This window comes from Scardinius erythrophthalmus (assembly GCF_964197995.2).
Source record: "Scardinius erythrophthalmus genome assembly, chromosome: 1".
NCBI classification, from domain to species: Eukaryota; Metazoa; Chordata; class Actinopteri; order Cypriniformes; family Leuciscidae; genus Scardinius; species Scardinius erythrophthalmus.
This window is the reverse complement of record NC_138221.1, coordinates 20792050-20864138: the sequence shown is the minus strand read 5'-3', so window position 1 is coordinate 20864138 and position 72089 is coordinate 20792050. Positions and strand designations below refer to the sequence as shown.

At 39.4% G+C, this 72089-nt stretch overlaps 1 protein-coding gene across 1 annotated transcript; it reads left to right on the top strand.

Annotated features, from left to right (window-relative positions):
• The first annotated feature begins 31573 nt into the window (after positions 1–31573).
• On the top strand, positions 31574–50366 carry LOC308701859 (uncharacterized protein). The gene is made up of 4 exons (XM_081384328.1): positions 31574–31796; positions 42135–42382; positions 42708–43821; positions 48884–50366. The coding sequence occupies exons 2-4, from the start codon at positions 42256–42258 to the stop codon at positions 48978–48980; spliced, it is 1338 nt and encodes a 445-aa protein (XP_081240454.1). The 5' UTR covers positions 31574–31796; positions 42135–42255; the 3' UTR covers positions 48981–50366.
• The last annotated feature ends 21723 nt before the right edge of the window (positions 50367–72089 follow it).

Below are 72089 nucleotides of genomic sequence, written 5' to 3'. Positions count from 1 at the left end.
TACTGTCAAATGTATTGTGGCTATATATTACTGTCAAATGTAACGTTATGTCAGATTATACAAATACTCTAGTTCACTGTATGTATTTGTTCATGTTTTATCAAGGGATAAGTCTGAAACACGGCATAAAATAATTATATCATGGCTACAGGAACGTTACATTAAACATGGTTCTGTGTTTAACATTTTCTTTACTGTGGTAAAACCATGGTAAGTCTCGTAATGTGCTCATAGTTTAGGACAGATATTTGGCTACATTCGTTTTGTAGAGAGAGAGAGAGAGAGAGAGAGAGAGAGAGAGAGAGAGAGAGAGAGAGAGAGAGAGAGAGAGAGAGTGTGTGTGTGTGTGTGTGTGTGTGTGTGTGTGTGTGTGTGTGTGTGTGTGTGTGTGTGTGAGTGATGATAAAATAATCCCTTCGAGGATTGTAATATTATGAGTTAGAACGACTGTATGAACTTTTTGCGTGTTTTAACATAAACAGTAACTTTTAGCATTAGCATTTGCAGTAACTTAGCATTTACAAATAACAGCGTATATAAAAAAGTATGAGACGTCTACAAAAAAAAACATACCTTTCTGAAACGTCCTGTAACAGCCGTTCGTGCACAAGTTTTGCTTGATTCCTCCGCTAATATTCTCTAAATCTGATTCGGGCAGAAATTGATAAGGCAATATTGACGCCTGTGTTTACATTACACCGGAGCACATGCAACTGCTGTTATGTTCTATTGGAACTAGGCGCTTAGCGAATCAAAACACACTGGGCCAAGCTGACCAATCAGCGCCCGTCATGTATTTCTGAGGAAGAGGCTACTTATTTATTTATTTTTTTTTAAGAAGCATGAACACATGTTAGACTGCATCACATAAACATAATCAAGCCGAAAAAAGCTGATCAACTCTTTAACAGCTGCTGAACACTATATTTTGTAAGTCCTGAAGGCTTATAGTACTATTTTGAACCAATAATATCATCAAAAAGCAGTTGAAGGAAAATGAGCAGTTAGTTCTTTCTTAGTTAGTTATCTGACTCCAATATAAATAATCTGATCCATTTATGTTCCAGTATCTAGATTGTACATTAGGATATCGTTCAGCACAATTCTGTTCAGTTTATAAGCTGTCAGATGAGACAAAACATGTTAGAAACCACTAGATCAGTAGTATGTAGTGTGCATAAGTAAGTGTGTGTGTGTGTGTGTGTGTGTGTGTGTGTGTGTGTGCCCTGTGAAGCAAATGGCACAGATGTGTGTTAGAGGTTGTAGGAGCCATTTTAATGCAATTTTATATTTGTCCATTGGGGGTGCTCTGACATTGGCATATTAGGAGCACATGTGTAATTAGACAACAGGTGTATAGGCCCTATGCACAGCTGCACTACTTCCTGAACTTCAGCCAGCTCCTTTGTTTCCTGTCTGACATTATTGGACAAACTGATTAATCCAGGTGTGTCTGATTATTGTTGTTGGTCAGACACACCTGGATTAATCAGTTTGTCCAATAATGGCAGACAGGAAACAAAGGAGCTGGCTGAAGTTCAGGAAGTAGTGCAGCTGTGCATAGGGCCTATTGGTAGTGGGGAAGCACACAGTTTTTGACCGTGTCAAGCCATGTACTACGTGGACTATTATGCTGACCGTGCTTCCAAGATTGTGTTGGATTTAATTTAATGGTGCTTAACCATGCTTCACTGGTAAAGAGTGATGTTCAAGGACATGGAATATGGACAATGTTCGTGCGCTGTATTACGCAAGGTATGGACTTTGATTCTCTGAACAACAAAGAATGAGACACTACAAGAAGCTAACTGGAAGCAACGCTAATCAATTAGAGCACAATAAATAAAAGACATTGGTTGCATCTTACATCTGTGTTCATGGAGTTTATACGCGTTGTTTAATTGCTCACTCCTATTACCAGTACAACAGAAGCTTAATGAAAAGCTGTTACATTAAGTCAAAAACTGCTTCCAATGGACTGTGAGCATAAGCCAGGACACCACTTCAGAGACGGAGGCTTCGTTTAGTATGAGTTCTTCAGCATCAAGGATTCGTTTCATGGATATCGGATTTCGTCGTGGAAATGCGATTCATTGTTCCTGTTGGATTCGTAGTGGATTTATTTCACTTTTCCGGTTGGATTCATACTGGATTCACTGTTCCTGTTGGATTGTTTGTTGCTGGGACAACGCTTGATTCGGCAGCGGATTAAAAGGTACTGTTGCAACAACAAATGTTTAATGGCCATTGACTCTGTGTGCACACTTGCCAAAGGTTACACATTTATTCTTTGTACTGCATGGGTTTTTGAGTACTGTGTGTAATATAGACAAGCAGTGTTTGGCCGCGGAGGAATCCGCTGTGACAAAGGTTTGTAATGATAATGAACCTGAAATGCAAAAAAGGACAATTAAAGGGGCATTCCACCCATTTGAACATTGTTTTTTATTTAAAGTGGGTCATATATGTTGTCGAAATGTAAAATAAATTTTGAATTTGGTGCCTTCGTGACCGAGGAAAGACAAAAAAATAACTTCAGGACGCATTTGTATGAAAGACAACAACTCCCACAATGCACCACATTGCACAGCTCTGCAAGCCACTCCCACTAATCCAGAAAGCGCATATCTGCCTATAAGAGAATCAACTCTTCCGTCTACAAGGCTAGCTACCACCAGAGCTTGAAATTCATTTCACACAAAATGTCTAGTTAGTTGGCGAACTCATTAGTGCATTACTCCTCGTTTGTATTTCTTTCGAAAAGGTGAATTATTGCATGGTACCTGGATGTTCAGTCAGAACATATGCGGTGCGAAACTATAGTTAGTTCTATAGATAGTTCTCAACACAAACGTCCGTGTCCTCGTCTGATTCAGAGATTTCGTCCAGGAGAAATTGTCATCGTTGAAATTCTTTGCCGCAGACGGACTCTATCTCTGTGTTCGTAGCGGTTCGTAGTTGCATAGTGAGATCACCGGCGCCACCGGTCCGCCCTAACCCGAGCCAGTCCGGGCTCCTCGTCCGCGGCAGGCAGGTCTTCTGCCTCGGCTGCTCTTCACTATAATGCGGCTTGTAAAGGTAGCCACAAACATCTGATTCAAGCATCAGACTTCCGAAATCCTCTTCTTCTATATCATATTGAGCGCTCTCCTCCGCTATTGTCATAACTTTACATCTGTCTCCACAGCGCCTGTTAGCTTAGCTTCAAACAAGATGGAGGATATTGCTTTCAGTTTCAGAGAGTAAAGTCCCACCCACTGATCTGTAATAGGTCTGTAGCGTGAGCGGGTCCCGCCCCCTGGGAAAGATGAGGAACTAGTGCGTGTAGTCTCAACAGAAATCCCCCCCTCTTACACTTCCTCCTACAATGACGCAAAATGACGATTTTTGCATCATTGTAGGAGGAAGTGTAAGAGGTAAATAACGGATTTCTCCCGTCTCAGGGGAAAATGAGAGAGTGTTGCATGACCATTCAATAGTATGACTGGGTTTCTAACAATGCAAAGCTTAATGCAAATGGGTGGAGTGTCCCTTTAAACTCACAGCAAAGGCTTTGGTGGAAAGACTTAATTCATTGCAAAAACTGAGAAAGGCAAAGCTTAACAAAGCACACAAAATGATTGAGACTATTAAAAGCTTGATGCAAAGTAACAAAGAATATGAGTCTGAAGTACGAAACATGTATGAAAACTTCAATGATCTGTGTTTAGGGGCTAAGGAAACGCATGATGCATTGTTGACTGTATTGCCTGACAATGAAATTGAGAAACATGATTGGTTCAAGGCAAAACTGATTCCGATTAATGAGTTTACTGAACATGTGAATGTATAGCTGTCTGCACCTGTAATATCTGAAGGGGTTGATGTAAATATTAATGATGATGTAGTTCCTGAGGACAGTGTTTCAAATGCATCAAAGGTTACCACTGTACTTAGTAACTGTAGTTCAAGCAGCAGAATTTCTTCCACTTTATCAGCATGCATACAGGCAGAGGCAGAAAAAGCTGCACTTGTGGCACGTGCCACTGCATTAAAAACTAAACATGCAATTGAAACACAACAGGAGGAATTGAGGAAAAAAATGGAACAACTGGAATTAGATTCTGAAATTGCAGCATCCACTGCAAAAATTGCTGTTTTGAGGACGATCGACAGTCATAGCAAATGCTCACCTACTGGCAGTTCACATTTTTAAAGGAAAAGGATTAACAAAGGCTCAGATTTCAAGGGATGTGACAGGAAATGAAGTTCTTTATTCCACAAGACCAAAGGTGTTAAATCCACAAGTTACTGAATATGTGCCAATGAGTGAAATACCAATGGATACAGCTAGAGTTATCAGCAGCATTCTAACACACTCAGCTGGTGCTTCCTGTAACAGCACAAAACGATCAATATTAATGCAGCCTAAAAAAGTGTTGAACATTCAAGAAAGCAGTACTTACCAACAACAAGACTCTCAACTGTTCTTTTACGTGTGTGGTTTCTCTCCAGTGTGGATCCTCTCATGTGTTTTCAGAGTTGATGACAGACTGAATCTCTTGTCACAGTGTGAACACTTGTAAGGTTTTTCTCCAGTGTGGATCGTTTGGTGCCGTTTTAAACTGGTTGCTGTCATAAAAGTCTTCTCACACTCAAAGCACATGTACTCTCTCACACCAGTATGAGTTTTATGATGTCTATGTAAAGATTGCAGCACTGAAAAACTCTTTCCACACACAGAACATGAATGTGGCTTCTCCTTTGTATGAACTTTCAGGTGTGCTTTTAGAGCTGATGACCCAATAAATGTTTTGCCACACTGATCACATGTGAACGGCTTCTCTCCTGTGTGAACTCTTGTGTGAGCATTAAGGGTTGCTAATTGACTGAAACTCTTTCCACATTGATCACATGTGAACGGCTTCTCTCCAGTGTGAACTCTCATGTGAATCTCAAGACTTTGTTTGGTTGTGAAACTCTTTCCACACTGAGTTCAGGTTATAGATTTATTGGCTCTTCTTTTCTTTAAAAATGTATTTTTAGTCTTTGAGCGACTCAAATAGTTTTCTCCAGGTTTGACATGATGTTCCTCCTTCACTCCACTCAGTTCTTCACTCTCCTCCTTCACTTCACTTAGTTCTTCACTCTCCTCCTTCAGGTCTGAAATGAAAGAAAAAATAATTAAAGTAATTTTTAGAACATCAAAACATTTTAGAACATTTTTTGTTGTGTGTATATATATATATATACAACAAAAAAGGTTTATATATATATATATATATATATATATATATATATATATATATATATATATATATATGTAAAATCAGAGTTTGCTTTAGTCATGATTACAATCCTGTCAGCCATTCTGTAAAGTTAATTTACTTTATACAGTTTACTGTTAATTGCTTAAAAAACAATATTGTTATATATGTTGAGAAATGTCTGACATTTTTTAACATGGTTCTAAAAAATTGTGAACCAGAGCTAAAATTATACTTACAGCCTATTTGCACGGGATTAGTAGGCTAATACAAAGGGACCTCCGGTAATTTGTAATAATCGCAGAGGTAGTCTGTGATTTTTATCCTGTGCGAATCTGCCATGTCTGTAAAAATGTCTGTAAAAATTCCCCCGAAAATGACCTACCGTATTTCGGCCAACACAGGGGTCCTCTGATAATAGGCTGTTTTTCTGTGAGCCTATCATTTCTTAAAGAACACAATAACCATTACGGGCCGTTTAACAGTACATTTTACGTCTGTATTACAACTATATTAACAATAAATCTCTCGATATGCTCTACTCCAATCCGATTATAGTTTTTTTTTTCTCCAATAAAAATTATGAAGTGCTGCAAAAGAGAAAACAAACTACAGTAAAGACGTGATCCAGAAACTCATCTCGGACCGTTGTCATGGAAACGTCAAATTAAGCATTTTGGCGCAGCATGGAAGCTCTTTTGGAAAGTTTGGACACTTTTTGTGGTAGTGTAACTTAGTATTCTATATCGTGGAGCATTTCTTTGTCTCACACGGCCTCTAAAGACGTCCATCCTGTTAAGTATCTCAATAAATCAAAGTGTGAAAGAGTAAAATTGATATGAAATGAAATAAACCAAATAAAATGAATAGAAAAACAAGCCTATCGCGACGCTTCTTCAGGCAGGCTTGTTGTAAATATGGACAAAGAATAAAAGAAAGAGAAGATATATTATATACTTATACAATAATAGGATATTCTATAATATATATAATATATTTCTCTAATAAATCTGGTTTTGACCTGATGTTGACAATCAATTAGAAGACCTTCTCAATCCTCTCTTTACTGAACATTTGTTGAAAATTCAGTACCTATTTGATAGTGTAACTGCATATCTTGTGAAGAAGTGCTTGAATATTTCTAACTTGAATGTTCTTCAGCATCATGAATGAATGAAGAATAAACACCAACCTCTTTGTTCTTCAGGATCTTCAGTGTGTTTCATTCTGCAGGGTTCTGGATCACTCATGTTCTCACTGTCCTCTTTAATAAACTCAGTCTTTACAGATTTCAGCTCTTCCTGATGCATTTTGCTCATCTTCACTTGCAGCTGATGGGAATATTCCACCATTTATTGGATTGATGTGGGAGGAACTTCACTGATGATGTGAGTGATGTGGGAGTAGCTTCACTGATGATGTGAGTGCTTTGGGCGGGCCTTTACTGACTGAACTGCAGATTGATCAGAGGAGCTGATCTGCCAAAATAAAATAAAAAAATCAGTTACGGAGTTCATTTTTATAGGGTCAAACACCAAAATATTTCTGCATCAAATAAAATTTACAAAAGTGATTTTACATAGAAAACCCAATTCAATGCAAGTGTCTATTTTAATGTTTCAAAAAATGTTTCTGAAAAGAAAATGTCAAAATACAGGTCAAATAATGTCCCATCGTCATTCAGCATAACAGAAATATTTATGTAAAAATTAAAACACATTTATTTTGACCTGTACTTAATAAAATACATAAGATCATACTAAATTTTATTATATTTTAAATAACTAAAATTTCTTGCTGACAAATGGGTAAAACATAGTGGTTTGAAGACAGTGGCAAATTATGAAGATTTAAAATGACAATTAATAGTATTTTTGGGCTGCACTATGATCCTTAAATACATTGTTTGAATATGTTATCAAATTATTGTTGTTCTAAATATGCCTGAAAAGCGTTTTTTTTTTCAATGTAAACTCCCTTTTGAGCCATATAATTGACACATTTAAGCATTTATTTCTGTCTGTCTAACGCAAAGCAATTGATGCTGATTCACACATTTTTATTTTTATTTCCAACATTATTCTGTTATATCTAGAAAAGTAGTAAAGAACTGTAAGAAAGCATAATTGAAAGCATAAACACAAAGGAATAAATGTACATATTTGTAAGCAACAAATACCCTCAGTCTGTTGACACAATGAAATGAGCTTTAAGTGTCAATGTTCAGGAGATCTGAAGACATCAGCATAATAAATGAGGTGAAAACAGGAACTATTGTCATGAAATAAAGAGTGTTTTCAGCAGATCTGTTAATATTGATGAGCCTCAGACTATCAACACTCATTCAACAAGCCATTCAGGATCATCAGCAGATCATCTCACTTTATTCTGAGTGTTTGCTGTTAGAAACACATTATTTGAGTCCGGATAGATGATAAAAGCCTATTAAATGGCTCTATTGAAAGACAATACTGTTATTTTTCATATGACATGTATAAATGTGTGTATATATATATATATATATATATATATATATATATATATATATATATATATATATATATATATATATATATATATATATATATATATATATATGAGTTATCTATTTGTATTTTAATGAAGAAGCAGCATAGTGTTAGGATTAGCAATAAATATAATTTAGGAATTAGCATCAGTTACTTTACGATCTGTGTCGGGGTTAACGCGTTACAAAAGTTAGGCATTACAGTAACGCATTAATAATCATTTTTCAGTAATATTTTACTCTGTACATGTTCAGTAAAACTTGCATTACATGTCCGTAACGGAGAACTGTCTCATCCGTAACATTGTTTTCTCCTCTATAAATGCGAATACGAAAAATAAAATAAAATAAATATTTTATTTTCTGTGGAGAGCCAACCCTTCTTCATCCTGTGGGTAGTATTATTTTTGGATTGTGCAGTGTAATTCATAGAATTACTAAAATTTAAGGATTTTTTTGTTTCTCGCATGTGTAGCAAGTGTGCTTTAAAAATATTTATTTTGTGATTCCACTTGTCATGACCATTTTTGGGTCTTCCTTTCCGTCCGCCATGCTGATTTTGGGGGTGACGTAGGTCACGCAAGTTATGTGCTGATTTAAGGCCGTATTTCTTGTTTCATATGTTATACTTGTGTAATTGTGACTTTAATTCCCGCTGTAATGGACACGCGTATGTTTTAATAATTATTTTAATTTCTTTAAGTGGGTTTCATACATTAATCTTATCCTTTATCAATTCACAGTGTGTGCGTGTCGTGCATTGCTGCCGCACGCTGCTCTAAAGTGCTACACGAGTCCTCATAATCTGTTTTCTTACTTCAGGCACATGAATTATTGGTGTATGTTCTGAAAATGTGTTCTGTAAAAGTTTATTGCCCAGTCTGCATGAGCATTCACAGTGTGTGTGCGTGTCGTGCATTGCTGCCGCACGCTGCTCTAAAGTGCTGAGTCCTCATAATCTGTTTTCTTACTTCAGATAAAGTAAAGAGGATTGTGGGACGAATTTCAGCGTTCATGAGTGTTTCATAGTTGACACAACGCAGATAACACACCGCTACACATGCATGCATGTCTATTTCCCTCATATTAAATATAAAACGCATGTGTAGACTAATATTTTTCAAATGTTTGGACTCCTTTATTAATGGAGTATATATATATATATAAACAGACATTTTTATATTTTGGTAGGCTATTAAATTCATTTTATGAGAATTTATATTTCAAGTTTTTAACTGCAAATATCATGTCCATAGCTCTGGAATTGCCCAATTTTAAAGAATTTATCCTCAACTAGTTGTGAGGTGTACCTGTAGATCCACGTATTTTATAATGTTAAATTCAAATAATGCTAACAGTAATTTAAAGAAGTGGTAGCATTGGATCGGACGGGAAGGATAACTCTGTATACTTCTGTAGTTATTGTGGTGAAAGTAACTCAAACGTAATACAGGAGTAATGTAACGCATTACAATTCTGAGACAATAATATTGTAAGGTAAAGAATAACTTTTAAATAACAGTAACAAGTAATCTATAATGTAAGCAACTTGTAAAACACTGTTTACAATGAATAGATAGAAAGACATAAATGCTTAGAAGTGTCATTTATTATAAAAACAAACTCTGTAACTTGTATATTTTTATTTTGTCAGATCAGCTCCTCCCACAGCAATCACATCATCAGTGAAGCTCCTCCCACAGCAATTACATCATCAGTGAAGCTCCTCCCACACTTGAATTCATCATCAGTGAAGCTCCTCCCACTGTAATTCACCAATAAATGCTGGAATATTCCCATCGGCTACAAGTGAAGACGAGCATCAGAGCATCAGGAAGAGCTGAAATCTGTAAAGACTGAGTTTATTAAAGAGGACAGTGAGAACATGAGTGATCCAGAACCCTGCAGAATGAAACACACTGAAGATCCTGAAGAACAAAGAGGTTGGTGTTTATTCTTCATTCATCCATGATGCTGAAGAACATTCATGTTAGAAAGATTCAAGCACTTCATCACATTTACCTTTAATATGAATTATGAGACTATATCTGCATCCATAGAGAATAAACCTGCTGCATGGTCGTCATGAAAGCGCTTGACTAAACAATGTCTCTCATGGTTTTTAGCTAGAAATATTGATATTTTTACGTTAAATTTCTCTAGAGAGGATTTATTCATTTTTTACCCAAAATGAGGAGATGTGAGCATTGTGGAGCACGAAAGAAGTACATTTTTCAACTATTTGTCAACTAACTCTCATTAGAGTATCAGTAGACTGTCTGATTATTATCTGCTAACACTTTATTTTGTTGGTCCACCAACAGGTATTCGACTCACTTTAAGAAACTTGGCAACTACAAGTAAACTCATTCTACTAACTCAAACCCTTACCATAACCTAAGAGTCTACTGACAGTCTACTAATACTCAAATGGCAGTTAATGGACATGTAGTTAAAAAATGTTACTCATAGTTAGTAGATGGTCTAAAGTGGATTATCGAAATAAAGTGGAACCAAAAAATGTACTACAAAATTTACAGTAACCTTTGGCAATTTTGGTTGTAAATGTTGAAATAAATTGTTATTTTATGTATTTTTGCACATAATGATGTAGTTGAAAACTGTTAGTGATTTTTAATGTTCTGTTGGGATTGAAAGGGTTTCTGTTGAGTTTTGTGGGTCACCATTGAGTTGAAGAGTAGAGCCTAAGCTTCAGTATGAGCAGAGAAACACTGAGGTTAACACTGCACACATAATAATTGGAATATCAATGTCCCTCATTCATGAAATGTTTCAGGAACGTATAATTAATTTATACAAAGGCAAAAATACAACATGTAAAAAATAATTAAATCAGGGATCATATTTATGACCTTTCACATAAAATTTCTCTGTTTGAATTTTTTGATTTGGTGAAAATGCGATCAAACTTTTTCTTTCATTTCAGACCTGTTGGAAGTGAAGAAGGAGGAGAGTGAAGAACTGAGTAAAGTGAAGGAGGAACAGCATGTCAAACCTGGAGAAAAACCTTTGAATTGCTCAAAGACTAAAAAGACATTTTTAAAGAAAAGAAGGGCCAAGAAATCTTTCACCTGCACTCAGTGTGGAAAGAGTTTCACACGCAAACATTATATTGAGATTCACATGAGAGTTCACACTGGAGAGAAGCCGTTCACATGTGATCAATGTGGAAAGAGTTTCACACAATCATCACACCTTAAAGAACACATGAAGATCCACACCGGAGAGAAGCCGTTCACATGTGATCAATGTGGGATGAGTTTCACGCAAAAAACTAGTCTCAAGGGGCACATGTTAATCCACACCGGAGAGAAGCCATTCACATGTGATCAATGTGGCAAAAAATTTCCTTGGGAATCAAACCTGAAGGCACACCTGACAGTTCATATGAAGGAGAAGCCATATTCATGTTCTGTCTGTGGAAAGAGTTTTTCACTGCTGAAATCTTTACAAACACATCAAAAAACTCACACTGGCGTGAGAGAGTACATGTGCTTTGAGTGTGAGAAAACTTTTATTTCTGCGCAATGTTTGAAACTGCATCAGAGAATTCACACTAGAGAAAAACCTTACAAGTGTTCACAATGTGACAAGAGATTCAGTCAGTCATCAAATCTGAAAACACATGAGAGGATTCACACTAGAGAAAAACCTTACAAGTGTTCACACTGCGACAAGAGATTCAGTCAGTCATCAAATCTGAAAACACATGAGAGGATCCACACTGGAGAGAAGCCGCACACATGTGATCAGTGTGGAAAGAGTTTCTCTTTTAGAAGTCACCTGAAGATACACATAAAGATCCATGCAGTGGAGAAACCACGTGTGCAGTATTTAGGTTGATCAAACTCTTCAGCTGTGTTCTTGTAACTCTTCATCTCGTCTCTCTCTGCTGTGATCATGAAATACTTGTTGCTGCACTGTAAACAGAATACTGTGAAATTTACAGTAACTTGCTGGCAGCAATTAGCAAGTAAGTTGCTGTAGTTCATTTCACAGTATGCTTACTGTAAATTTAATTGCAGTAACTTTAAAAATACTGTAAACATATGTACAGTAATAATCACAGTACTGTTTCATCACCACAAATATTTTATTTATTGTTTTATTATTTACTGTAATGGGGATTACTGTATTAATTTTGTGCACTGTAAAATGAAGACACTGTTTTTGTCACAAAAATGCCATTTATTGACAACTTTTAAATTTCAAAATGCACAGAATAAAAATAGCATTTTTTTTTTCAATAGTTAAATATTTTTCTGTGAATATTTTGTTTTGTTCTGTATACAAAAACACTTTTCTGAATATACAACTCAATCCTGTTCAAGCTTTATTAAAATGTTTGGTTAAAATTAGAAATGTATAAAAGACAAATTAAATTATTTAAAAACAGCAGGAATTCAAACTGTAGAATTTGGTTCCCGAGTGTTGGTTTTCTCCCAGAACAGTATTTTTCTCCTAAAACTGGACCTGAACTAGTCAACAACTTGGGCTGGAGTATTCTACCCTACAGTGGAAGAAATTAAATATTAATGTAATGTTTATAAGCAAGACAGATGGGTTGATGACAATATACTGTATATAAAAGTTTGATTGGCTAAATCAAATGATCCAATCGACATGTAATACATTGTCCACTTCTCTATAAACCACAACTCTCACTTTAAACAGAGGTGTCCACACTTTTTCCTAAAGGGGGCCAGATTTGATTTTGGACACGCCTGGGGGCCAGATACTGTCAACTCATGCTGTTGTCATTTTCAAAAGGGCAAAACATGTAGGCTTATATATATATATATATATATATATATATATATATATATATATATATATATATGTGGCGCCCCCTATTGTACAACTGACTACGCCACCCCTTGAGCTTAGCTGGTTAGTGCAAGTGTCAGAGCAAGGGGAACTCTGCCCTAATAAAATGTACAAACACAGGTTCGTAGAAAAGTATAAAAATACAATCTTTATTAATAATAGTTGAAGGTGTTGGTTGGCCTAAAAGAAAACAAAGAATAAATCAAACAAATAAATATGACTAAGTCACCAAGCCATGGGAGCCAGTAGAGCGGTTTGAGAAAGCACTAAAAGAAGGCTAAGTTCTCACTACCACCCGTGAACAGAGGCACAGAGCCTTTTAATTAATACACACTGGATCTCAACGTCTACACACTGCAAACTCACAGCACTCTAATAAATATGGTTAAAAGACATTAAGGTTCACACTACACAGCAAACGTCTTGAGCAAGAGAAAAAGAAAAGAAAAAAAAAACACTTTCCAGTGAATTCTCTTGCACTACCCTGGCTCCGCCCACACAGAGGCGGTTTACAAAAGAAAAAAAAAGAGAATTGTGAATAAACGAAATACAAATAGAACAAAATAGAAAATAAATATGTAAATTAACCCACTCTATGCCTGTGACATACAATTCATGCACTCACATACAATAACATCTAGTGCCAACAGGTTAGAGGAAAACAAACAACAAAATAAAATAAAATAAATAAGTAACAACAACCTTTGCTATAAGCAGCAGCCCACAATCAAATCAGACAATATGGAGAACAGCAGCCAGCAACTCAGGTGTAGCTGTACAGGTCTGTCGTAGCATTAACACTGAATGGGAAACACTAAATTGGATGTAAACACCCCACTGCAATCACAGTATCCAGCTGACGCTTGTTAAACACGGAAGTAGTTTGGCATTACTTTGCCATAGTTTGCTCGCCCATTCACGGTCTCACAGGGAAACAATGTTGCACCGCAGCTCAGTCAGTGTCGGCTTATCCACTCACTGAAAACTCAAAAACAGCACCTGAATCACTGATTCACCACACCAGAGCCAGCAGTAAATCGACACGGTCCCGGTCTAAGGACGCCAGGTGTCTATACTGTATATAAGCCTACTTCCATCACGTTAAGTGCTTTACTAAATGCCTGCTCCACCCCCCAATTAGTGACGTGATTAAACATAAAAGTAAAGACGTCGGGGAAAGAGAGTTGTTGTAATTAATTATTTAATTAATATTTTATTTTAATCCATGATGGCATAGTGTGTTACTAATGGTTTTCTTTGAGATTGTGGTGCCAGCTCTCTTCAGGTCATTGACCAGGTCCTGCCGTGTAGTTCTGGGCTGATCCCTCACCTTCCTCATGATCATTGATGCCCCACGAGCTGAGATCTTGCATGGTGCCCCAGATCAAGGGAGATTGACCGTCATCTTGAACTTCTTCCATTTTCTAATAATTGTATATATATATATATATATACACTCACAGTGGGGAGAACTGCAGATTTTCACACTTACAAAACATGTAGAAGTCTGTAATTTGTATCATAGGTACTAGGGCTGTCAAAAGATTAATCGCGATTAATCGCATCCAAAATAAAACTTTGTGTTTACATAAAATATGTGTAAAATGGGTAAAACCTAGTGGTTGGAAGACAGTGGCAAATTATAAAGATTTAAAATGACAATTAATAGTATTTTTGGGCTGCACTATGATGCTTAAATACAGTGTTTGAATATATTATCAAATTATTCTTGTTCTAAATATGCCTGAAAAGCGTTTTTTTTTTTTTTTTGCAATGTAAACCCCCTTTTGACCCATATACTAATTGACACATTTAAGCATTTATATCTGTCTGTCTAACGCAAAGCAATAGATGCTGATTCACACATTTTTATTTTTATTTCTAACATTATTCTGTTATATCTAGAAAAGTAGTAAAGAACTGTAAGAAAGCATAATTGAAAGCATAAACACAAAGGAATAAATGTACATATTTGTAAGCAACAAATACCCTCAGTCTGCTGACACAATGAAATGAGCTTTAAGTGTCAATGTTCAGGAGATCTGAAGACATCAGCATAATAAATGAGGTGAAAACAGGTACTATAGTCATGAAATAAAGAGTGTTTTCAGCAGATCTGTTAATATTGATGATCCTCAGACTATCAACACTCATTCAACAAGCCATTCAGGATCATCAGCAGATCATCTCACTTTATTCTGAGTGTTTGCAGTTAGAAACACATTATTTGAGTCAGGATAGATGATAAAAGCCTATTAATGGCTCTATTGAAAGACAATACTGTTATTTTTCATAATATGACATGTATAAATGTTTTTTTAATATATATATATATATATATATATATATATATATATATATATATATATATATATATATATATAGTTATCTATTAGTATTTTAATGAAGAAGCAGCATAGTGTTAGGATTAGCAATTCATATAATTTAGGAATTAGCATCAGTTACTTTACGATCTGTGTCGGGGTTAACGCGTTACAAAAGTTAGGCATTACAGTAACGCATTAATTATCATTTTCAGTAATATTTTACTCTGTACATGTTCAGTAAAACTTGCATTACAGCACACTTTTTGCCCAATGTTTTTTTTTTTTTTTTTAAATAAATATTTTATTTTCTGTGGAGAGCCAACCCTTCTTCATCCGAAGATGGGTAGTATTATTTTTGGTTTGCGGAGTGTAATTCATAGAATTACTAAAAAATATTTTGGCAGCTAAAATTTAAAGATTTTTTGTGTCTCGCATGCATGCATGTCTATTTCCCTCATATTAAATATAAAACGCATGTGTAGACTAATATTTTTCGAATGTTTGGACTCCTTTATTAATGGAGTGTATGGATTAATAAACAGACATTTTTATGTATTGGTAGGCAATTAAATTCATTTTCTGAGAATTTATATTTCAAGTTTTTAACTGCAAATATCATGTCCATAGCTCTGGAATTGCCCAATTTTAAAGAATTTATCCTCAACTAGTTGTGAGGTGTACCTGTAGGTCCACATATTTTATAATGTTAAATTCAAATAATGCTAACAGTAATTTAAAGAAGTGGTAGCATTGGATCGGACGGGAAGGATAACTCTGTATACTTCTGTAGTTATTGTGGTGAAAGTAACTCAAACGTAATACAGGAGTAATGTAACGCATTACAATTCTGATACAATAATATTGTAAGGTAAAGAATAACTTTTAAATAACAGTAACAAGTAATCTATAATATAAGCAACTGGTAAAACACTGTTTACGATGAATAGATAGAAAGACATAAATGCTTAGAAGTGTCATTTATTATAAAAACAAACTCTGTAACTTATATATTTTTATTTTTACTTTGTCAGATCAGCTCCTCCCACAGCAATCACATCATCAGTGAAGCTCCTCCCACAGCAATTACATCCTCAGTGAAGCTCCTCCCACACTTGAATTCATCATCAGTGAAGCTCCTCCCACTGTAATTCAACATCAGTGAAGCTCCTCCCACTGTAATTCACCAATAAATGCTGGAATATTCCCATCAGCTACAAGTGAAGACGAGCATCAGAGCATCAGGAAGAGCTGAAATCTGCAAAGACTGAGTTTATTAAAGAGGACAGTGAGAACATGAGTGATCCAGAACCCTGCAGAATGAAACACACTGAAGATCCTGAAGAACAAAGAGGTTGGTGTTTATTCTTCATTCATTCATGATGCTGTAGAACATTCATGTTCGAAACATTCAAGCACTTCATCACATTTAGACAAACAGGTAAACTATGAAATGACTGCAAAAGTTTTTTTTTTTGTTTTTTTTAAATGGTCAGTAATAGGAGGTTTTATATTGATTGTCAACATCAGGTCAAACTAAATTAAAATATTTTAACTGTTTTATTTTACATTTATTATATGGTTTACAATTTGTAACAATTTGATCAGAACTTTGACCTGAATTTTGCGCGCATTTTTACAAACATGAATAACAAATAATTATCATTCCAAAATGTACAAATTTACAATCTACTCCGCTTTACTGCAAACATTTGTGTCCTTTCTCGCAGTGAAATTCACTTGATCTTGTGTTTCTTGTGTCCCACTTTCACATGCGTGAAAACATGGGATTTGTGCCTATAATGTTTAAAAAATAATAACTGGAAGATCAGTGTACCTCATTCATGGAAAGTTTCAGGGATGTTTAATTAAATATTGTAAGAAATTATAGTAATATTTTATAGCAGTTGTCTGTTTATCTCCATTCACTCCATATTTCTCTCTTTAAATTATTTTATTTAGAAAATTAGAAAATTAAAATTTCTTTCATTTCAGACCTGATGGAAGTGAAGGAGGAGAGTGAAGAACTGAGAGAAGTGGAGGAGGAACATCATGTCAAACCTGGAGAAAAACCTTTGAGTCACTCAAATACTAAAAATAAATTTTTAAAGAAAAGAAAAGACAAGAAATATTTCACCTGCACTCAGTGTGGAAAGAGTTTCACAACCAAACAAAGTCTTGAGAATCACATTAGGATCCACACTGGAGAGAAGCCGTTCTCATGTGATCAATGTGGGAAGAGATTCAGTCAATCATCATACCTTAATGTTCACATGAGAGTTCACACTGGAGAGAAGCCGTTCACATGCCATAAATGTGGGAATAGTTTCAGTCAATTACCAAACCTTAATGTTCACATGATGATCCACACAGGAGAGAAGCCATTAACATGTGAACAATGTGGAAAAACATTTATCTGGGCATCAAGCCTGAAGAGACACCTGATGGTTCATACAAAGGAGAAGCCACATTCATGTTCTGAATGTGGAAAGAGTTTTTCACTGCTGAAATCTTTACAAACACATCAGAAAATACACACTGGTGTGAGAGAGTACATGTGCTTTGAGTGTGAGAAGACTTTTGCTACAGGGAGCCTTTTAAAACGGCACGAGAGAATCCACACTGGAGAAAAGCCTTACAAGTGTTCACACTGTGACAAAAGATTCAGTTATTCATCATCTCTGAAAAGACATGAGATGATCCACACTGGAGAGAAGCCACACACGTGTGATCAGTGTGGAAAGAGTTTCTCTATTAAAAGTCACCTGAAGAGACATATGAAGATCCATGCAGTGTAGAAACCATATCACCATAGTCAGAAAACACAGTAAGTAGTTCATCATTATGTGCTGAGAAACACAAGCTGCTTTTCCACCTTTGGAAAAGGTTCCAGTTGTGTTTCCACACACTTGGTTAACCGTGCCCAACCGTGATGGTAGTGTGTGTGCATTAGTGGTGGAAATTTTTATTCTTTCTAGAGATTTGTTCATTTTCAGTTTGTTCACCAAAATGATTCATTCATTGATTTGTTCAGTAACAATTTCTTCATATTACAGAAATACGCCAGGAGGTGGCGAAAAATAGTGACTTATATGTTACAGTGTTTCCCCTACAATGTAATGTAATGGACCTAAAAGGCTCAACCCAGGAATTGGGTAGAAAAAAAAAATGTTCAAAACGACACTCTGTTCAGAACAGTGTAAATGCCACAAAAACTCAGGCCAAACATTGACATTTAAGACATTTTGAAACGGTTATGAGGCAACAAAGCCTCGTTTACTGAAATCACGTGACTTTCGCAGTTTGATACACGCTCTGAACCACTGATTTGAAAAGATTCATAAAGGTGTCTTAGCTTCGTGAAGAAGTGTCACGAAATCGCCCATCACTATAAAATAGTCCATTGAAACTCACTTGATGTAATGTTTCTTTTAGATCTGATGGACGTGAACAAGAAAGGAAAAACAGAAGCCGGAATATCTGTCTCCCGCCCTCAGTGTAAAAAAACGCTTCACATGTAAATCAAGTCTAAAGATTCACACACTGGGAAGAAGCGGCTCAGGCTTTCACTCTGAAATCACATCTGCTTCTCATTCTGAAGAAAGACCATTTAACTGTGATCAGTGCGGTAAACAGTTAAATTGGGCTTCACTGATTCACACAAAGGAGAAGATTCATTCGTAATATTACAGCAGAAAATACCCGGCAGTGTGTGTTTCAGTGCAGGAAGTCCTTTTACCACAGAAGATGGACTGAAAGACCACCAGAAAATTCACACTGGAACAACAACACTGCAACAAGAGATTCAGTCTGTCAGAAAAACCTTTGGAGGCAAAGTTAAGAGAGAAATGAAGAAGAGGTCATAACACTTTTATTAGAGACATGAATCTGATGAATCATGAATTTTGAACTCGTACTTTATTGTTTTTCATCGGAACATCTAGTTTCTCTTCCACTTCTACTCTTCAATGCAAACACAAGATATACTTTCATGTATCTTTGAAACTGGACACTTCTCTTCTCTTCTTCTCTTGAGATGCTTTGGCTCTTATAAGTCAGTAAAGAGAGAGATCTGTCTCATTCACTTTTACTAAATATTTGATTCATGTAATTATTTATTAAAATCTTTACTCATCTCATTGTTATTGTCCATTTACTTATTTTCTGTAGATTCTGCTTGAATCAGGAATAATTTTAGTTCTGAAAGTCATGAAGTATCCTGATATTAGTGCTTTTTGAGCTTTCCATGTTTAAATGTTCTCAATTGAGCTTTTAAATGCCTAACTAAATTATATTTTACCGCACACGTGACTGACATTGAATGAGATTGCTGTCAGTCTACATTATTAACAGTTTCACCCTTGATGTTCAGTATCATATATACATTTCAAAGAATGAATCTTGTAGCAACTATTACAGACCTGGGGTCTCATTTATAAAACTGTGTGTAGGAACCTTACTAAAAGTGTACGTGCGCCCAAAAGCCAAAAAAAAGCGTACGCAAAAAAATATTGAGACTTATAAAACCATATATGGAGCTTACAACGCCTAGTTTTACTATGCAGATCCTCTCAGACAGATCTGCATATCATTTGCATATGATTATTCATCCACGTGATAACGTTTAACGGTACAAGACACATTACGTTAATAAAAATCATGTAGTTGCCTATCCTTGCCTTGTTTTTGAATGCATAAATCAAATAGTGTATAAAAATACATTTCAGAGAAAGTTTTTCTCACTCTTTCCCACTGGCCGAATTGTATTTTTAATTGAAGCAGATAGGCCTTGGGCATTATTTGCACGAAACTATTTTCTCAGACAATCTGGTATTATCATGATAAGCAATTATCTCTGTGGTTAAAACATTAAAGCACGCCACAGGAAAAGTGTTCAAAAACATTGCATCCACAACAAATATTTCTATTGATTGAATTTGAATATAAAAAATGTTGTAACTTCTCAGTAATGATTTCATGTTTAAGTGTTTAACTCCATTAATTTGAATGGCATATTTAATCTAAATGTTTATATCAGAAGTAAAACATAGTTTAAATCATTATTTTATTTATTTAAACTGGTATTTGCGTCAGTTTCACTAAACGGCCAACGCGCTCGCTGGCGCAGACATTTAAGATGGGATGGATATTTGCTTCAAGTGACAGGCTTGGTGAGTGAAAGCATATTTGTATTATCTTTCTGTATATGTTTAATTTTCTTTAGATTTTCTGTCTAAAAGTGACCAAAAAGACACTTAACTCCAGCTCACCATCGGTGTCGCCAAACTGCTCCATCTCCAAAACGTTCGTACGCATGGGTCAGAGTTTGCGTGCAGGTGCGCAAATTTTTCCGTCAAGTTTGTTTTTATAAATCACAACTTATGCGTCGGAAGTGGCGTACGCCTCTTTCAGGGCCTGTTTTGTGCGTACGCAACGGTTATAAATGAGGCCCCTGGTCACTATGTAGTGACAACACAACTACAAAAAATGCATATTTCTCCCAGATTAGTTGTTGCTGACGTTTTATGACAGCAGAACTGCACGTTTCTCAAGAATGACTTAAAAAAAGCTTTTTAAATGTGTATGATTCCATCTTTAAATAAATATTTAAAAATATATTCTTGTGTTTTTATCCTGTCATCCTAAATTGTCTGCCTATTTAAGTAGTCTTTATTGAAATTATAGGCTGACAACACAAGAACTTGGAGTTGCATGTTTTGAATGTTGCTTTACACTCAACTGAAAATCATTTTGATATACAACCCTCGTACTTCGAAGGTTATCATAAATGTTATCAAGCATAGGTCGGACAGGTCTTCTGTGGAAACAAAGGCATCAAGATATTTGTGTAATGATGCATATCACCAAGCAATATCATGTATAACTTGGGTTTAACAAACATTGGTATGGTAAACATTTGTTTATGTCAAAAAAAAAAAAAAAAAAAAAGTACTCAAAAACGGCCAAAATAGCCCAAGACTCCGAAGAGTTAAAAAACCCACCAGTTTGCTGTAGCACACACAGGCCTATGCAACATCTGCATCAGTGCATGAAAAATATACACTGTTAGACCTTACCGGGTTTTTTTTACAGTAAAATACTGGCAACACTGTTGCCAGTAAAATACTGTTAATTGTACAGTTCTTTACTGTAATCTAGTTTGTTTCTGTAAAAATGCACTAAATTATAGTTAACTAATTACACTTGCAGAAACCGACTGCCTTAAATTGACCATCTGTCATTTAAATGTATTAACTAAAATTTATAATGCATTAATAATGTGAGCAAAGTATTACTGTGAACTTCTTTCATTTGAGACCACTAAAAAACTATTGTACATAAAGAGATTTCCACTGGATCAGCAACTACACAGTCACCGTCTGTTAAATAAAGCAACATGCAGCGTATCATCAATGTTTGTAGATCTTCTCCGGGACTGAAGCACAGGCTCTACTCTTCTGCACAACGGTGACCCAAAAAATAATAATTTTACAGTAAACTACTGGCAACAGTGTTGCCAGTATAAACCTGTTTTATAACTTACAGTTTATTACTGTTAAAATACATTTTGTGGGTGTGTCTTTTTTATCTTACACAGTTAACCCTTTCAACCCCTCAGGGAAATCCACACTACGAGTAAAAAGTAGCGATGCAGTGAGATAATTATGACCGCCGCTAGCGTAGCTAGCGAAAGCGGTCATATAGGGATTGTCAAAGTTTTTTTTTTTTTTTTTTTTCGTCACCTTACTGAATTTTTCGTCAACGATACCAGGGACACCGAAGCACCGGGGAACATGAAATTTGGTGGGCATGTAGCCCCACTAGACTTCTAAGGAAAAATTTCGTTTGGTCCCCGGGGGCCACTCCCCCCCCGCGCTGGGCCCCCCCAAACCCAAAAAAATGCAGTTTTTCCTAAATAACTACCTGAACCATGGCACCGAGGATGAAGAAATTTTTATGGTATGTTGGTCTACTAGACTTTTACGGAAAAATTTCGTTTGGTCCCCGGGGGCCACTCCCCCCCCCCGCGCTGGGGCCCCCGTAAATTTTTCGTCAACGATACCAGGGACACCGAAGCGCCGGGGAACATGAAATTTGGTGGGCATGTAGCCCCACTAGACTTCTACGGAAAAATTTCGTTTGGTCCCCGGGGGCCACTCCCCCCCCGCGCTGGGCCCCCCCAAACCCCAAAAAATGCAGTTTTTCCTAAATAACTACCTGAACCATGGCACCGAGGATGAAGAAATTTTTATGGTATGTTGGTCTACTAGACTTTTACGGAAAAATTTCATTTGGTCCCCGGGGGCCACTCCCCCCCCCCCCGCGCTGGGCCCCCCCAAACCCAAAAAAATGCAGTTTTTCCTAAATAACTACCTGAACCGTGGCACCGAGGATGAAGAAATTTTTATGGTATGTTGGTCTACTAGACTTTTACGGAAAAATTTCGTTTGGTCCCCGGGGGCCACTTCCCCCCCCGCGCTGGGGCCCCCGTAAATTTTTCGTCAACGATACCAGGGACACCGAAGCACCGGGGAACATGAAATTTGGTGGGCATGTAGCCCCACTAGACTTCTAAGGAAAAATTTCGTTTGGTCCCCGGGGGCCACTCCCCCCCCGCGCTGGGCCCCCCCAAACCCCAAAAAATGCAGTTTTTCCTAAATAACTACCTGAACCGTGGCACCGAGGATGAAGAAATTTTTATGGTATGTTGGTCTACTAGACTTTTACGGAAAAATTTCATTTGGTCCCCGGGGGCCACTTCCCCCCCCGCGCTGGGGCCCCCGTAAATTTTTCGTCAACGATACCAGGGACACCGAAACACCGGGGAACATGAAATTTGGTGGGCATGTAGCCCCACTAGACTTCTACGGAAAAATTTCGTTTTGGTCCCCGGGGGCCACTCCCCCCCCGTGCTGGGCCCCCCCAAACCCAAAAAAATGCAGTTTTTCCTAAATAACTACCTGAACCGTGGCACCGAGGATGAAGAAATTTTTATGGTATGTTGGTCTACTAGACTTTTACGGAAAAATTTCATTTGGTCCCCGGGGCCACTTCCCCCCCCCCCCGCGCTGGGGCCCCCGTAAATTTTTCATCAACGATACCAGGGACACCGAAACACCGGGGAACATGAAATTTGGTGGGCATGTAGCCCCACTAGACTTCTAAGGAAAAATTTCGTTTGGTCCCCGGGGGCCACTCCCCCCCCGCGCTGGGCCCCCCCAAACCCAAAAAAATGCAGTTTTTCCTAAATAACTACCTGAACCGTGGCACCGAGGATGAAGAAATTTTTATGGTATGTTGGTCTACTAGACTTTTACGGAAAAATTTCGTTTGGTCCCCGGGGGCCACTTCCCCCCCCCCGCGCTGGGGCCCCCGTAAATTTTTCGTCAACGATACCAGGGACACCGAAGCACCGGGGAACATGAAATTTGGTGGGCATGTAGCCCCACTAGACTTCTACGGAAAAATTTCGTTTGGTCCCCGGGGGCCACTCCCCCCCCGTGCTGGGCCCCCCCAAACCCAAAAAAATGCAGTTTTTCCTAAATAACTACCTGAACCGTGGCACCGAGGATGAAGAAATTTTTATGGTATGTTGGTCTACTAGACTTTTACGGAAAAATTTCGTTTGGTCCCCGGGGGCCACTTCCCCCCCCCCGCGCTGGGGCCCCCATAAATTTTTCGTCAACGATACCAGGGACACCGAAGCACCGGGGAACATGAAATTTGATGGGCATGTAGCCCCACTAGACTTCTACGGAAAAATTTCGTTTGGTCCCCGGGGGCCACTCCCCCCCCGCGCTGGGCCCCCCCAAACCCAAAAAAATGCAGTTTTTCCTAAATAACTACCTGAACCGTGGCACCGAGGATGAAGAAATTTTTATGGTATGTTGGTCTACTAGACTTTTACGGAAAAATTTCATTTGGTCCCCGGGGGCCACTTCCCCCCCCGCGCTGGGGCCCCCGTAAATTTTTCGTCAACGATACCAGGGACACCGAAACACCGGGGAACATGAAATTTGGTGGGCATGTAGCCCCAATAGACTTCTAAGGAAAAATTTCGTTTGGTCCCCGGGGGCCACTCCCCCCCCGCGCTGGGCCCCCCCAAACCCAAAAAAATGCAGTTTTTCCTAAATAACCACCTGAACCGTGGCACCGAGGATGAAGAAATTTTTATGGTATGTTGGTCTACTAGACTTTTACGGAAAAATTTTGTTTGGTCCCCGGGGGCCACTAACCCCCCCCCCCCCCCCCGCGCTGGGGCCCCCGTAAATTTTTCGTCAACGATACCAGGGACACCGAAACACCGGGGAACATGAAATTTGGTGGGCATGTAGCCCCACTAGACTTCTACGGAAAAATTACGTTTGGTCCCCGGGGGCCACTCCCCCCCCGCGCTGGGCCCCCCCAAACCCAAAAAAATGCAGTTTTTCCTAAATAACTACCTGAACCGTGGCACCGAGGATGAAGAAATTTTTATGGTATGTTGGTCTACTAGACTTTTACGGAAAAATATTTCGTTTGGTCCCCGGGGGCCACTCCCCCCCCCCCGCGCTGGGGCCCCCGTAAATTTTTCGTCAACGATACCAGGGACACCGAAGCACCGGGGAACATGAAATTTGGTGGGCATGTAGCCCCACTAGACTTCTACGGAAAAATTTCGTTTGGTCCCCGGGGGCCACTCCCCCCCCGCGCTGGGCCCCCCCAAAACCAAAAAAATGCAGTTTTTCCTAAATAACTACCTGAACCGTGGCACCGAGGATGAAGAATTTTTTATGGTATGTTGGTCTACTAGACTTTTACGGAAAAATTTCATTTGGTCCCCGGGGGCCACTCCCCCCCCCCGCGCTGGGGCCCCCGTAAATTTTTCGTCAACGATACCAGGGACACCGAAGCACCGGGGAACATGAAATTTGGTGGGCAAGTAGCCCCACTACACTTCTACGGAAAAATTTCGTTTGGTCCCCGGGGGCCACTCCCCCCCCCGCGCTGGGCCCCCCCAAACCCAAAAAAATGCAGTTTTTCATAAATAACTACCTGAACCGTGGCACCGAGGATGAAGAAATTTTTATGGTATGTTGCTCTTAAGGGCCCACATCAACCTAGCCCATAATCACTCATTTGTGATTTGCGCCCATCCCATAAAAAATGAAAATGCTTTAATCGCCCCTATCTTCAGTGGAGATGTTCAGAACTGCACCATATTTCATGTGTATGATTAACTTGACATCCTCTGGGGGTATCCTCTGCTAAGTTTCGTAGAATTTCATCCATGGGGGGGTATAAAATAAATTCATTTATGTGCACATTTAGTGACTGTACACTCATCGGCCTGTAGATGGTGCTGTTGAGCGAAGGGTTGCTGGTTTAGGATGATACTGTCACACACACACATGCAGGAATACAAACAAACGCAAGCATGCACACACACTGACATCCACACGCACAGACACACACCCATACACACACATACAAATCCACATGCACAGACACACACACACAAACACACACGCGCACACATGTACGCACACATACATACACGCACAGACACACACACACACACACACACACACACACACACACACACACACACACACACACACACAGACACACACATACACAAACACACACACATACACACACACACACACACACACACACACACACACAGACAGACAGACAGACATGCACATACTACTACTTTTTTTAGGTATATACATAAACACGCAATACAGCCAAATTACTCCACGTCATTTATTTTTGTGGAAAGCCAGTGCAGGCCTGAGCGGCGGTCATATTTTGTACCGCGATGCGGTACATCTAGTTAAGGGAATATGTAAGTGATTGTAAGCAGAATCACTGAAGAAAAGAGAAAGACAAGAACCGAAAATAGAGGAACACAATAACTACGACTGACTTCCAGCCATTACACATTATTACACTTATTATTAACCAGTATGACTTTATTTCTGTCATACAGAAGTTGTTATTGAGATGTTTAATTGAAAATGTTTGGTTTGAAGTTACCGTTATAGAGATCAGTGCTTGCTTTAGTTGGGATGCTGATGCTAAAACATTAGTTTTTCTTTTGCTGCTTGAGCTGCGTTTTTGCAAGTCACACTTGTGCGCACACACGGTTTATGAATGATGGTGGGTATGTTGATTATGGTGATAAAATCATCATATAGCCTTTTCATTCACTAAGGAATTCATTCTCACTTATTCAGAGTTTAATCCTCAATCAAAAGTGTTACATTACCACCACTGTGAAAACGCAGCAATAAGATACAATGACTCTTTTTTTTTAACACATGATGCATAAGCAGAGAAACAGAGCTACACTATGTTTTAGAAACACAGAGATATCACAATTTAGCACATTAATCTCAACAATGGTGGCAATATTTCTTTTTTATTATTATTATTATTCATGCAGCAGTGCATGCTGGGAGTTTTATATTATCCTGGAACCCAGCATGCATTGCGACATGAAACTTTTCACCATTGTTGAGATTCATACGCTGATTGTTGATATGTGTGTGTGTCTGAGCCAAACAGGAGTAAAATAAAATTGAATGCACTATATGATTACAATATTCTTCAGAAGACCTGATTACAGAAATATTGATTTCCTTTTGTAGATTCACAGATATATGCTTAAAGGGGTCATATAATGCCATTTTTGTACAAGCTAATATGATTCTTTAGGGTCTAAATTAAAAGTTTGTAATATACTTTAATTAAAAATTCTCATTAGTATTGTAAGAAAACACTAATTTTACCTGGTCAAAAACAGCTCTGTTTTCAGCACGCCGTTTCAGTGCATGTGTCTTTAAATGATAATGAGCTTTGCTCCCCCCGCCCCTCTGTTCTGTGCATACACCGTTTTTAACACAATAACCACGTGTTGTTCATTATAAACGTGGGATTATGAATTATATTGAGAACGTCGTACATAGAAAACATGCAGTAATGTACCCTGAGTGTAAACCTTAGACGCATTCATCGTGAAGCCTGCAGCAAGGCTTGCAAATTTCGCAAAGATTAATATAAATACTAATATAAAGGTTTTTAAAACATTACACTCACATCTTCTGGAGTTTCTGCAGGAACACGTTGGTATCGATCCGTTTTTTCTCGTTTGTAAAGCTGTCTGGTGTGAAATGATTCACGCAAACATGAAAGCACAGACGATCGTGGGGAATCCCCGTGAGGGAATCCCTGCGTCAATCCTTTGGGCATATCGCTTCAAAAACAAAACTCAGCCACTGCTTCTTCAACGGCTCGGATTTAGGAACATCCAAATGACTGCTGTGTTCCTTATTACATCTAAGAACTGAACACCATAATTGCTTAGACGCCATTCTAATCCAGCATATCAGCAATGGCTGACTAGTATGATGACGGCTGTCACAGCTTGCTCAGGGCGGGTCTTGTGTTGAAACACGGCTGTCACTCACAATAGCGGGAGGGGCGTTGGATATTATGACGTCACAATATCGAACGGCTTGATTTCAGAGAGGGTCAAACATATAAGGAGATTAAAACAAAACCACTGGATGGATTTTTATCATGATAGGATGGTTGTGTACAGGCACTGCCAACAGACATTTCTGTACAATCAACTTGTAAAAGTGCATGTACCATTATATGACCCCTTTAATATGAGATAACTATAATTTCAATGACTATATACAGGAAAAAAAAACTGAAAATCAGACATGTCCAGGATGATTGTAACATCTTCACACAAAAATAAAAACACCTAATCATCTTCCTCTTGACTTTTCCTTGCCATATCAAACGTGTTTTATAAACTCACTGTTACAGCAGTCAGAGAGAGATGAATGGTAAGAAGTCCAGGGACAAGAGACCAACTAAAGCAAAATACTGATCTCCATCATGGTGACAACAAATTTTATTAATAACTAAATCTCTGTTAATTCTCAACAAGAACTTTTGTACATGTATGAAAGAAATAATCGTAAACTGGTTTGTAAACTGGTTTCAGACTCAGTGTTGCTGGAAGTCAGTTGTAGTTCTTGTGTTTCTCTTTTTTCTGTTCTTGTTTCTCTGTCCTTCAGTGATTCTGCTTATCAGGTGTTCATTAGTGTCTCAATTCACTCACTTCTTTTCATTCAAGTGGACTATATTAGTGAACTAATGTAGGGAATAGTGAATGAGGGTATAGGGTGTGATTAGGAAAACAGCCTCTGAGTGTCGACTTTGAGCACTGTTAATTCACAGTATATTCCTGTAGGCTACTTTTATTTTCTACGGTATATTACTGTTTTAATGGAAAATGGTATAATATTGTCAGAATTTTACAGCAAGGGTTAACAGTGTATATATATGTGTACCTTGCAGAAAAATACACCACATGAATCCCCATCCCTTTGGATGCTGTGTGGAAATGTTTGACATTGCCACTTTGCCGTTGGAGTGCATTTACTGGCCATAAATTCACTTTGGTAGAAGAAAATAAGATTAATGAAACAATAACAGACCAACATTTTGAATATCTTCATACATTTGTCCTTACCTTACAACCTTTCTGCAGTGAATCAGTTTGCCTCGGCTTTCACCAAAGGAGTTTACATACAAAATTCATCTTTCTTTGGGAAATATCATCTGTCAAGTTGGGGTCATGAATTAATGACTCACATTTAAGCCTTTGTAGTTTACAGAGAAGGATGGACAAAAAAAAAAGGAACAAACCAGGAGTCAGCAGATCATCTCACTTTATTCTGAGTGTTTGTTGTTAGAAACACATTATTTGACTCAGGATATATGATAAAAGACTATAAAACTGCTCTACTAAAAGACAGTACAGTTATTTCTCACAATATGTCATGGACTAAACATCAATAACACAAAAACAAACACTCAGGTAAATATCTACCACACAACACCATAATATGTCCTGATTACCATCTAAACAGCGGCGGTTTCTTCATTAGGGCGATCGGGCGACGCACCACCAAAGTGTGTAAGGGAGTAAGGGACTTTTTCAATCACTATCTCATTCAACCACAGAGTTACGCTAGCAGTCACTCACTGTTGTTCTGCCTCTGGATATAGTCCAATCAGCGCCGAGTCACGTTCTGTGGAGTACCGCCTCTTTTTGGGCGATTTCACTCTGGCTGAGAATCGCCCAGAGTCTTCCCATAGACTTACATTCAAAGATTTTTTTTTTCGAACTGCAGGCACTGCAATGCATTCTCTATGGGTTCCGGGAGGGCTCGCACTAACGTGCTTTCGTCATCATACGTAACCTTATCTTGTGCAGCGATTGGTGGAAACAAATGTTCCTCTAATAGTATTTAGCCATAAGCTGAAGTGACATCCAATAATTTCCTCAGTGCATAACTTACATTTCACGGACATATTCTCCATCTGTAAATGTTAGAAAGTCCAGTTTGCTGTCATGAGTGGGCGAGCTTTCTGCAAGCTATACTTCCGTGAACGAGCGCCCCCGCGTGCATGCGCGCCGAACAGACGGAGCGCAATAGAATAGGAGCGCAATTATTCTGACTAAAATATACATTAGCACTAAATTATAAATATATTTAGCTAAAACATTTGTTGTTGAATATTTGTTGTTGTTGGTGAACATAAATGTGCTAGAGAATTTCAAACCTACATGTGTATTTTTATGATATTAGCTTTTTTTTTTTTTTTTTTGGTTTAGTAAATTTAACTACTTTAAAAAACATTATTTTGTTTTTAGATTGTAATGTTGCAATGTTAGAATGTAATGTGATTTGACCCCTTTTTTGGATAGACTGCAGATAGACAGCAAGGTTACACTATGTTTGTTTTTATAACCTTCAATATAAACATTGTTTGTAGGACAATATCGATCTGGATATTAAATATTAAAAAAAAAAAAAATTAAATACAGGTTTTTTTTTATTCAAATAGAAAAATAATAATTAAATACTCAGATTATACTATACATCGCCATTTAGCCCAAAAATTCAGATTTATTTGGCAATTGGCTACCCTACCGGCTGAAGTTTTAGCTAAACTTTAGGCTAATGATAGCTACATTATTATCACTGTTAAATTGTTATTTAACAATAAGCCTACATTCAGTCCTGAATTAAAAATTCAGTTTGTTGTGCCCCCCCAAAAATTTTTAGCACCAGCCGCCACTGCATCTAAATATTGTTTGATTTTATGATAACCCCATTCATTACTAAAGTAATTAGATTGTTAATATGTTACCGTTTTCTATGCGGAAACTGAAAACGATCATAAAACTTTTAAAGGTAAAGAGCACCACAAAGCAATATTATTATCAAACCTACAAAACTCACACATCGACAAATACATAAAATGGAGTTAAAGTCCACATGAAATCAAAATTGACCATATTTACTTTGTTTGCCTAAATTGATCGTTTTGTGGTGAACAATTCATCCATGCAAGTCAATCCACACACACAAAAAAATTTGGCTTCGTAATCTTTAATCAAAATCTGAAAATGCCCCTCCCATCTGCATTGAGGACCTTCCCTGATGACGTAGGTTTGACGGCTTGTTTTGTGAAACGCTTAACCACTCCCCTCAAACCGTTAGTCTGTTATGAGCGAGAGATGGAGAGGAGGAGCGCTAGAGTAAAACCCATGCCCTCTGTTCAATATTCCGTTTCACGGGGAAATACGTCATCTGGATATTGTAAAGTAGGCCTACTGGAGAAAAGTTGTTTGCAACTTCCGATTCACGCGGACTTTAAGGAGAAAGCAGAGACATTCATTAATTATATGCAGAAAGGAATTCGCTTTGAGGTTTGCTGTGCAATGAAATAATGCATGTTATGTGATCACATGAGCTGATTTAATATATATTTAACAACCTTTAAAACCATGTGCTGAATATTATCATGTTCGTTGATGTATTATTCTACATGATCAGTTAAACAGTAGTTAAAATATGCAGGATGTGCTCTGTCAGCATAATTGTTTCCTACTTTGAAGTTCCTTTCACATTTAGTAACTGGACGAGTTACTTCAGTTCTAAAATAGTAGGCTATAATAATCGAGGGCTACTAGTAATGTGAATCTGCGTGGCCCTGATTGGCTGCGAGGGTGTCCCGTACGCGCGTGCGTTAAGAGGCCGATGACTTCATTGTTCCTGCCATCTCTTCCCTCATTCAGTTTCAGCGTCGAGTCTTCCGAGGAGCAGTTCATGGTATTTCTCATTATTTACACAACCATCACACACACTTTATACAGTTTGATTAAGCGACAGGCTCATTTCTGTATTGTTTTGATCGGACACAGCGACACTTGTGCGCATACTGGCTATCGGGACTACCGGGAGATTCCATCTTTTACTTTATTATTTTTTTTTATTATTGTCTTTACGGCCCATAAAACTCGTACATCGGCGGCCCATTCGTTTTATTTTGTTTTGCTTAATTGGCGGCGCTGGGTTAGTGCCGGCCGGTGTAATGCATTGGTAAAAAAAAAAAAAAAAAAAGATCAGCGTTAGTTTTTTATTTCGTTTTCTCACAGACCGGCCCATGAAACACGTAGATCAGCGGCCCATTGGTTCTTTTCTTGATTGACACTGGGCTGGCCCAATCACATCTTTAAACACTCCCCCTTTGGGCTCTGAGCGAGCGTGCAGTTTCAGTGTGTATCTGTCTGAAAAATAGTCTGATGGAGAGATGGAGAAGAAACGCAAGGAATGAGCAGAGAAAATAGCGTGAAAAACAGATACAGGCCTTTAAGCAGACGCTGTAAAAAATGTGTCAAAATTTTCTGCAGCAGCAGGACCTTTATCAGCTCCAGTGATGATGAAGATGATGATAGTGAGGAGGATCAGAGTGAGTGTAGAGTCCGCGGTAAGCAGAACTACTTTCAAAACACTTAGGCTAGAGTGTATATATGAACCCCTTACCCTGTTACGCGTTATTTCCACATCTGCATAGTTGACGATTACCGCAATTTACTAGAAATTTTATGACACGCGTTTATAAACCATGTTTTCCGCCAAAATAAAAGCTTGATGCAGTTTCCGCCAGAATAAAAGCTCATGTGCTTATCTCTTTCAAGTAGGCCTATAGAAATTAGTACAAAACTAATTATGAAAGTTTCCATTATTTTAAAGGTGTATTTATATGGCTATTACTGTCATTGTAACTATTATTATGTAGTAGTGTAATGTAAGGCTGTCAATCTTCCTCTATAATACTAGGCTATTCGAATTCCATTCCTTATTTTATTTAATATTCGAATATGTCTTTGTTTAGAAAGAAACAAGAAGGTCCACCCACCACAGTTTTACTAAAAGTTCTGTGAGAAATACTGGTATTGCTATGCCAATGCAGCTTATGTCTTGTTTTTTGGATTCATCACTGATTGCTATATAGTGCAAGCTGGGTGCTGTTTATGATCATATGTAGTGGGCCAGCCTGGACCAAAATGCCAGTGCCGATTTTTTGTCCCAGTCCAGCCCTGATTGTGCGTCTTTCCTGGTGTCTTTCTACTGAAATAAACATTCAGTGCAGCAGCAGCGAGCATGAGGAGAATATGTTAAGTTCATTCAGACCTGAGCGATTTTGTGTTTCGTTTGTGTGTTGTTTGGTGAAATCACATTACATTCTAACATTGCAACATTACAATCTGAAAACAAAATAATGTTTTTTTTTAAAGAAGTAGTTAAATTTACTAAACTTAAAATGAAAATAAATAAATAAAAACTGATTTAATAAAAATACACTTTCACATTTATGTTCACCAACAACAACAAATGTTTTAGCAAAATATAATTTAGTGTTAATGTATGTTTTAGTCAGAATTATTGTGCTCCTACTCTATTGCGTCTGTCCGGCACGCATGCACGAGGCGGCGCTTGTTCACGGAAGTTTAGCCTGCAGAAGGCTTGTCCACTCATGACAGAAAAATGGAAATATTTGCTTGACTTTCTAACATTTACAGATGGAGAATATGTCAGTGGAATGTAACTTATGCACTGAGGACATTTTTGGATGTCACTTCAGCTTAAAGATTATTAATAGAGGCATATTTTTTTCCACAAATCACTGCACAAGTGAAGTTTAGGTATGATGATGAAAGGACGTAGAGAATGCATTGCAGTCCCTGCAGTTAAAAAAAAAAATATTTGTTTGGAAGTCTATGGTAACACTGGGCGATTCTCGGCCAGAGTGAAATCGCCCAAAAAGAAGCGGTACTCTACAGAACACGACTTGGTGCTGATTGGACTACATCCAGAGGCAGAACAACAGTGACTGCTGGCGTAACTCTGTGGTTGAATGTGAATGTGATTGAAAAAGTCCCTTTCACACTTTGGTGGTGCGTTGCCCAATCGCCCTAATGAAGAAACAGACCCTGGGATTGATCTCAAGTGTTGCTGTTGCCATTTTTATGTTTACATTTATGCCTTTGTATATTTTTCATTTACCGCACTATGCATCCTCGGGGAAATGATAAATGCATAGTACCGTACTGCTAGCATAGTACTGACATTTATTTTAGGCAGATTACATTTACTTATTAAAATTGATGTCTATCCTAACACTTTATATTGCCCTTGTAGTTTCTGTAGACATAAATCTGTAACATGTTAATGATGGAATTGCTTTATTGCAATTAATAGTTCCCTTTCAGTCGAGAACATCAGACGTAGTCGACGTCGACTGAATGGGATCATGCCAGGGAGCCAATTGTCTTTGAGCGTGCGAGCACGAGAAAATTAAAATTTTGCGTGCGTGATTTGCATCAAACTCTCCCTCCGCCCCGCGGAGCGGGTATAAGTACGGAAGTGGATGCACGCACTAGTTGCTTTTTGCTTCGGAGCCGTTCGATGGTGTCTGAAGAGTGTTCTGAGTTTATTCTACGAGTGAGTGTGTTGGTGTTCTTCTGGAAAGACTCTCCCAGTGCTGGTGGTTTCTACAGTGCGATGCAGTGGTGGTCACGAGCTTTGAGCTCTCAACTGCTGTTTTAACAGCAACCAAGTATTTGTATGTTTGTGTTGACGGTAGGGATGGGACAATTACCGGTTTCACTATAAACCACGATAAAATGTACTGACGGTTAGTAATATCGTTTAAATTTAATTATCATTAAAACCGTGTTTGATTATCGCAATTTTAGATGCTGTTCAGCTAGCAACAGTCTAACGCAGGCGCAGTGCGCAATGTTATTTTTTTATTACACAAGATTTGTCTTGTGTGACCAATAAAATCTCGTGGAACTACCAGTTCATTTGCACTGTCTTGAATTCTTCATCTGGGCAGACTTCAAACTCTCTGACAGACGTTACAACATGTATCACAACGGACGCGCTAAAAAGTTTGGGAACCCCTGCGCTATACAACAGTCGGTGATGGTGTTTTCTCTCAGTTAAGCACACTCTTCACATACATGTCGAAGAGCGAATGTTAAAAGGGAAAAGAAAACACTCTAAACATGCTACAAATCAAAGTGGAAGTAAACGCATTATAATAAAAAAACTGTCAGCAGTAGAGCAGTCATCTTCCTCTTTGCGTGATAAATCTCACTCTCACTGTGCGTGCGCGCTCACATAAAAACAGCATGCATACTAGTGCTGCACGATTAATCGTATCGCAATCGCAATGTCAAGCCTACGCGGTTATATGATGCAAAATGCTGCGATTTTATATTAAATAAACAAATTAACGCTGTTAACGCACTTATTAATGCAAATGCGTTTAAACCATTCATGCGCGATAAGACATAAAATAACGAGCTGCCTGTGAATGTCCTCCTGACACACACACACACACACAGATAGACGCGCGCCAGTATCAAGTTCTCTTTCGCGGTAGAACGAACACACATGTATGCCAAAATGAACGCACTGACTGTGACAGACAGAAAGACTCGCGCTAATATCGTGCGTGCGCACAAAACAGCATGACAGAATACAGTTCTCTTTCGAGCTTGAACGAACAATAACACACAATTATGCCAAAATGTCTTTTTGTCGAGTGTCTTCATAACATAAGAGTAGTCTTATGATGAACACGAAGAGTTGTGATGACTCGTGAAAGAATGAGGCGCGTGTGAGATCCGCGTCTCTGACAGCGGCTGGTCTTAAAGGGACAGTACACAGTAGCCACTAATTACATCTGTCGCTTCTTCTTTTCTTTTTTTCTTTTTCTATTTTTTTTATTATTATTATTTTTCTTTACCCCTGACATGTATGGTTATATGTACTCTTGTATGTAAATTATGTTTTGTTCTTGTTAAAATGCACAAAAAAAAAAAATCTGTCGCTAAAGTTAATCAAAGAACAAAGGGAACAGAGAAAAACACTCACTGCTCTTGACTAAAGAACTTTTTTCTTTAGGCTGATTATCACTAATCTGTGTGTGCGTTTATTTTCCTTGAGAACCAAGCAAGTTGACTCATGAAACCATTTGTTTATTATATCGCATATCGCAATCGTAATCGCAATATTGACCTCAATTATCGCAATATGACATTTTCCCCAAATCGTGCAGCACTAATGCATACAATAACGTACGCCATAGAAGAAGTTATCTTAAAGGCACATCCACATTCATGTCATGAACACTACTTAACACTAGGCGGCCATTACAATGGATGTGCGCGGTGTTATAATGCGTTGCTATTGACGACCGTCATTATAAGGAAGGAAATTTGCTTTAAAAAGTGCATAGAGCTGCTTGTTTTATTTGTTGATTTTCAAATATAAAACTTGTTGAAATGTCTTCAGTGTGAGCATCAACTCTTTTTGAACACTTTCATCTCGTTTAACAAAACCGTGATAATATTGATAATCGCGATAAATTTGGTCACTATAATCGTGATATTAAATTTTCATACCATCCCATCCCTAGTTGACAGTCGGTTGAGGGCGAGAAAGTGAGTGCTTCACTGTCTCAGTTCGCTGAGATAGTTTTGCTGCGGTCATTCCCTGTGTGCTGGTGACGGGACCCATTTCTAAAATTTTTTTTATTATTATTATTTTTCTTTACCCCTGACATGTATGGTTATATGTACTCTTGTATGTAAATTATGTTTTGTTCTTGTTAAAATGCACAAAAAAAAAAAATCTGTCGCTAAAGTTAATCAAAGAACAAAGGGAACAGAGAAAAACACTCACTGCTCTTGACTAAAGAACTTTTTTCTTTAGGCTGATTATCACTAATCTGTGTGTGCGTTTATTTTCCTTGAGAACCAAGCAAGTTGACTCATGAAACCATTTGTTTATTATATCGCATATCGCAATCGTAATCGCAATATTGACCTCAATTATCGCAATATGACATTTTCCCCAAATCGTGCAGCACTAATGCATACAATAACGTACGCCATAGAAGAAGTTATCTTAAAGGCACATCCACATTCATGTCATGAACACTACTTAACACTAGGCGGCCATTACAATGGATGTGCGCGGTGTTATAATGCGTTGCTATTGACGACCGTCATTATAAGGAAGGAAATTTGCTTTAAAAAGTGCATAGAGCTGCTTGTTTTATTTGTTGATTTTCAAATATAAAACTTGTTGAAATGTCTTCAGTGTGAGCATCAACTCTTTTTGAACACTTTCATCTCGTTTAACAAAACCGTGATAATATTGATAATCGCGATAAATTTGGTCACTATAATCGTGATATTAAATTTTCATACCATCCCATCCCTAGTTGACAGTCGGTTGAGGGCGAGAAAGTGAGTGCTTCACTGTCTCAGTTCGCTGAGATAGTTTTGCTGCGGTCATTCCCTGTGTGCTGGTGACGGGACCCATTTCTAAAAGACCAAACACGGGTGTGAGTGCGTCTTTTTCAAGATGCCATTCCATCCGTGTGTTTCTGGGTGCAGTAAGGCTCTGTCCCCCTCTGACGGTCACGAAAGCTGTATCACGTGTCTGGGCTTGCAGCACACTGAGGCAGCTTTGGTGGATGACTCATGTTCCCATTGCGGGAAAATGACCATCTCGATGTTGAGGTCGAGACTCGCCTTCGTTCGCGAAGGTGCAGTCCCCATCCCCAGGCCCCGCTCTAGTGTTGCTTCTGGTTTACCTTCCCAGAAGAAACCTGGCTGTCTGGATTGGGTGACTTGAGGATTACGGTGAGGGGTAATCCACCCGGCAAAGCCCTGTGCATGAGCGTGCTTTCGGTGCCCCTCCAGAGGACAGGATGTCTGTCGCAGCATCGGAAGTGTAGCTGGCCTCTGGAGATGACAAACTGGCTGCGCTGCCTCCCTCTAGGAGACCAGCGTTGCCCGAGCCGGATCCAGGGATGTCAGCTATGGTGAAAAGGGCTGGCTAGGCGGTAGGGCTCGAGTGGAATGAACCACCGTGTCCCGAGCCATCTCGTTTGGATGATTGGTTTCTCGGAGCGGGCCGGTCTGGTTCTCAGCCCGCCGCTCCGGTACCATTCTTTCCTGAAGTGCATGAGGAGTTGACGAAGGCATGGATGGCACCTTTCTCTGCCAGAAATGCCTGAGTAGCTTCTCCACCCTTACTACCCTTGATGGAGGAGTGGCTAAGGGTTATGACTTGCCCCCTTCGGTGAAGCAGTCAGTCGCGATGCAGCTGTGTCCGGTGACCGCTGCCTCTTGGAGTGGGAATCCTCGTCTCCCCTCTAGGGCCTGTAAGTTTTCGTCCGCTCTGACGGGCAAGGCTTACAGAGCCTGGGGGCAAGCTGCTTCTTCTCTGCATGCCATGACGCTTCTGCAGGTCCATCAGGCCCAGGCGATAATGAACATGCACGAGGGTAGTCCAGACCGTGAGCTCATGGGTGATCTCCGCACTGCCACCGATCTTGCCCTCCGGGGTACAAAGGTTGCAGCTAGCGTGATCGGTCTGGCGATGTCCACCCTGGTGGTCCCGGAGCGCCTTCTCTGGCTCAACCCGGCGGACATGAGAGAGGCGGACAAGGTTCGGTTCCTGGACTCTCCCATTTCCTAGGTTGGACTATTTGGTGATGAGGTAGAGAGCTTCACCCAGCAGTTCTCTGCCGTCCAATGGCCCACTGCTGCTTCCACCTGGTCGTCGGCGGTAGATCCTCCGCCTGCTCGTTGCTGAGGGCGTCTGCCTGCAGCCTCCCCAGCTCCCGCTGGACCACCGCAGCAGCCTCCACCCAGGTTTCAGCGTGGAGCCGGCCGCAGGAGGGGCGCCCCGTCCGCTTCAGGCGCTGCCAAGCCAGGTGGCAAGCGACAGTGGAAATGCTGACCTGAACGGACCTCTCAAGGATGGAGGATCGCTCTGGGGGATGGTCACCGATCCACCTCCTTCATTGGGTGGAGGGCCGGGTGAAGCTTTTTTGTTTTTGTGTGTTTGTTCCGCCGCTGGCTCAAAGAAAGAGAATTCTATCCCAGGGTCCTAAGAGGGCTAGTCTGATGGTGTGTGTGACCCTGTATAGCCTTACACTCCTCAGCCCCCTCTTTTCGCCAGCTGGCAGCAGGATGCGTTGAGGACCCGGTTATCCGCCTTCTCATGCTTCCCCTACCACCCACTAGAGTCAGGTAAGTGTTGCACTGCAAACTCAGATCTCGCTTCGGGCCGCCTTTGGGCCTCTCGAGCCGGATCCCTGTCCTCCACTTCGCTGCCCTACCACAGGTATGTCTGTGGTTCCTGGCCCCTGGTTCGGAATTGTCAAAGTCTAAGACGCTTCCAACCGATGCCCACCTTGGCTTCACGGTACCTTCAGACCCGGCTTGCGATTCATTTCGCTTGGCTTCCACCAGGCTCAGTGATATTCATTATACCTAGGTATTTGACAAAAATGCTCTTTTAAGAGAGTTTTAGTGAGTTTCATCATACCTAGGTGTTGAGGAGAGCTCCTGTCCTGTGTGTGTGCCCCGCAGTCCTACTGGCGAAGGATGCGTGCTAACCTTCCCTCCAGCCAGTATGGAGTCTGGCTTCAGAGTCTGTACTTCATTATATCCTTACTATGTGGTGGGTTATGACCTTCTTGGTTCCGTGTCAACTAGAACGTCCCTTTTTCGAAAGCCTCCATTTGCCTGTTGATACAGACCTGCATTTTCAATGCCCGGTCCCAAGTTTGGTCTGCAGCGTTCGAACTGAAAGACGTGTTTTTTCAGATCTCTATCCTTCCACTCAACAGACTACTCTGTTCGGATGTTTGAAGGCACAAAGTATCAGTACATGGTCCTACCCTTCGAGTGCTCAATAGCCAGTGAGGGTCTTCAGGTCAACTGGGAAAGTTATCTCGCCCTAGTGCAGAGTTTCGCTTTTCTAGTTTGGGGGTGGTCTCGGTCTAGCACATATCTCACTCGAGACGTGCCAGTTCAGTGCTGTATAGAAGTGAGAAAGGGTCCACTGAAACTGTCAGAGGCTCCTGGGGCATATGGCAGATGCAGCCGCACGGCTTCCTCCATATGAGACCGCTTCAGCACTAGCTTGATGGCCGAGTCCTTGAGGTGGCCATGGCACAGCAACATCAAATCAAATCAAACTTTATTTCTATAGCACTTTACAGCAGCCACCAGGTGTCCAAAGTGCTTCACATCAAGTACAAATAAACAAACACCACGTTTAACAACAAAGAAAAAGAATCATAAGAAAACATGAAGCATGAAGCATAAAACAGTAAGCTATACATAGTTACTTTAAAACATCAGAGGGACTGGCATGCTGGAACATGCTTCACTGGCCTGTTGCCAGTCCCTCAGCCCATAGCCAAAAGCATGGCTGAGGGGCCACGTATAAAGGGCATGCAGTAACAGAACTCTGGGTGCCTCTGACTGCATTGACATTCATTGCCTCTAGTTGCGTTCAGTCCCTCGCTTCGAGACACCTCTGCTCAGCGAGCTTGTACTGTTCCGACATTGCGACCGTCGAGCCGCGCTCCTCTTGCATGTTGCAACTCGCCCGCGTGGCGGCTTCTAAGTTCACTCCTATTCCACCTGCTCACTCGTGCCGCTCACATGCCTCACGACAGCCTTTTGGTCTGGATAGTGGATACAGTGGAGACTCCTTCCCCAGCTAACCAGCTGTTTGGACCACTTCGGGGCCGCACAGCTAAGTCTGATTGCCCCTCCAAATTCGTCCTACGTGTCCTCCGTAGAAATGCATTCCCCAGTGAGCCGCCTTGCACTATGGTGCTAAAATCAGGAAGAGAACAAATTCAGTGATCTTCATCACGCTCAGGTGTTGAGCAGAAATGCTCCTGAAGCTCAGTGAATTCCTTCACACTCTTTTGTGCAATGGAGAAGGTCTTGTTAGTTGCCCCTCATTGGCCAACCAACCTTCTCCTCTCGTCAGCCTTCCTAACACCTTATTCTGAGCATATTCTCAGGGATGGGGCACGATGGCATCTGCGTCTATACCTTGGAAAGTTCCAGGTCTGGTTCTAGTAAGAACGGAAACACGAAGCTGGTGTGCACATCCCAAACACCCAGATTGGGCTCAGGTGCAGGACAACTGAGTGATATAAACAAAAATAAAGAAGTGTGAAGTCCGCACACTGACGTTAACTGCTTCCAAATGGATTTTATTAAGCAAGGCAACGTTTCGACCCTCAGGTCTTCATCAGGCACAATATCAGTGTGAAGTAAAAACAACCTAAAATAGACACAGGTAAATGATTAAGTCTATTCACTAAAGGGATAGTGTCAAAAAAAAATAAAAAAAATAAAAAAAATTGTCTCAACAGATAAGATAAGTCACTATAAAAAAGGCTTAATATCAAAATCCTCATTCAACCCTGAAGGTGACAAAGTACTTTTTTTTTTTTTTGACACTATCCCTTTAGTGAATAGACTTAATCATTTATTATTATTATTATTATTTTTTTTAATTTTTTTTTTATTTATTTTTTTACATGATCTGTACTTGTCACATGATCTGTATTTGTCACATGATCTGTACTTGTTACATGTTTCTCTGTGTGTGTGCCCAATTAGGGTGATCACCTGTGTCTATTTCAGGTTGTTTTTACTTCACACTGATATTGTGCCTGATGAAGACCTGAGGGTCGAAACGTTGCCTTGCTTAATAAAATCCATTTGGAAGCAGTTAACGTCAGTGTGCGGACTTCACACTTCTTTATTCTAGTAAGAACGGGACACGGAGGTTTTGGTCTACCACAAGAATTGTTATGCAGTAGAGACCATCACTTCTATGAGCACCCTGTATAAAGATGCTTGCTCCTCTAATAGAAGTCAAACCTGTTCGCTGAATTGAGTCTTCTCTCCGTAAGGAGATCCCGAAGGTGTTCGATCTCTCCTTTTACTCCCTTTTGCTCCCAACTGCTTGTGGTTGGAGTGTGGGCTGTCCCCTCCACCTCAAGATGTTGTGGCTTCTACATTGCGTACATTATGTGGCTCTGGATTCAAATCCAAATGGAGTATGGTTTGGTCGTCAGGTCCCTGAGGTGAGCAAGGAGTTAAATATAACACCTTGTCTCCCCTCCTTACCCTCTTGGGATTTTTCTCTTGTGCTACTGCACTGCAGAGACTGCCCCTGAGCCATCACAGACAGTGAGTTAAAAATTCTGTTTTTTAACTGTTCCCCTGCTCGCATTGTCTCCACTAGAGGGTAGGGACTTGCTAACTTTTAGTCAATGAGTTGTGCCTGGAATTCGGCCGGCTAACTCTCACAAGTTGAGACCCCGGTTTTAATATGTGCCTAAGGTTCCTACCTCTTTTACGGGACCTGGTGGTGAGCCTGCAAGCGCTGCCCCGGAGGAGGCAGACCCAGCCCTGGCTTTCACTAGCAAGCCTAGACCTTAGACCAGCTCTATCTGTTATGGAAACCAGCAGAAGGGAAGGCTGTTTCCAAGCAGAGGTTGGCCCACTTCAAAGTGGTTAACTTCGTCTTGGTGAGAAATCCCAAGATGCACGTGCCCACCTGGGCGGTGAGCTCCTCCTAAGTGGGAGCAAATTTTTCATTTGCTCGTGCTCGCACGCTCGAAGACAATTGGCTCCCTGGCGTGATCCCATTCAGTCGACGTCGACTACATCCTCCGTTCCCTCCTTCAGGGAACGGTGGGTTGCATACGCAACCAGGACGTTATTATTAAGTCAAACTATATTAGATTCACATATTATGGTGTTGTAGTTATTTGCCTGTAGAGATTAATAAATATTTAATTATTTATTATTGATGATATGAACCATGTTATATTGTTATCTTATTATATATATATATATATATATATATATATATATATATATATATATATATATATATATATATATAGGATTTTGGCAGATCAGCTCCTCCCACAGCAGTCACACCATCAGTGAAGCTCCTCCATCTGCAATTCTCCAATAAATGCTGGAATATTCCCATCGGCTGGCTACAAGTGAAGACGAGCAGCAATGCATCAAGAGTCTGCTCAAGAGATGAAATCTGTAAAGACTGAATTTATTAAAGAGGACAGTGAGAACATGAGTGATCCAGAACCCTGCAGAATGAAACACACTGAAGATCCTGAAGAACAAAGAGGTTAGTGTTTATTCTTCATTAAATCGTGAGCTGAAGAACATTCATGTTAGAAACATTCAAGCACTTCATCACATTTAGAAACAGTTCAATTATAGCTGCAAAAGTTTTTTTTTTTTTCTTTTTTTTTTTTTTTTTTACAAATGGTCAGTAAAGGGAGGTTTTATATTGATTGTTAACATCAGGTCAAACTAAATTTAAATATTTTAACTGTTTTTTTTTACATTTGTTATATGGTTTACAATTTGTAACAATTAAATCAGAACTTTGACCTGAATTTTGTGCGTATTTTTACAAACATGTATAACAAATAATTATTATATTTCAGACCTGATGGAAGTGAAGGAGGAGAGTGAAGAACTGAGTAAAGTGAAGGAGGAGAGTGAAGAACTGAGTGAAGTGGAGGAGAAACATCATGTCAAACCTGGAGAAAAACCTTTGAGTCGCGCAAAGACTAAAAAGACATTTTTAAAGAAAAGAAAAGTCAAGAAATCTTTCACCTGCACTCAGTGTGGAAAGAGTATCACAACCAAACAAAGTCTTGAGATTCACATGAGAGTTCATACTGGAGAGAAGCCGTTCACATGTGATCAATGTGAAAAGAGTTTCACAACCAAACAAGGTCTTGAGCGTCACATGAGAGTTCATACTGGAGAGAAGCCACATGTATGCAAACATTGTGGGAATAGTTTCAGTCAATCATCATACTTTGATGTTCACATGAGAATTCACACCGGAGAAAAGCCGTTCATGTGTGAACAGTGTGAAAAGAGATTCCCAGACAAAAAATCTCTTAAGATTCACATGAGAGTTCATACAGGAGAGAAGCCACATGTATGCAATCAATGTGGGAATAGTTTCAGTCAATTATCAGCCCTTAAGAAACACATGATGATCCACACCGGAGAGAAGCCGTTCACATGCCTTCAGTGTGGGAATAGTTTCAGTCAATCATCACACCTTAATTTTCACATGATGATCCACACCGGAGAGAAGCCGTTCACATGTGATCAGTGCGGCAAAACATTTATCTGGGCATCAAACCTGAAGAGACACCTGACAGTTCATACAAAGGAGAAGCCACATTCATGTTCTGAATGTGGAAAGAGTTTTTCAGTGCTGCAAACTTTACAAACACATCAGAAAATACACACTGGTGTGAGAGAGTACATGTGCTTTGAGTGTGAGAAGACTTTTATTTCAATGAACTGTTTAAAACTGCACCAGAGGATCCACACTGGAGAAAAACCTTACAAGTGTTCACACTGTGACAAAAGATTCAGTTATTCATCATCTCTGAAAACCCATGAGAGGATCCACACTGGAGAGAAGCCACACACGTGTGATCAGTGTGGAAAGAGTTTCTCTTTTAAAACTCATCTGAAGCGACACATGAAGATCCATGCAGTGGAGAAACTACATCACCGCAGTCTGAGATCACAGTAAGTAGTTCATCTTTATGTGCTGAGAAACAAAAGCTGCTTTTCCACCTTCGGAAAAGGTACCAGTTGTGTTTCAACGCAATTACAAACCGTTCTCGGCCCTGAATTCTCAGCACACTTGGCTAACCGTGCCGAACCGTGATGGCAGTGTGTGTACTAGTGGTGGAAATTTTTTATTCTTTCCAGAGAATCATTCATTTTCAGTTCGTTCACCAAAATAATTTGTTCATTGATTTGTTCAGTAACAATTTCTTCATATTACATAAATACCAGCAGGTGGCGAAAAATAGTGTCTTGTGTTATGTCTTTAGTCAACGAACATATTTAGCCTACTTGTAACAAAAAAAAAATGTTTTTCTTAAATGTGTGCCTATTTTACTCATTAAATTAATAAAATAAGTCAAAATTAGTGGTTCAGAATCAGATGACCAAAGCACAAAGGTTTTCTTGCATAATTAACATTTTAATTGTTTGGTCAGACATTTACACATTCATAAATCTGGGATTGTGTTAAACGCTGAGTCATGTTCTATGTTAAATACGAATATATAAAAAATCGAATGTGCACAGTATCTATAACTGTGCTTTGCATCTGCTTTCTGCTGATTGCTGAATGAGATTGACTCACATGCTAAATGACCGACCTACCGGGTACTCTTTCATTCATTTCATTCATGAACAAAATGTACCAGTTCTTCAGATTTAGATCTCTCTCTCGTTCAGACTCTAAACAGAGTAATCTTGTTCAGTGATGGGCATATTGGTTCAGTAGATCCAACCAATTACAAGCCCTACACATCCTGAACTGAAATGCAATTGGCTGACGTTACGCAAATGAGACATAACCAATACTGTAAATTTGTTTTAGAGTTTGTTTTACAGTTTTTAGAGAAGTGCATGACATGAATCAAACATAATTAATTCATTTTTGATAAATAAAAAATGAACACAAAACACCAGTGCTTAGTAGGGGTGCAACGGTACAGATAGCCCACGGTATGGTCCGTACCTCGGTTTTTGGGCCACGGTCTCGGTTCGGTTTCGGTACATGTTTTGTGCAGAAAGAGACTGCTATTTCATCCCAAAAATGAGCATAAACAGAATGCCACAGTAGAAAGAACATCAATGTATGGAATAAATTAACACTCTAGTCTGTACTGAACAACAATAAGTAATACAACATCTTCAACTATCACTTATATGAAATACAAACAAACACACTTCAAAATATTCAAGTGGATCCCAATTCCAAACCTTGATAACTGGTATATGAAGTGATCAATGTGAAAGAAAAAGTGCACTTTTACCTTTTACATACACAAATTAGCTTGTGCTTTTAATAAAGCTTGTGCTTTTAATAAAAAAAAGCAGAGCAAAATAATATAATAAAAAAATACTGCATTCAGGATACAAAGTGCAATGTTATTTACTCATCCACTATTGAGAGATTCTTGTGCAAAAAGATGAGTCTATCAACACTGTCTAGTGCAAGGCGAGACCAGTTGGCACTAACGATGTCCCCAGCAGTGGAGAAAATTCTCAACTTTTCAGAATGCCGCAAGCGCACCGTAGGTCACGTGACAAGAACCAACCAGGGGTGCGTTCAGATGGGCTCTGGTGCGTTTCCCGAAAGCATCGTTGGCAATCAAGTAATCAAGGCAAAGTGTAATCAAGTGATGTCAATTCCAGCGTTATGGACATTTGCAGTAAAAACTTGAAATATAAATGATCCGAAAATGCATTTAATACCAATATATTGAAACAGTTTATAGGCTATATCCATATACTCCCTTCATAAAGGAGTCCAAACATTAGAAAAATATCAGTCTACACATGTGTTTTATATTCTACACATGACGTGGACGTGACACAAAAAATCTTTAACTTTTAGGTGACAAAATGTTTTTTTGTAGTGAATTACACTGCGCAAACCAAAAGTAATACTACCCACCGGATCAAGAAGGGTTGGCGCTCCACAGAACAGAACATATTCATTATTTTTTATTTATCATGTTCGTATTTATGAGGAAAAAACAATGTTACGGACGTGAGCGCACGTCAAAGCGGCACTAAAGACTGCTTTAAAACTTTCACTGAGACCTCAAACAGAAAACACAAAGCCTTTCTTTAAAATTCATTTAGTTTTGTATTAATTGTATCTTAATTTTAAACAATGTTTCATCAACCAATTGCCTGGATTTAATAAATAAGAATTGGATATAGCAGACAATAGATAATCACGACACGGAGGCGCCAGTGCGTGAAACGGAGCTCCTCTCTTAAATGAACCAAAACTCAGAGTATAAGGTAGCCTACTTGCCTCACAGACCTTAGAAATATATAGAAAGCTTGAAATGTCGTCTTTTAAACAGAACAATTCAAAACGAAAGAAAGCAGACTGCTGCCTGTGTAATCTGTATGAAATGCAGATATGAAATTTTTTTCAATCCCTGTTTTGGCAGGGGGTAAAACTGATCAGAAAATGTAACGAAAATGTAACGAAACGTTGTAGAAATATAGTGGAGTAAATATAATAATTGCTGCAAAATGTAACGAAGTAAAAGTCAAAAGTAGCCTATGCACTTGAAGTAAAGTACAGATACGGGAAAAATGTACTTAAGTACAGTAACAAAGTATTTGTATTTCGTTACATTCCACCACTGCTGATGAACAGTAATGTAAATGCTAAATGTCCTAATACCTGTTGATACTACAACAATGCAAAGTATGCTCTTAACCTTGCAGTTTTTCACATATCATGTAAGACTCAATTTCTCCATTTCTTTGCACAAAACTCTCCAGAAGAATGCCATTTAATGTTTTTTTTTCCCAAAAAAATTCCCGGGGGGCATACCCCCTGACCCCCCTAGGGAGAGCCCCCCCCCCATAAGAAATCCCAATTTAACCCCTGCTGACCAGGATCTGGGTAACACAAAAACTACCCAAACACTGGGTTGTTACATCTGACCCAGGATCTGAGGTACACAAAAACTACCCAAACTTTGAAAAAAAAAAAAAAAACCCAAAAAATGGACCTAAAAGGCTCAACCCAGGAATTGGTTAGAAAGAAATAACGTTCAAAACGTCACACTCTGGTCAGAACAGTGTAAATGCCACAAAAACTGAGGCCAAACATGCATAAAAACACCTTTTACATGCTATTGAAGGTAATCAATCAAATGCAATCAACAATATGTGGGTTTTAATACATTTTAAGGGCTTGTTTCGTTTGTTCCATGGATTGCTCAGCTAAACAGGCGAATAAAAGACTATTAACTACTATTATTTTATTATTATACAAAAGTCTCATTAAAATGTCTACAAATGTTTAAAACTGATCAGAGATCAGGCAAAACCCATAGACACTTGTTCAATGGTTTGCCGCATGATGGGTTCGCAGAGATCATTGACATATAAGTAAGGAATAATTGACGACAGCTCGGTGTGCATTATTTTTCTAATAATTCAACGGCCTGAAGTCAATTATTCCGCTTATACTACAGTTACCACACCTCGAAACATTGTTCAGATTATGTATTTCAAGACGTTTGTAAAGTTTTTGTCATTAAAACGCTCTTGTATGTAGAACTAATTTCTTACGCATCTAATCCAATGCCTCCGTTGCTAATTCCAAAACGTCATTTTAGAGTTAGTAACGGAGGTTTGAGCCACTGATAGCAGACTAATGCTGGGGACACACGACTAGCTGACACATTCTCTGACTGTTTTCATCGACTGCAGCAGATTTTAAAGTCCCCGTGAACCGGAAGTTGCAAACGACTTTTCTCCAGTGTTATGACGTATTTCCCAGTGAAACGGAATATTGAACAGAGGGCAGGGTTTTACTCTAGCGCTCCTCCTCTCCATCTCTGCTCATAGCAGACTAACGGTTTGAGGGGAGTGGTTAAGCGTTGCCCAAACCAATTCCTCAAACCTACGTCATCAGAGAAGGTCCTCCAATGCAGAGGGGAGGGGCATTTTCAGATTTTGATTAAAGATTACCATGGTAAAATTTTTATTATTTTTTTTTATATTTTCTTGCACGGATTAATTGTTCACCACAAGACTAGTAATATGCGCTAACAAAGTAAATAGGGTCAATTTTGATTTCATGGGGACTTTAAACACCGACTTTGAACACAGACTGAACGCGCGTTTGGGCATGATCAGTCATAAATATCAAATTACATTCATAACCGGCCTTAAAGTGTGTCCCCGGCTTTATGCAGTTATTAATGCAGTTATTAGAGAGAGATGTTGCAATAATGAGACAGAAAAGCATGTGCGTCAATATTATTATTTATTTATTAATTCAATTCGTTATAATTAATTTGTTCATTCTTTTTTATATTATTGACAGATGACAGTAGACTAGCCAAATAAATGAAACACAAAGCCATTTTAACAAGTAGGCCTATCAATAATTATTTATCTGTTATATATTATCTGCTATAAAAATCCGTGCTGCAGGACTATCCATTTATTTAGCCTATAGGCCTATTCAGTTTAATTTTCTACTGATTATAGATAGCCTAGGCCTATATACTTTATTTATTAAAATTAAACTGCATGTTTCCATTGATTGTGAAGCTAGACACTGAAAATTGCAGATCAAGCGCATGGGGCTGCATGTTTTTTCTTGTTATGAATTGTATCCTATTTTCCGTTATTACAGTTGACTACGCGAAGTGATATGGAACTGTAATGCGGTCAAGACCTGCCTGGAACTACTTTAGCTGTGCATTTCCCTGAAAATAATGCACACCTTAGAACGTTCTTCAACCAATCAGATTCAAGCATTCAACAGCCCTGTAGTATAAAACATTTTGAAACGGTTATGAGGCAACAAAGCCTCATTTACTGAAATCACGTGACTTTCGCAGGTTGATACACGCTCTGAACCACTGATTTGAAACAAAAGATTCATAAAGGTGTCTGAGCTTCATGAAGAAGTGTTTCGAGATCGCCCATCACTACTTTAACTACATGAGTAAAACATGATTAGCAAGTTGTTTGCTTAAAATAGTCAATTGAATCTCACTTGATTTAATGTTTCTTTTAGACCTGATGGATGTGAACAAGAAAGGAAAAAACAGAAGCCAAAAAATCTGTCTCCTGCCCTCAGTGTAAAAAACGCTTCACATGTAAATCAAGTCTGAAGATTCACATGAGAGTTCACACTGGGAAGAAGCGGCTCAGGCTTTCGCTCTGAAATCACTTCTTCTCACTCTGAAGAAAGACCATTTAACTGTGATCAGTGCAGTAAACCGTTTCATTGAGCTTCAGTCCTGAAGAAACATCTGAAGATTCACACAAAGGAGAAGATTCATTTGTAATATTACAGCAGAAAAGACACGGCGGTGTGTGTTTCAGTGCTGAAGTCCTTTACTACAGAAGATGAACTGAAAGACCACCAGAAAATTCACACTGGAAAAGAAGGCCATAACACTTTTAAGAGAGACGTGAATCTGATATTCATTTTGAACTCGTACTTCATTGTTTTTCATTTAAACATGTAGTTTCTCTTCCACTTCAACTCTTCCATGCAAACACAAGATATACTTTCATGTATCTTTGAAACTGGACACTTTTCTTCTTTTGAGATGCTTTGGCTCTTATAAGTCAGTAAAGAGAGAGATCTGTCTCATTCCTTTTCACTTTTACTTAAAGGGATACTTCAGGATTTAGCATTAAGCTTTGTATTAGTAGAAAACCTGTAGTATTTTCGAATTACTGTGCTTTCCACCCTCATATCCCCCTGAGATGAGAGATTTATGTATTTTTTGTCTGGAAAAAATCCTCCGATGACGCAAAAATCGCCATTTTGCGTCATCTGAGGATTTTTTGGCCAGAGACTAAAGACTACAGCCAGTAGTAGGGGCTGTCCCGCATGTTTTCAACCCGCCCATAGAGGGTGGGATCTCACTCACAGAATGTACACACAGTGTCAGACATCTTTCTTTGGAAGCTAAGCTAGCAGGAGAAAGCTGAGTAGTAGGGGTTGATGTGCGTTTTAAAATTGCTAAGCAAATTCCCCCTCCTCCGTGAGAGATACGAGACTGGTGCGTCTTCAGTAATCACTCCACCGGCCTCGCGCCGTTCTCCTGCACCCCTCAGCCTTGTCCTGCTCACCACAGTAAACATAATGAATGGCGACTGTAGACTGCAAAAGCCGAATCCTCCCGGACATTTTGGGCGATCTCGAAATCCCGGGCAAACTCGTCACAGACACTCACTAGTAGTAGCCTAGCCTTGTTGTTTTCAACTGCGCTGTCTTACCGGTAGGCGTGGCTTGGGAGTGTCCTCGTTGAGCAGCGAAGCAAGTGCATTCTGGGAGTTGTTGTCTTTCATCCACATAACCCAAAAATACATTTTCTGGCTTTTCACAGTCTAGAAAGCTTCAAATTCAAAAATAATTTCACATTTCTTCTACATAAATGACCTATTTTAAATACACATTCATCTTTCCAGAGGTGAAGTATCCCTTTAATGTTTGTAATGTTTGATTCATGTAATTATTGATTAAACTCTTTACTCATTTTATCAACATCTCATTGTTATTGTCCATTTTCTTATTTTCTTGCTGATTCTGCTTGAATCATGAATAATTTTAGCTCTGAAAGTCATGAAGTATCCTGATATGATTGCTTTTTGAGCAATCTGGTCACATTTTGTAGATAATGAATCGATTTTGTAGCATGTGTTTATCTTAACTATTACAGACCTGGGGCCGTATTCACAAAGAATTTTATCTTACCACTAGGAGTACTCCTAAATCACACTAAAAGATTTTCGAGTTTTCTCTTAAAAGTTATTCACAACGCCTTTCAGAGTACTCCTAAATCACACTAAAAGATTTTCGAGTTTTCTCTTAAAAGTTATTCACAACGCCTTTCAGAGTACTCCTAAATCACACTAAAAGATTTTCGAGTTTTCTCTTAAAAGTTATTCACAGCGCCTTTCAGACCTACTCTTAGTAAGGAAAAATGACAACTCCTAAACTATGGAGTGAGTCTTCGTTGCTATGGATGACGTCAATTCTCATGCATGAGCTTCCTCGCAATGATCACGGTGATTGGTTGTTAGATGACAGGGCCATCATGCGGAACATAACACAGACGCACCAAATCAAGGAATTATGACATCTAAATATGTCTGTGTCCTACACAAAATAATAATAGTAATGTCATCGAAATGCATATATAATGACATGTTTGTGCAGGCCCCAGTGAAGTGTTATTCTAAAAAGGCAGAGAGAGAGAGAATCAAGTCGTGAATTAAATTAAATTAAATCAAGGTAGCCTAATACCCTAATGAAAAACGACACTTGCATTAACACTTGCTTGGTTAATTGACATCCTATTAGCCTAAATATACTACTTAAAGCAAGGAAATGTTGCTCCTATTTAAGTAATGTAATAGTTGAATGACGGTGGATTATGAACTCACCAAAACGGAAAAAAAGTCCAACTGGACACAGGATCAGTTACTGCTGCTGGCCCAGTTGGTGCTGGGAAAAAAACATAATAAAAAGGAAATTCGGCACTGGGATATCAAGCAAAACTAAGCGTGAGACATGGGAGAGGATTTGTTTGCTGATCAATGCAGCATTCCCGCTTGTGTTGCGGACCCCGGATGACTGCGAGAGGAGGTGGTATGCGCTACAATCGCAGTCGAGTGTTGAGATTGCAGCTTTTAAACGGGCAAGCATGGCAACAGGTAGGCCTATAATATTAAATATATAATATCATTATTGTTTCATGTAATTCTTAAAACTTCCTGCTTGTCATGAATGTAATGAATTTTGAAACAAATGTCATAAACAATATGCTTACATTAAAGTGTGCTTTTAAGTGTTATGTAGGCAATGCTTTTGAGTTGGTGAAACTTTCCATGTATGTGTTGAGGAGGATCAGCACCTAAGCCACTGAGCCACATTGCATCGGTGGTGTATAGTGTCATTGGGTCAGACACCAGCATAACGGGCCTTGAGGGTGCAACTGATCCGGCAATGCAGCTGCTAATGGAAATAGAGAGGTAGGCTATGTTTATGCAATGATTGCAATACTTGTACATTGTTGGTGATATTTAATGAAGGACATACAATATCATTATGTGTAAATCCACCCACACAAAAAACTGTGTTCACAAATTATATTTTAACAGGCTACAATTTATGGTACAGGCCAAATGGAAACCCAGGTCCTTCAGGTGCAAGTCATCTTCCTATTCCTGGGCGTCTTCCATATGGAAGTAAAATAATCTCAAATGTTTTTGAAACAAAAAGCCTGTTGAATTGCACTACTTGAAAAATAATAGGCAGTGCATTAACCATGCTTGCATTTTAATGCATTGTATTTTTAGGGCTTGCATTTTTATGGGCTGAAATTCAACATGGTTGAATATTTAAGCTGTGAATATTTCAATTAAAAACATTTCAAACACATTTTCATTATTAAAAATTCAATAATCCATATTCACCTTTCATATTTCACTTCCAAAATATTCAAACTGTTTAAAAATACAACCTATAATATTCAACAGGCAATTTTCGGTCCATTTTATTTCGCTTCCACAAATTCGCTTCCACAAATTCAGTGGTTCAAATTCGACAGTAAATTCAACGGAACTGCAGGAAAAGCAATAGATTATCGAGCATACTCTCCATCTGCTGTTAGTCAATCCCACCAGCAGGTGGTGCAAAAGCGCGTGTTGTTGACAAAGACCAGCAACTGTTAGAGTAAGCCATTCATTCATTAAACTCATTTAACAGCAATGTAAGTGTATTTGTGATTATTATGACGGCGGTTGTATGTTAAATTCAGTGTCTTCACGGTTACTTTCCCTGTGTAGCCTACAATCATCTTTCTCTACCGTGAACAAGATTATAATGTTATTCCCCGATGCGGATACGCAGATCCAATGTTACATTTTTGAGGTTGACGTATATTTCTCTTGGTTGTTTAGTTGCCTTAACTTTATATTGTGGCGATGTGCTGCATGCAAGCTATTAGGGTTTCCCTCAAAACGTCAGGATTCCCCAGCTGGACATATAAAACGCTTAACGTAGCTTAATGGACTAATTGTGATATAAAAGACCAAACTCGCAGGCAAGCAGATGGACTCAGAATAACGCACAAAGTTTAATGCTGAGCGTTTCCCAGTGATAGACTGGCATAAAGTTGGCTTGACGTTGGACATTCGCACATTTAGGGACCGTCTCTAAAGTGTATACGTCTTTGGTATACACGTTTCAAACTTCAATATCATTTGAATAGAACGACTTACAGTCATAAAACCAACTGTAAAGTGTTCATGTGGTGCCAGCCATAATGCGCACCCTTTGGATTTTTGATATTTATTCAAATAAATTAAAGTTTGCTATTGAAGTTAGAAACGTGTATGCCAATGTTGAATGCAACTTTTGAGACGGTCCCTAAATGTGCGAATGTCCAAATGTCAAGCCAATTTTACATTTAGGCTACATTTAGTCATTTATTTAGCAGACGCTTTTATCCAAAGCGATTTACAGTTAAACTAACTGTGTGTGTGTGGAGAGAGAGAGAGAGAAGAGAAAAGAAAGTGTTAATGATCAAGTGTTGATTTTATGCCAGTATATCACGAAACGCTCTGCATGAAACTTTGCGCGTTACGTTCATATTCTTAGTCCATAGTAGCCTACAGCCTACATCCCCATAAAGGTGCGAGTTTGGTCTTTCATATCACTGTATTAGTCCATAGCGTTTTGCCCCGACGGAAGGGGAATCCTTGAGTGTGAGGTATTGAGGGAAACCGATTATAATCCTGTTCATGTAGGTAGAGAAAGCTGATAACATGTAGGCTACAAAATGTAACAATGAAGTTATTGAATGAAACATAAACACAGCTTTTGTGTCTTTATCATCTTTTCCGCATATATATACTGATATGGGTAATCATTTTATGAATGGCTGAAAGTGTGCGTCATGTTGTGGCTGATTCAAGTTTTAGCCGGCCTCGACTAAAACCCAAGATTTGGGAGACCTTGGAAGGCAAGGTTATCGTAGAGGATGAATTTTTGAACTTCCTTGCGGTTAAAATAAAAACGATGAGTCAGGATGAACTTGTCCTAGTAGCCTCGAATACCTTCGACTCCGAGTGGATTGAAGCATCTAAAAAGATGCTGTTCGAACTTTGTCCTAATACTAAACAACGGTGCGTTGCATTTAAAGGCAACCAGAAGGATGTAAACAATATTAAAAGTTGCCTAAAAGTGTTAAACGAGTGTGGAGAAAACATTCCGAGATTTGTTTCCCACTACCTGGATGAGCTGCCGCCTGTGACGTTTAACAACATGGATGTCTCAAACCTGCTCAGTAAGATGGAACGCCTGCACAGTGAGGTTTGTGCGCTTAGACATGCAGTGAAACTTCAGGCCGATGTTGGTGACAATCTGTATGCTGCCACTACGACCATTGATCACAGAGTCAACGCACTAGAGCGACATTTGGAGTCCAGTCATGGCACAATGAACTGTCTGGAATTACCGAGTGTTGGTGGATTGCTCGGAGCCTCTACCGAGGATGGCGGTGTGGGGTTGGTGGCGGCTGCGGGCGTCTCCGGATCACCTGTTAACAGTGAACTCATAGGTGTTGGTCATGCTTCTGCGCGCAGCGCGAGGATCGGCTTGGGTGAGGGTGTCGGTGCTGGGGGTCTCGCTGTGGGCGCAGTTGTATGCCCTGGAGGGACTGCGGCAGTGCCAGATTCACCAAAATGGAGCTATGTTGTGAAACAGGGCCGAAGAATGAGGAAGCACACACAGGGCCAGTTGGCTCTGGGAAAAGAGCGTGCAGACAAACTGGAGCGGAGGATACCTAAGCCTATTGTTGGCACGGGTGCGCAAGGAAATATAAAAGTGGTTCGGACGAAGATGGTAAGTGTTTTTGCTACCAAATTCTCTCCAGACCTTGACGCAGAGACGCTGGCTAACTATCTTAAAGAAAAGCTTGGCCGTGAAGTTACCTGTCAACGGGTTGTCACTGTGAGTAATAGATACAGTTCATTTAAAGTGTGTGTGGAATGCAGGGAAGTCGCGGAGATGTACAACCCCGAACTCTGGCCTGAAGGTTCTGTTGTGCGGCGATATTATGAGCCCCGTAAGGCGGGAGTGACTGGTAGTAGTGTAACCAGTTCAACACTTGGAGCGGTTGTGCCAGTTAGGACTATGGCAGCACTGTCCTCTTAAATTCTCCCATGCGTGTTGCATCTTACAACTGTCGGGGGTTGTGTGTCGGCAGCAGCGCAGGGGACAGGGCTCGGCGTGTAGTTGTGGATAGCTTGATGCAAAACTGTGAAATTTTATGTTTACAGGAAACGTTTTTACCTAAACAAGATTTGGAAAAATTGAACTCTTTTAAAGACAATTTCTACGGTGCTGGTGAATCTACAACTGATCTTTCAATGGGAATAGTGAGAGGAAGGATAGCAGGAGGTGTGGCTATCCTTTGGCACAAAAAATTGGACTCAGTGATAAAAGTCATAAGGCTTGAAGTTGACTGGTGCATTGCAGTACATTTAAAGGTTAACAATAGAGAGTTTATTATTCTTAACATATATACACCATATGAGTGTCAGCAGAATGAGGATGAATATTTGCATAGACTTGCTTTTATAAATTCTTTTATTCATTATAATCATTCCATGAGTGTATATGTGGTTGGTGACATGAATGCTGATCTTTCAGACAGAAGCTCAGCTTTTGCTAAACATATGTTACAGTTTTGTGAAGACAATAACCTTATATTATCCAGCCAATTGTTGTTACCTGCAGATAGCTATTCTTACATAAGTGAAGCCTGGCATACAACATCATGGCTTGATCATTGTATTAGCACTGCAGATGCCCATGCTTGTTTGCGATCAATGAAAATCTTGTATGAAACGTCCATGTCTGATCATGTCCCGTTTGTTATGTTGCTTGATGTTGACAGTCTTCCTGAAATGACCAATGTGGGTAATAGTGCTTGTAAAGCTAAACTGGATTGGGCTAAGCTCTCAAATGAGGATGTTTTGTTATATTGTAGGAAAACAGATGTTCTTCTGAGTAGTGTATATTTGCCAAAAAGTGCAATTATGTGCTCTAATGTAAATTGTAATGACAATGCTCATTGTGAAGCTTTATGTACAATGTATGATTCTATTGTGGATGCTATGTATAAGTAGCCTGACTTTGTCATACTCATATTCTAGTCAGAATGTGAGTCTGATACCGCTCCATAGAGATTTCATTATGGGGCGTGTCTCAACCGAACTAGGAAAAAAAAACCCTCTGCACTCAATTGGATAGACCTACAACCAATCAGAGCAACGGAGTAAATGACGCATGTCCTTCATTCATATTTTCAACCAACAAAATGTCGCGCGCGGCTCTCTGTTCCTCTTTTAAAATGAATGCGCTGTCGATATCTTCTATAACAGACGCGATGGCGGAATCTACACATGATGTTTCATAAACAAAGTTCGGGAGGAGCACGTACAAATAATCAATCCAATATCAACTTGTCATCAAACAATACCATGTCTAACGTTACCGAGGAAGCATATTCACTCTGTCAACTTACCTAACACTCCTTGACAGTTTTTCAGCATCCCTAGGTCCCTCCACCACCCCGAATCCTCACTCGTCTTGTTCTCTCACAACCAGGAACACGGGGGGAGTATGGCTACCGAGCCCACAGCCCTCTCCTCGGACAGCACGTCATATACGCATTTATTCTATCTGACTTATTTGTGTGAACTCATGACATCTCATATAGCCTACGCATTTATTCTATCTGACTTATTTGTAAATGTGAACTCGTGAAATCTCAATTCTCCAGCTGCTGCAGTCGTCTTTGTTGTAAACTAATTCAAATCAAGCGCTCTTTGGTGACGTAACCGCAGACCATCTGTCCATCATCGATTAAAGCCCGCCCTGGCAATTTGATTGGCTCGGCCTTCTAGGAGCCGAGCATAATTACTCCTCAATGGATCGAGTCCAGACCGAACTTCCCGACCAAAAAATGTTGTGGGCGGGGTTCGGGCTGGCACCCAGGCTAATGTATAAGGCAAGTAGATCATACTTTACTTGCTCTGATAAGGCACATAACATCAAGCCAGGTTGGAATAAGTTTGTGGCTGCACATAGGGCGGAAGCCAAGGAGGCATTTAAAGCTTGGGTTCTGGCTGGTAGACCCAGACAGGGGCCTGTCCTGGACCTTAAAAAGATTACTAACGCTAGATATAAATATGCAGTTCGTTATGTTAGCAAATACGAGCAAGTCATGAGAGCAGACTCTTTGGCTGAAAAGCTACTTTGTAATAATACCACTGACTTTTGGAGGGAGGTAAGAGCTCTAAACAAGGTTAATACTCTGTTACCATGCACTATTGAGGGTATTTCGGGAGTCGATAATATAACGGAGTTGTGGAGGCAACATTACTCTGCTTTATTTAATTGCGTTAATAGTGATCCTTATAAAGTGGGCAATATTGCCAAAAGAGACATATTGGAAATCACAACTCATGAGGTTCATCAAGCAATTTCTCAGTTATCTGAAAATAAAGCAAGTGGCTCAGATCAAATCATAGCAGAGCACCTTAAGTATGCAAGTCCAAAGGTTGCAGCTCTCCTTGCCTTTTGCTTTAATGGATTTATGACTCATGGAATGTTACCAGACTCGATGTTAGCCGTTACTCTTGTGCCTGTCATTAAAGACAAGGCTGGCAAGGTTGGAAGCATGGAGAATTATAGGCCAATCGCACTAGCCAGTGTGTTATCTAAAGTTTTAGAGAGGATTTTATTACATCGTTTGAGTGAGTATATTGAAACTACAGACAACCAGTTTGGCTTTAAGGCTAAACATGGTACTGATTTGTGTATATATGCCTTGAAATAAGTAGTTGAAGTGTACAGGAGGCAAAACTCATCTGTTTTAATTGGTTTTATAGATGCCTCTAAAGCTTTTGACCGAGTCAATCATCGGAAGTTGTTCCTGAAAATTAAACTAAGGGGCGTGCCTGACAGCATGATACGAATCTTGGCATACTGGTATGCAAACCAGAGTATGCAGGTCAGATGGGGTAATAGTGTCTCCCCTCCGTTTAGTGTTGGTAATGGAGTAAGACAAGGGGGGTTACTCTCCCCGGCCCTTTTCAACCTGTATATGAATGACTTATCAGAACAACTAAGAGGTGGCAAAACCGGTTGTATGATTGGTAACGTTTTAATAAATCATTTTATGTATGCCGATGATCTGGCTATTGTTTCCCCTAGCAGTGCTGGATTTCAACAGTTGTTGAATATATGTTCTGATTATGGGCTCAAATATGACGTTCAGTATAATGCTAAGAAGAGTGTTGTCATGATATGCAGAACAAAAGGGGACAAAGACCTCAACTTTCCAGTTTTTTATTTGGCAGGTAAAGTGCTAGGTGTTTGTAATAAAACAAAATACCTGGGGCACTTCCTCACAGATCAATTGTCTGATGATGATGACATGTATAGGCAGTGTCGTATGCTTTATGCTCAAGCTAACATGTTAGCAAGAAAATTCTATATGTGTTCAGACAATGTTAAGATAAGGCTCTTTCAAGCCTACTGTACTCCTCTCTACACTGCCCCATTGTGGGCCAAGTTTAAAAAGACAACCATACATAAGCTTCAGGTGGCTTATAATGACTGTATGCGAATATTGCTTCAAAAACCTAGGTGGTGTAGTGCAAGTGAATTGTTTTGTAAGGCAAGAGTCAACACTTTTCAGGCTTTATTGAGAAATCTGATGTATAAATTTATTGGTCGGCTGGATGGTTCTCAGAATGGTATTATTAAGTTACTGGCAAATCCTAGTGAAAGTGTTGTGCGATACCAGTCACAGCTGTGGAGGCACTGGTATAACTGTCTTTTATAATTGGTAATTGTCTGTTTGTTGTTGTGTTGTATATGTGTGTTCCTGGAATGTTGTATGGTTTTCTAATGGACCTTGAGTCTGTCAATAAAGTTGAACTGAACTGAACTGAACTGAACTGAACTGAATGAATGAATGGCTTGCTCTAACTGTTGCTGGTCTTCGTCAACAACACGAGCTTTTGCACCACCTGCTGGTGGGATTGACTAACAGCAGATGGATAGTATGCTCGATAATCTATTGCTTTTCCTGCAGTTCCGTTGAATTTACTGTCGAATTTGAACCACTGAATTTGTGGAAGCGAATTTGTGGAAGCGAAATAAAATGGACCGAAAATTGCCTGTTGAATATTATAGGTTGTATTTTTAAACAGTTTGAATATTTTGGAAGTGAAATATGAAAGGTGAATATGGATTATGGAATTTTTAATAATGAAAATGTGTTTGAAATGTTTTTAATTGAATTATTCACAGCTTAAATATTCAACCATGTTGAATTTCAGCCCATAAAAATGCAAGCCCTAAAAATACAATGCATTAAAATGCAAGCATGGTTAATGCAATGCCTATTATTTTTCAAGTAGTGCAGTTCAACAGGCTTTTTGTTTCAAAAACATTTGAGATTATTTTACTTCCATACTTCCACCCCTGACTCTTACTGCACCTCTTCCTCTTCTAGCACCTCTTCCTCTTACTGCACCTCTTCCTCTTCTAGCACCTCTTCCTCTTCTAGCACCTCTTCCTCATACTGCACCTCTTCCTCTTCCAGCTTCCTCTTTCACAATCCCATCACCTGTCTCTCCCCTCAGTCCTGCTGCTGGTGCAAGGCCATTACCCCTGGAAGAAAAGAAGATGAAAATGGAAATGTGTGTGTTAAAAAGGCAGAAAAGGGTCCTTGATGCAAAAGAGAGGCTAATACAATTAAAGTCTGAATATTACACTCTAAAGATTGCAAAAATGCAAAGGGAATAAACACTTAAATTGAGCAAAAATGTGTCTTTACTCATTTGTGCATATGTGATTATTTACCCAAAGTGTGTGTATGGACAAAGTGATCCCTGAATGCCAGTCCACGTTGTTCCATCAACAAATTGGTTGTGTTCATTGTCATTATCATTATCATCATCATCATCGTCAAACTCATCACCATCTCCTGTCTGTGGTATGTTCCTTTGCCAGCACAGGTTGTGAAGCGCACACACAGTGATCACTTTACTCGTCTTCTCTGGACTAAGGCGGATTTCACTATGTAAAACATGGAAACGTCGCTTTAGCTGTCAAATCCCCCTTTCCACCACACTGCGTGTCTTAATGTGTGCTCTGAAACATATACCAAGGAACAGTAAACATTATTGATTTAACCAACACCAAGAGCCACCACTATAATTTGTAATAAGCTTTGACATTTTGGTCATGCTATTGAATTATGGCACCTAAATAATATAGCCTACATGTGCACTTACCTATTGTAATTTAACTGTGGTCCAACTTGTGGACGGAGGTAAGGTGTAAGGAGCCACAACTTACAGGGATAGCCGCTGTGCCCCACCAAGTGACATCTAGCTGGCACATGACGTCTCTCAAACAGTTGCGTCAGACCACTCTCCATCAATATCCTCGAGTCATGAGTGGATCCGGGCCACTTTGCAACAACAGTAAGAATTGTTTGCATCGAACACAATCTGGGTATTGATGGAGTGGGTTTTCTTTCTATTCACAAACACATCCTCATCCTGATGTGGTGCAATTAGTTTAATATGTGTTCCGTCTATAGCACCGACCACTCCGGGCACACCGGCAATATCCATAAAGCTGGCTTTGTTTCTTTGGAGTTGGCGAATGTCCAAAGGAAAACTTATGAACTGTCGAATAATTTGGGGTCTACAGAGTGCATTGTTGGTTTGGTGGATGGATCTGCTTACCGATGGCTGGGATATCGCTAGATCGTCGGCATTTTGCACACAATTGCATTTTCCCCGTTGCCAGGTAGCGAAGTGTTGTCAAACATTTCAATTCGGCACTGACTGGGTTGTTGCGATTAGTTGGCGCTGTTATTGCATCCCTCACAAGATCCACAACAATCAGTATTCCCTCACGGTTAAGGCGGTATCTTTGTAATAACTCTGTGTCATTGAGTGTCTCCAACACACTGCGTCGCGTGGCCATTTTAAGATCCTTTGTGAATAGGTCTTAGTGAGTTAGGAGTCCTCTCGACTTCTTTTAAGCTGTCCCAGACTTAGGTGCTACTTTTAGGGCTAAAAAGCTTCGTGAATTACTCTTAGTGAAAAAAATTAGGAGTCCTAAAGTTAGGAGTGGCACGCCCATTATTTTTAGGAGTTGCTCCTAAATTCGCCAGTTAGGGAGCTACTTTTAGCCTTAAAATTATTTGTGAATACGGCCCCTGATCACAACGTGGGACGCGTTGGAAGACAACACAACTACAAAAAAAATGCCTATTTCTCAATTTCTCCCAGACTGGTTGTTGTTGACGTTCTATGACAGCAGAACTGCACGTTTCTCAAGAATTACTTAAAAAAAGCTTTTTAAATGTGCATGATTGCAATATAAAAATATATTCTTGTGTTTTTTATTCTGTCATCCTAAATTGTCTGCATATTCAAATAGTCTTTATTGAAATTATAGGTTGATTGCTCAAGACAACACAAGAACTTGGAGTTGCATGTTTTGAATGTTGCTTTACACTCAACTGAAAATCATTTTGATATACAACCCTCGTATTTCGAAGGTTATCATAAATGTTAAACTTAAGTTGCATGAACAGTTGTTTTCTCTTGCAGTGTTTTAGATTGTTGGTCAAATTAAGTGATAATTATTTCAATTGGTATTGATGTGTAACCTCTAAACAGTAAAGCTCATCCATTCAGATCATCCTACTCATAAGTGAACACAAACACACTGGTGTAAATTACAAAGCAAGGTTCAACTAAAGTAATGTTATGCTTAGTTTTTGCAATAAGAAGTTTATTATCTGCATTTTCTCCTGTAGTAATATTTCCCTTTTCTGACCTCATTATGCTATAACAGCCAAGTTTGGTGACCAAATAATTACTACATCACATTATGGGTTAGGATTTGCTCCATGAATGTAGCTCTAAATTGAAACTGAGCTCTAAGCATTTTCACATATATAGGAACTTGTGGTTAAATGTTTTCCAGGAGTCTGTGAGATGTTTCTTGAAGGCATGCTCGGTGCATTGAACAGTAGGCTACTCAGGAAAAGAAACAAGGAAGCGGCCACTTTTATGTTTTAAAGCATAATTCAAAACAATGTAACAATCCAAAGGTAAGTGCACTTAACCGTAATAAAACAGACAAAATGCTAGAAAATTTATTAATTTGGTTTTATTTTTATTTGGCACAGTCAAATTTCTGACGGTGCATTGAAATCATGCTGTGGATGGAAGTACCAAATTAAGGGCTTTGGCACCCAGGGCAAATAAAAACCCGTTTCTTGTTTGGCCGGTTTACACATTTCCAACGGTACCAGCCATAGCAACTGTCACATTCAATCTGAAAGAGTGACATTATGAAAAATTAAATGAGCAAAGTTTTAAAAAATAAATAAAGAACAGATTTAAAATAACAAAGAGTCAATGTTGTCCTGTGTGTGAGGATATTTGTCCCCACATGACAAGCATAGGTCGGACAGTTCTTCTGTGGAAACAAAGGCATCAAGGTATTTGTGTAATGATGCATATCACCAAGCAATATCATGTATAACTTGGGTTTAAAAAAAAAAACCCACCAGTTTGCTGTAGCACACACAGGCCTTTTTTATTAACATCAGAGCAACATATGCATCAGTGCATGGAAACTCCAAACTGCCCCCATGTAGCAAACTACAAAGAGTATTGACAAAGCAAATCAACATTTTTATTATATATTTATTTATTTATAACAATTCTGTACCTTGCAGACAAATACACCACATGAATCCCCATCCCTTTGGATGCTGTGTGGAAATGTTTGACATTGCCACTTTGCGGTTGGAGTGCCTTTGCTGGCCATAAATTCACTTTGGTTGAAGAAAAGAAGATTAATAAAAATAACAGACCAACATTTTGAGTATCTTCATACATTTGTCCTTACCTTACCTCTGTCACATCTGTCTGGTTTAATTCTTAGGCTACGTTTACACGTAGGTGGCTAAAAATAACAGGACTGGAGGTAGGCTGGGGATCAAGGCCAGGTAAAGGTGGAGACTGGGTGGCAGGACTGGAGGTAGGCTGGGGGTCAAGGCCAGGTAAAGGTGGAGACTGGATGGCAGGACTGGAGGTAGGATGAGGTGCAAGGCCAGGTAAAGGTGGAGTCTGGGTAGCAGGACTGGAGGTAGGCTGGGGGTCAAGGCCAGGTAAAGGTGGAGTCTGGGTGGCAGGACTGGAGGTAGGCTGGGGGTCAAGGCCAGGTAAAGGTGGAGTCTGGGTGGCAGGACTGGAGGTAGGCTGGGGGTCAAGGCAGGCAGCAGAATGGATTTTGAAGATGGTGGGCCAACAGGTGTTGGATTAAAAATAACAGAACACTGTGTTCCAGGATGCATTACGACATGAGGTAGGGGCATGGAAAAAGGCACATTTAGAGGTAGTGGTACATGCTGCAGGGAGAGGTGTGTATAGGGCAGGGTAACAAGGTGGAGGAAAGGCATGAATCTGAGAGGTGCTTGCAGAACAGGGGACTGGGGAGGAACGTGAGGGACTGAAGGCACAGTAGCAGGAGGGCAAAACTTTTGAACTTTTAGAAGGATCCTCTCAAAAATGAATTAAATGGTCAATATTGATTTTGGGAATTTGTTTCCCTTCATCATCCACCACATCAATGGATTTGTGCGTTGTGGTTTGTACTTCAGTGGTTTGGGAAAAGCACGTAAAAGTCCTGGCAGAAAGTAATGCATAAGGATGTAGTGGTTATTCATAGTTATATAAATTAGTTTTTCTTACAATTAGCCCTACTTAACTTAACGATGACGTAGTAGAGGCTCACGCTCGGCTCTATGATTGGGTGTCATCAGTCATGGCGTATATCTTTGCAGCAGCTGATGTGCAAGTCAATTCTGCATTTTACAATGCTATAAATGCCTACATGCGCCGGAGGCAAGCTATTATTCAAGTGATCTGTGACAATTCCCATGAGCAGCGGCGGTATCGACCGTACATGGAGCGTCGGTTTTGGGTTAACCCGGGAAGAACCAGCGCATGGTGGGATAATTTTATCAATGAAGTTGTGTTTACACCGGCATGCGCATGCCCAGTGTTGGTGAATGGTCACGTGATCCTCGTTTTCAGTCGTTTTAATGTGGACGGAGATCAATTCTAATACGCAGCTAAAACGCTGGTGTGGACGGAGATCGTATTCGTTTTAATTCTCCGTTTCTAAACTAAAACGCAGTAGTGTGGACGGGGCCTAAGAAATGCTGTTTTTCAAATGGAGGAAAATCATGTCAAAAGTAATAGGTTTGAGTGTAGGACAGAGCTGATGCTAATAAAAACTTAACTTAATTATAGACGAATATAACAAATAATAATCATTGCAAAATGTAAAAATATACAGTCTACTCCAGCGGTTCTCAAACTTTATCTGCAGGAGGCCCCCTTGTGTAGGGTGAATCCCTTTTTCACCAATCTTTTTTTCTGCATGAAACAAAAAATGTCACTCTACTTAAAAATAAATAGTTTTACAATATAATTTAAAAGTAGTCATGCAAAGCAGAAATCAATTTAATAACCACTGTACAAATACACTGAGCCTGCTTTAGTGGGAAGGATGAGACTGGCTTTTTTATTGCAGAGCTTATCAATTCTGGGTGTTATTAGGGACAAGCAAACTCTCAAGTCATCTTCAACATTAAGCCATGCCCTGTATTTTGTCTTTATTGCCAGCAGGACTGAGAGAGAGCAGTACAAACTTTTGTAAATAACAGTTATATTGACTGAAATTAAGTTGTCAGTTATACAAACAATATTTAATTGGGTTAACCTAAGATTGTTAGTTTTGTGGAGAGGTGCAACTATTTTTAACAAACCTTTTTAAGTTGAGCCAATTCAACATTTTTGGTCTGTAGAACTCAATGTCTGAAGTTGAGTGAACAAAAAAATACTATTGGTAATTGGTAGTAAATAATATGTTACGACAATAAAATTGCCCAAGTCAAAAACTGAAAACAGTGAGTCAATGTTAACATAAAACATTTATTCATGTTGAAGGCATATAGTGTAATTGTAGGTGTAATTTGCAACACTGCAAATTGAAATACTGCAACACACTAAAACAGTTTTATAAAACACTGCCAATGAACATATGAGGAACACAAACTTTCCAAATTTAAAAGATCATCCATCTACAAAGCAATGACTCACCTAAACATGAAACATTTAAATATCAAATGAATCAACAAATAGCCTATCAAGTAAATGAATAAGCATTTGGCTTTTTAGAGAATTCAACCCAGTACAAGTCTTAAAAATTCAAAATATTCAAGCCAAAGCGATTCAACAATGACATTTTAAATACTGCAATACTGCAAGTAAAATTAAACACTGCTGTTAAAACAGTAAAAGCACTACCACTGAATATGAAATGTGACTAAACAGTAGCATGTGAAGAACACAAACTTTCAATCAAAAAACATCAAGTAAATGAATAAGCATTTTACTTTTAGAGAATTCAAGACTATATTTCACCATTACACAATATACAGTAACATCCTAACAAACACCATCATTATGCCAAATGTACCCACCAACACTAAAAGCATCTTAAACTCCCTATACAGTAAGTAGCTTATTCTTCAGGGACTGAACTCTCTTGGTGCACTTTTCTCCCAATCCCACAAAGATGTTCTGCACTGCCTCAAATGTGTATTTTAGTCCTTTTGAATACTTAATGTTCAGCGCATAGAGAAGTCCAAAGAGTACCATGAAAGCAGTAGGAAAGTCAGGTAGGTCCTCCATGACCACAGTTTCCTCCGGGATGATGCTGTAGTTTAGACATTTCTTTTTTGTCTGTGAGATATTGTCCTCCATGACTTTAAGGATGCCCAGTTTCACTCCTCTTGTGTAGGTCTCCTCCAAATAAGTGTCCTAAGAATTATATAGATTTCATGAATAATGGTTGTGCATATGAAGAGTTCAGATGCAAAAGCCTCTAAGTGCCATCTGAAATTTTCTTCTAGAATGATCATTTTTATCAAGCTCGTATATTTAAGTTCAATAATTTCACTTAAATGACAATGCAAATTACCTATTAATTGTCATTTAAGTGAAATTACTTAAATTAAATATACAAGCTTTATGAAAATGATCATTCTAAAAGGAAATTTCAGATGGCACTTAGAGGCTTTTGCATCTGAACTCTTCATATGTACAAATATAAAAAAATAATAATAAAAAACAAATCAAAGCTCAAACTCTTGCAAACAAAACATGGCACTGTGGCAAGCAGGACAAGGCTAAGAGCCGTGGGAACAAGCTCACCTGCGTGGCGCACCTATCTCGTGTCTCACGGAAGGAGGTCCGGATGAATAAAAGGAGGAGCAGCGACAGTGCAAGACGAGTGAAGACCAGGCCTGGACTATTTACGTTATGTTTTATTTATGTGTGTCTGGCAGTCTTCCGTGAGGGGCATGCTGTTTTAATTTTATTTTGTGTTTGTTTATTTTATATGATTAAAGTTCCATTTGAACGTTTGCCGGTTTCTGACTTCGGAATGTTCAAAACTTTAACGGTGCATTGCGCAAGTCTCTGAGTTTTTGCAGAACTATGCCCCCTTCTGGCGACACGCGAAACTGCAACCAGAGTTGTGCACGCGGTTACGTGGAGTTTGCGTTGGGGTTTGGGATGAACTAGAAGCCGGTCTCTTTGAATCCATCTTCTACTTTTGCCAAAGTCGTTTGAGTTGTCTTTGCTGATGCGGATAATGGCGGCGAATACACAAACCTGCCAGACATAGCCAGGTGAGCGTGAACGCGCATGACGTCACGCCCAGTCGATTCCGTCCCGAATCCCTCTTATTTATTTTACTGTACAGGATTATAGAGGCAATCGCAGAGATCATAGAAGGGCTCATTCAGCCCATCAGGCAATTGTTTAAAGGGACACTTCACCCATTTGCATTAAGCTTTGCATTGTTAGAAACCCAGTCATACTATTGAATGGTCATGCAACATTTTTTCATTTTCCCCCGAGACGAGAGAAATCTGTATTTACCTCTTTACACTTCCTCCTACAATGACGCAAAAATCGTCATTTTGCGTCATTGTAGGAGGAAGTGTAAGAGGGGGGGATTTCTGTTAAGACTACAAGCACTAGATCCACCCTTTCAAACCCGCCCATAGGGGGTTGGACCTAATGCGCTAACACCTCCGTGAGAGATAGCCCATGAGACCGGTGCATCTCACAGGTGCGCTCATCAGTAATCACAGTAATACAGGGAGCAGGACGAGGCTAGCGCCGCGGGAGAAAGACGCGAGGGCGGTGGCGTGATCGGTTGAAAGACGCGAGGCCGGTGACGTGATCGGTTGATGTGTGTTTTACCATTGCTAAGAAAATACCTGCTCCTCCGTGCGAGATACGAGAACAGTGCCTCACAGGTGTCGGTCGTCAGTAATCACGCCACCGGCCTCGCGCCGTTCTCCCGCGCCCCTCAGCCTCGTCCTGCTCGCCACAGTAAACATGATGAATGGCGACTGTAGAACGCAAAAGCCGAATCCCGGACATTTTGGGCAAACTCGTCACGGAGACTCACTCGTAGCCTAGCCTTGCCTTGATGTTTTTGTTTTCAACTGCGCTGTCTTACCGGTAGGCGTGGCTTGGGAGTGGCCTTGTAGGGCAGCGAAGCAAGTGCATTCTGGGAGTTGTTGTCTTTCATCCACATAGGCCAAAAATACATTTTCTGGCTTTTCTCAGTCTAGAAAGCTCCAAATTCAAAAATAATTTCACATTTCTTCTACATAAATGACCCACTTTCAATACACATTCATGTCTCCACGGGTGAAATGACCCTTTAAGCATGTATGGGTTAGAAAAACGGGTATTTTTAACATGAAAAGTTGCTTAATGCACCTTTAATTATAAATAAACACAAAATGACAATAAAAGCGGCAGCCCCCCACAGAGGGCTGTGTATCGTACTGCTTGCCACAGGCACAGTATGTGCTAACCTGATGTAAATACTTGATGAAAACAAGCCACATGGAAACCATGTCAGCACCTTTATTAAATATATCCACACATTTCATAAAATAACAGTGATCAATGGAAATATGACATGAACAAAAGCTGAAAACTTACCAGACAAGTCTTTGATATTGCATTGCGCTCCCTGAGGTACAAGGGGAGTCCCCGTAGAGCTGTAGCGTGTCTGTGTGATAAGATGTCTGTTGTCTAGAGGGAGATACATAATTTTAATTATGATTTACTTCTGCAGGATTCCTTAAAGATAATTTAAAGAGACTTAAAGAGGGTGTCACTGAAAATGTATTAGGGATGGGTAAAGGGTCAGAAATGGCAAAAAAATCTACAAAAACTGACAGCAAAAATGTAATCTACTTCCACAATCTTTTGAAATTAGTGGTTATATCTTTAAATCATAATATATATATATGTGTGTAATATTATATATATATAAATATCATCTTTGGGTTCTCAAAAAGATTAAATAATTCTCACAAGTATAGAAATCATACCTGCTCATCAAAATGGTCCAGGATCCTTTTCATGTCATCTCCAAGGTCTTTACTCTTTGCCCGATACATTTTGATGAGGGTGTTGCTATATTTGTTAAGAGCTGTCATGAAAGCCGTTTTAAGGTCCACAAAAGTGATCCTTTGGAACTCTGTACAAACCTGAGGAAGTGAAAGGATAAAAATCTGCGAACAATAAAATATATATACAATCAGGACAAAATAATGTACAGACAAATTGTAACTTACTTGCTCCTCCAAAAAGAGGCCAGGCCATTTTTCTTTAATGACAGAGACCAAGGGTTGCTCATTGACTATTTCTTTTCTCCTGAGAGGGCATATAGTTTCCAATTTGGTGTTCAGTTTTGTCATATCCTTGTTCCTTTTCTTGACTTCAAGCTCAAGCTGTTCCCTTTCATGTTCCAATGCAGCATCATCTAAACCAACAGGATTGTCTGGAAGGAAGTTGTTTTCTGATCTTTTTGGTTTCTTCTGGGGTACTCTTGAACCATCATCTCTTTTATTGTCAAGCTCACTACATCCAGCATTGCGTGATTTTTGTCTGTAATTCCCCATTTTAAATTTTAAGCTCATCTTCCAGCCTTTGCATCCCGTGTCACAGCCAAGTTCCCTTAGACATGGATGTCTGGAAACTAACGCAAGTGCCACCTGCTCAATTTCAGAATCACTTGGGTAAGCTTTAAAGGAGTACATTGTTTCTGCCAACTGCTCCAGTATTTCAACTTCATTCATTAGCTTTTCTCAGTCTGAAATCTACATCATAGGAGAAAATTGGAATTAGGAAAACACGTGGCCAGCGCTCTTCCCTGACTATGGAAGAAGATGGACTGGACAGATTGGATGTGATACTTGCTGTGTCTAGGGTAAAATCAGCCTCAGACCCTGTATTTTCATTTCTTGGGGGTTCTGCTACTGCTGCAGTTTTGAACATTTCCCAGAAAATCTTCAGTCTGACCTTTTCAGATGGAAGTTCTTCTATGTTACTTAAATTGCAAAGCTGACCACCAAAATCGGGGTCCTCATACTGGATCACAAAGTTTTGATCAATTTTCCGTTTGTCACAATCTGGATTCACGATCACTCACAACAACATTGTGGTTTTCTGAAACAAAATATACCATTTAGTGATTAACATTCTCTTGCTTAACTGTGTACTCATGTTAATGCTGCTTGCAATCCCAATCGGAAAAATGCAAACTGGCTGCAAGTGGGTAGAAGTCATTAAAATCCTTCAACTCAGCAATAATCAGATCTTCGTATGGAAGTTCTTCAACCTTAAAGGCACGAACATGTTCAACATACCAAGAAGAAAATCTCTCCAGCACAAAAGAAGCCTCACTGTCAACTAACACAATGCAGTGGATCTTTGCAAATTCTGGCAACCCGCCACAGTGTCCAACAGACACCATCATACCTTTGGAGTATGAGGTCCCACACAATTCAGTGTTTGATGCAAGAGATACAGTGTTAAGATGAGCATAATTTTTTCTCAACAGCTGTTTTCACCTTCCTTTCTAGGGAGGACACCTTCACAACTTTTACTTTGTCAACATGAATGGATTGTTTGAAAAAGCTGGGAGACTGCATGACATGCGCAACCATAAGTTGGTGCTAGGTGGACAATGTCTGCAATATGTTCTTGAAATTGTGCATGGTATGGACAACACGCTTGAAGAAACTGTGTTTTGCCTCAAAGCGCATTGTCCAGAACTCCACACAAGGACCAAAATGGCATATGAGGCTTGGGTAGTGTTCCAGAAAATGGTGTTTTGGTTTCAATTTTTCATTTGGAAACACTTCAGTAAAAAGGTTGCAAAGGTCAGATATTTTAGTCTCCAGGTAGCAAAGACTGTCCTCTGAAAACTTGGGTGAAACAACAAGCTCCACTATATCTTTAAGATCCATCAGCAGTTGCCATGCCTTCTCAGTTTCTGGAATAATTTGGCCAATCATGAGTGGTATGAGCCTAATGAGTGTCCAATTTTTGTGTCCATTTCCACCAATGTTTTTTTTTTGGAGAAGAAAGTTTTGGGTATTTTTTGAGGGCGGTTCACCTTGTCAGAGAAACAGTAAGGGAAAGACTGAATTACACTGTCCACAGGAGGGTGGTGCTACTAGTACATGTTCAACAATGCTGTTGAGCGGAGCATGTGATAAGTGGCTGATCACTGCAGGTTAATAATAATCTCCAAACAGCACTTACATCCAACAATAACGTGATGTACAATGTATACACAAGCATCTCACATCAACATAATGTAGAATCACCCTAGGCTATACGTGCAAATAGGCTACTTCCATAACATGGGAATAAACCACAGAATTCTCAACAATAAACAGGAAATAGTCAATAATCAGTTACTTGACTTGCACGCACACAGTGACCCAATATTAACTCGTACTCCATGGCGATAAAGAGCGATGATTGAATTAGAATGCAGCTGACGAACTTTTTACTAGTGATGGCAATTTCAAAACACTGCTTCGTTAAGCTTCGAAACCTATATAAATCTTTTATTCTGAATCAATGGTTTGGAGAAGTGTGTTTCAAACTGCCAGAGTCACGTGATTTCAGTAAACGAGGCTTCATTACGTCATAACTTTTTCGAAACACTTTGAAATTTTAATGGTTCACCGCTGGGGGTGAAGCTCTCGGTCAACCCATGAATCATGAGGAGTCACTGAGAACCAATGAACAAGTGTGGGTTTTACCTGATCTCTGATAACGTTTTAATTAGACATCATAATCAAAATTAATAATGGTAGTTAATAGTCTCTTATTGGTCTTTTTAGCTGAGCCATTCATATAACAAACAAAACAAACCCTGACAATTAAAAAAATAACATATAGACACTTGATAATCTAATTAGTTGATTAGATAATTGTATTTAAAAGATGTTACTTTCAATAAAAAATGTGCAATAGATTTGTAAAAGGTATTTTTATGCATGTTTGGCATGGGTTTTTGTTGCATTTACACTGTTCTGACCACTAGGGGTCACTAGCAGTGTTTCGAAGCCTTGACACAATACGGCACATTTGCTTAAACTATTTCAGTGTTTCACGAAGCCTCGATCTGCCCACAACTATTCAAGGCTGCTCTTGATGAATACGATTGCTTTGAACCACAAGCCTGAATTCAAATATCCCGCTTGCCCTTGATACAGATCCAAACTTACTCGACAGATCAGCTCACACACACAAAGCTTGTTCAACTTGAACCCGGGGGGCAGGGTTTTCTATTATTTTGAAGGTACCCCCGGGCGCCGCTATTGGCTAGCGGACCCCCACCTGCTGTAAGCATCCCATTGACTCCCATTCATTTTGGCGTCACTTTGACAGCGAATAACTTTACATCTGAGGCGTTTAAAGACTCCATTTGTCCATTATTTATTTCTAAAGAAACACGAAAATGTATAAAAGGCTTCATTACCTTGTAGCTTCCGTTATGGCCCCGTAGAAGCAATTTTTGTAAAAATAGGCTAACGATTGCCTCATAACCATGCGACTCTCTGTCGCACAGTAGAGAATTACCGTATGGACAGGAGGAGAAGCTCGCGGGCAATCGCGGGGACGTGGAGGCAAAATGACAATATAATTAATCAGAATACTTAGCAAAAGTTTCTCCA

Coding starts and splice junctions, on each gene's coding strand:
- LOC308701859 (XM_081384328.1), top strand. CDS start 42,256: ATGCATCAAGAGTCTGCTCAAGAGATGAAATCTGTAAAGACTGAATTT. Junction 42,383..42,707: donor AGATCCTGAAGAACAAAGAG/GTTAGTGTTTAT, acceptor ATTATATTTCAG/ACCTGATGGAAGTGAAGGAG. Junction 43,822..48,883: donor CACCGCAGTCTGAGATCACA/GTAAGTAGTTCA, acceptor TGTTTCTTTTAG/ACCTGATGGATGTGAACAAG.